At 35.4% G+C, this 70,221-nt stretch overlaps 1 protein-coding gene across 2 annotated transcripts; it reads right to left on the bottom strand.

Moving 5' to 3' along the window:
- Nucleotides 1-19,418: 19,418 nt before the first annotated feature.
- Nucleotides 19,419-65,485, bottom strand: LOC127838372 (mucin-5AC-like). Of its 2 annotated transcripts, XM_052366085.1 has the most exons (6): nt 65,330-65,473; nt 63,012-63,227; nt 61,554-62,045; nt 60,292-60,579; nt 59,454-59,681; nt 56,324-57,274 (listed from the first exon to the last, which is right to left on the bottom strand). In XM_052366085.1, exons 1-6 carry the CDS (start codon nt 65,454-65,456, stop codon nt 57,051-57,053), a joined length of 1,575 nt encoding a protein of 524 aa, XP_052222045.1. In that variant the 5' UTR covers nt 65,457-65,473; the 3' UTR covers nt 56,324-57,050. The 2 variants fall into 2 exon arrangements, with proteins under 2 accessions (XP_052222046.1, XP_052222045.1); XM_052366086.1 differs by lacking the exons at nt 56,324-57,274; nt 59,454-59,681 and adding an exon at nt 19,419-19,963 and having other exon boundaries at nt 65,330-65,485.
- Nucleotides 65,486-70,221: the final 4,736 nt, after the last annotated feature.

Genomic DNA, 70,221 nt, shown 5'->3' with positions numbered 1-70,221 from the left:
CAGAACGGAATCCCTAATTATTCACAAGTTGTGTTATTGTACTTCTATTGATGCCGATCGTGAGAAATTGTGGAAACTTATACTTGAGAGTTGTGGGATTGAAGAATATTAACGTTTCATCCAGATCAGTGCCTTTGAACAATGTGTGAACATATTAAAGATGGGCTCTGAAACATCTCAGAAGCGTTTTTTTGCACCTTGGTATTGCCGTCTCAATTTACAAATTGCTTCATTAATACAGCGATGATGCTGTCAATGATTAGAAATATATCCAGATGTATAATGTTGTTCCTTTTTTAATGTTATCTCTTATGCGTATTTGATTGTCCATAACGTATACGGTGTCTTTATGTACATATAAACGTATATATTCTTTTGCGTGCGTGCGCGCGCGCGTGCGCGCGTGCATGCGTGTGTGTGTGAATTAAAATCATTATCATTGACTTTATTCATGTCATTGACCTAACAATTATATTTATATATACTCTAGTTATGTCCCTTATCTTTGTATATAATATAATGTCTGTATTGAGTTACTTCATTTTGATCTCCTGTATGTGTATATACTCGATTGTATTTAATTGTTTATAACTTGTACTTTCTATTTATCATTCTTATTTCTTTTTTTAATCAATATATACAGTTATAGTTTATTTTAAGCCATAACAACTCATGCGAAAGTGTTAATATTTTCTTCATGTAGCCATATAAGCGCATATATACACAAATAAGACTGTGTGCCTGTCGATCTCAGAGTTCTTATATTGTCGCCTTTTAACAGTAGTTATTCGGAGTTCAATAAAAACTGATTTTTTTATATATCGATGTTTGTACCTTAGCATTAGCGAAGTTCTGAATACGGTCAATTAAACAGGGACAAAGTACATACTTGAATGTAGATTCCATATATGGGTTCCAAAGTGATCGACGGTTATTGCTGCTTAAAAGCATGTGACAAAAGCAGCCAGAGTACTGGACGACGCTCTTGAAAAAACTATGCAATCGCCGTGCAGATTGTTAGGCGAAAATAAATTAAATTGCATAGAAAAAGGCAACTACGTAATGTAAATCTACCGAGCCTGCGTACCAAAACATAGAGACCGTTGCCTCAATAACCACCCATCAATTCCAGTTTATGTGCGGATACGTGGTCTGGTTTGTGTGCGGGTACGTGGTGTGGTTTGTGTGTGGATACGTGTTCTGGTTTGTGTGCGGAGATTTGGTGTGGTTTGTGTGCGGATACGTGGTCTGGTTTGTGTGCGGATACGTGGTCTGGTTTGTGTGCGGATACGTGGTCTGGTTTGTGTACAGATACGTGGTCTGGTTTGTGTGCAGATACGTGGTCTGGTTTGTGTGCGGAAACGTGGTCTGGTTTGTGTGCGGATACGTGGTCTGGTTAGTGTGCAGATACGTGGTCTGGTTTGTGTGCAGAAACGTTTTCTGGCTTGTGTGCAGATACGTCGTCTGGTTTATGTACGGAAACGTGGTGTGGTTTGTATGTGGATACGTGGTCTGGTTTGTGTGCAGATATGTGGTCTGGTTTGTGTGCGGATACGTGGTGAGGTTTGTGTGCGGTTACGTGGTCTGGTTTGTGTGCAGATACGTGGTCTGGTTTGTGTGCAGATACGTGCTGTGATTTGTGTGCGGATACGTGGTGTGGTTTATGTACGGATACGTGGTGTGGTTTTTGTGCAGATACGTGGTCTGGTTTATGTACGGATTCGTGGTGTGATTTGTGGCGGCCTTCAAAATAATGTTAAAGTGTTGAAAATGTGAGAAAAATACATCTTAGATAACTGTAACATATTTTCACACACATGAGATATTTATTATTCTACACAAGGTTGAAAATCGAGAACAGTGTCTCCACTATTATATATTCTTACCTACTGTACAATATTATGCATGGTATTAATTACAAAACGTCTTCTATTTTACAGCATAGAAAACGATCTCTACAACCGAAATTAAACATACAATGAAAAAAAAACTTATGCATGGTTCAAGACTTGAAACTTCTTAAAAATATTAATGTGTGTAATCATATATTGCAAACAAAATATGTTTTAAATAGCTTGACATAAAGCTGTGTTTTTTAGCACATTTCTCTACGAACCGGACAATACAAATAAATCAATATTTTTTCAACAGCTTAAAATAACATAGTACATGTATATTAGCAGAAGATACCAAATGTCATTAAATTTCAATGGAAATGAGTGTGAGATACTAAGACAATGATACAATATGTATTGTCTAACGCAATTTAACAGATTTACGCAGATTAACATTTTTTTACAGTTTTAAAAAAACTTAATAGTTAAGATCTTATTTGAACAAAAGTAATAGAACAAATGTTGTATTGTCAATTAAAAAAATAAAGATGTCAATTTAACCAAATGAATTAAATTATGCTTTCTTAAACGTATTCAAATGAACTCATTAAAAAAGCCCCCGTTATACTCACATGACATGCCGCGATCACACCCCGAAACATACAGATGATTTGCAGCATTACTAGAGAGCTGAAATTCCCGCGGTTAGTTGTGTCACAGTTGATTTGAACCTTTCTTCTAGGAGAGTCCGTATACATTCGATTGGTGTATAGCGGATTTTAGTGAGTAACGGATAGCTAAAACGTTTTTTTGCAAAAAACTTTTATGTTAAGATTTATAGTTTTCTATGAATTGAATACAAAAAGCCTATCACTGTTAAGTCAATTCATGTTTTTGTTGATTTGTGTCAATGTTTACAACTGTTTCTTTTTTCGAAAGCAAAAACAAGGTCACGTTGTGTACGCACCGTTTTTGTGACGACAGAAAAAGTGCAGACGAATGGTTTCTTGAATTTTGCAGATTTTGCAGATTTTGTTTGGTAAACATAATGTTCATTGATGTAATATTTTAGTATTATGTGTCCTTTACAAAAGTAAGAATGCTCAGAAACCAAATTGATGCGTACCATATAAAATAAGCATGAAAGCTGCAACTCGGGATTTAGTGAATAACGGACATGTGGTGACCCATATTCAGGAATGTGGGGATTGACTCAAAATAAACTCAATTGAGGTTGTCCAATACACATGTGGTTAGCGTGTGGCTATGATATTAATAAGTGAAAACATCATTTTTAATGAAAAATAATCTAATTATTACGGAAATCGATTTCTCTGAAAACATATTTTCCCCTATCAAATCTATATATAGATTCAACTCAAAATGACCCGAATATAGGGTGCATCGCTTTGGACAGCCATTACTTCATCAATTGTGAAGCGATTTCCATGAACTTGGTCTTACTAAACGCAGAAATGAATTTTCTTTCTGGAAATATACATATATTGCAATTATTTTTTACAAATGCTGTTTCGAATTTCAAGAAATCACACGATACACATGTAATCCGATAAAGACCTAAGCGATCCGGTAATGGCTGAATCAGTGTACCATGAAATTCACATTGTAAACAAATAATAGTTTTCGGAAATTTAAAACCGCTGGCATGTTTCAATAGGAACGACATGTGTCTATCTAGGTTTAATGGTTTAATTACTGAATGCATGATTTTTACGTTGAAATGAGACTCGAAGTCCTTAGCTATCCGTTATACACCAATCGACTGTATATAGGCGCCTAAGTGCCATGAGGATGACGCGTGCGTGCTTTTCGCGATTTCTGAAAGTAGAGTTGACTAAACAAGCTCGAAATATTTCAAATTGTTGTATAAAATGTTCTATTTCTTTTTGAAAACGAGACGTTTTGACTTTATTTTAAGATGTTATACAGTTTAAGTGCGTTCCGGCATTTAAGTGCGTTTTGGCATAAGCATATGCTTAAAACAGACCATTTGTATGTGCCTAGTTGTGCTGTATGTAATTGTATACGTCGAATGAGTTAAATTTGAGGTTGTTTTTTTCCAGTATTATGTATTTGAAAAAGTGTTGCTTTGTTGTTTGATAGGGGTGTTTATGAGTGTTTATTAAACTATTAACGGTGGGAGCAGTGGTCTAATGTTAGGACGCTGGCTTAGGGATCGAGAGGTCCCGGGTTCGAATCCCGCCCTGACCACTGTAATTTCCTTGAGCAAGAAATTTGTCCCACATCTGCTCCTCTCCACCCAGGTGTATAAATGGGTACCTGTGAGGGAAATAAGCCAATGTGCCGTGGCTGCCTGGTGCGCCATATGTAAACGGACGACTTAGATCCCAGTGATCGGGGGGTTGATTGTGAAGTCGGCTGAATATGTATATAGAAGCAGACTATAAACCGCACCTTTAACCTTTAACCTTTAACGGTGGTTCCCTTTGTTTAATTAATTTAAAGCATATTCATCGGAAATTATTTTAATATTAGGAAATGTATTTTACGAGGTTTTTTATATTGATTAACGATTGAGTAAGACAGTTTGACCGTTTATGTTGTAAAAACGAAATGTATACAATTGTTATTTTTAAATTTACATGTATAGAATCTATCAAAACTGTAATGACTACAAGGATGTCTCTCGGATAGGCTTGTTGATCGACAAACAATCTGCTGTATCAAAGTGTTAACTTGTAATAAGCAATTTACTTTCGTAATCATTGAATATGAACGAGAGGTTTCCGTAAACAGAGCGATTGACTGGTTTTGAGCTTCATGAGTGCACGGCCCATAATCTGTCAGTGATCTAACCAAATAACACCCAAAATGTGCATGCAGTGTTTTAGTTAAACACGTTCAAATGTGATATTATATGATATACTTTCATCTGAAATTTTTTACTAATAAATGGGCAAAATCAAATACTTTTTATTACAATATTTTTTGGCCATTGCACGTGATCATATGTTGTGGAGATCACACTTAGAGTTGAAATTCAATATGTACAATTTAGAGAAAAAAGAAAGTTTAGTTTAGTGTTGAAAATGTTCCCTAAAAAGATCACATTTAGATTTAAAATTGCATATGTTCATTTGTTGAATTCTAGGAAAACTAAGTAGGATAATTTAATCTGGAAATAGATTTATACTACAAAGGGCTAAATCAATATTTTTTTACAAAAAGTATTGACACTTGCACATGAGTTTATGTTATGGCTCAGATGGTAAAATATTAATTTCAGTAGACTAGAAGAGACGTTGATACGTACGTGTTGCATGGAACTATTGTAATTAATATAATTCTAATAAACGGAAGATAAAAAAAGGATATTCTTCAGCGACCATGATAAAAAGCATCCACTTTAAAATGTTATATAACACACTTATATTTCATATAGTTATATATAAAAGAAGTTTTGGACGCAAACATTATTTCTCTTAAAATCTTAGCAGAAAAAGGACCTTAATTGTGCTGAATTACATCTCAGAGTTATATGCCTTCGTAAGTGACCAAACATTATCACCAAAAAGACATGTGCTTAAAGCATTAACTAAATATATGTGGTAGTTTCAATAAAATATGTTCATACGCGCACATGCGAGAGATGAAGATGGCCGCACTTATTTGAGCTCCGTAAATTTTTTAATATTTTTGCGTATTCTAACTGTATTAGTACTAGTTCAAAAATGTGTGTTGATTGTGAAATCTGCTTACGAAGGATATGTATCTATATCGCAAAAAAGTTGGTTTCACGACGAAGTTGTGAATTTCTCGTGCCTCCTTTGTGTCTTCATTGTGTCTGTTTTGTCCTCGTTTGTGACCAATGTTATCACTGGGGGCTGACAAGGTCAAAGCGTAGTCCGTTTCTCTACGACATCGGGTATATGTTTTACTACGAAACATTGTGTCAATCGAAGTACAGATTGGTGGAAAAATTTGGTTTTAAACAGTTAAGATTATGCTTTTCTAATAACAAAACTCTGAATTTAAGCCCAATGACATTTCATTTGTCTGTTACATCAAATAATGTCCCAACATGTATTTGGTTTATGCGGTTAAATATGAAATATACCGCTGACTTATCAAACCGTTGTTTCAATTTAACAAATGCAATAATTTATATGTTATGCTCTCAATGAATGGAGAGAAAATAAAAGTCTACCTATCTATAATTTTATTGCAAATACATACTAAACTAACAGACGTATCAACTGAAAACTTCAAAGATTAGTATATCTCAGTATGGGTAAGTACACACGAAGTATTACTATTGAACCCGTATTCGTATTCCGTAGATAAATTCCCCTTTGCTTTTTGTTATTAAAATTTCGCCCGTAGCATGTCTTGAAAAGTAAAAGAGATATAAGCTTGTGAAGTCATGTGAAGTTCGATCTAAGTAATACTATGAGAAGAATCACATTAACCAGCACTCTTTATCTATCAATTTAGAGTTTGTTCCCTTTTTACTTTTTGTACTAAATAGCTAATAAATTTATATATTGCCAGTCCACTCAATACTAACCTAGGAGTCAAGTGGTAAATAGAATGGGCAATTTGATGTTTATTATAAAATTGAATCATGTACGTTCTTACTATAGCCGTTTTTATTCAGATTAAATAAGGCCATTTATTGCGACAAAGGCCTCCATCCGGTACATAATTTACATTCTAGGTACAACAATGGTCAAGGACATTAGCAGGTATTCTAGTTATTGACCCATACTTCAATGCTTCAGATGGCTTCAATAGTGTAAAGATAAACACTATGGCAAGTTTCATTAGTAATGAATCCTAAATATGGCTTTTAGAACAATACAATGATTTTCCCAAGATCGACTTGGTTTCATTTTCGGACACAAATGACCCGATCGGAAAAAGACCTTGACATTGTCAAGGTCAACATTCCGACCAAATTCAATAAGGATTGAGTCTTCAAAACTTATTGAACAAAAACAAGTTTTGTAAAGATTTAACCTGAAGATCTGGGTTTTGAACACATCTTACCTAGAGTCGAGCCAAGCATTTAAAATTTCACATACTGACTAAAAAACAAAAATAAAAATGTTGCCCCCAGTCAAAGCATGACGCCAGACATGCAGTGATCATAAAAGCTCGCCTTACGCTCTTGGTTCTCATGTAAGCTAAAACAACTATTATTCTTCGAATTGCATAAAACAAATGTGTAATACAAACTGTATGAGTATATGTAATATGCAGAATAATACATAATACATACAATAAGTGACATTTTTCTTCATTTGTACTCTTGGATTGTCGTCGAGTCTTTACCATGTTGAAAGCAATCACAAGATATCTACAGTTGGTCACACCAAACAAACGCTTTTTATCCCATTTCTTTCGTGATGCTGTGATTAGAGTGCAAAACATACATACTTATTTTAAGGTAAGTGCCTTATGGTTACTCTGTCTGTGTGCTTGTATAAACGTGTTTATGATCGTTAAGTATATATTTCCTTCTACATATAAGAACATTAACGGATTACAATATATCTACAAATGAGATTTTTGAGGTGAAAACTAGTCCCTTATTCAATGAGGATATATAACCGTTACATTTTAGAAACCCATGGCTCTTAATTCTATATGAAAACGATTTGAAATAGGTAAAAAGCCATTTTATACAAATATGTTTTGGATAGAGTAGAATTTTACCCGCAATCTAAAATATTGTCATGCCCTAGATTGTTCATGAAAACATGTGTTTATGTACATGTACATAGTTCATTTTTACCGTTTATGTTTTGCATCTAAATGACTATGTCACTGTTATTTAATGCTTTTATTGGATGCTGTGTGGAAGTTAGAGCTGATAACAGCCGATGCCTACCTTTTGCGCTTCTTTATTATTTGTAATATCCTTTTTAAAAGTCTCATTTTATTAGCGTCTGTTAATGTGGCAGCCATTTTTGCATAAACAGGAAGTTGATTTCCTGATGCTGACATAAGTGCACTCTGGGTAGTTTACAGTGACTACAGTATTTTGACAGACTAGTCATACGATATCATTTGTTAAATACTCGTATTCCTTCTTAAAAATTGTTTAAAAAGGTAATAGTTGTATTTATAAATGATTTATTTATTTAATTGATATGTATTTGACTTCTGTTTCATAGTTATATTGTCAGAAATATCGTTTTAATATCAGTGACATTTACCGTGTCAAGAACGCTCAAATTCTATTGTGCACTCTTGCGCGCTTTGCTGCGCGTTGTTTGTGCGATTTTTGTGCACAAATCATATGTGCGCTTTTACGTTATTATTGCACAACATTATGTGTGCGCTTTTGGAGAGTATAAAAGGCACTGAAAATTCTCATTCAAGGACTCTGAACTTTGTTTTCCTATGTGTGAGACCTATTTTATTTTTCTTATATAAGCATTTAAAATACAGTTTTCAATAAGACTTAGCTATTAAAATTAAGACTGAATTTTATAAATACGTAAAAATTGCATTTGTCATTTTTTTAGAACATTATAAAATAGAAAGTGCAAATACTTAACATGACACATGTACGTGTATATTGCTGTATTATAATGTAAATGTCTGAAAATTAATCTGTCTGTTAAGAAATATATATATTGAAAGTTGTTATTTATTTATTCGTTATGAATGAATAAAATTTAGAAAGGTTATAAATCTTGAGTTTGTATATTTTTTTGACAATTTTAAAACAACTGAATAGGCAAAATGTTATTCTTAGTTTACTGTTTATCAGAGTCCATTTTAGTTCCATGTTAAACTTGAACAAAAGCTTCAAGTTTGGAAAAGTTAAAGAAATTGAAGTAAAATCACAGCTACCGCTCGGCTCGTGACATAATTTATGGTGGCAGCGAAGTGGAATCTTTGATTTCTACATAGATTCAGCGATTGAATCCAGTCTTCGAAAGCAAAATGTCAGACTCCGAATCAGAACAAGAGAATGAAGAATTCTTCAGAACAGCAGATAACCAGCATTCTGAAGAACCATATCAAGAAAATAAAACAACACCAACATCATCTAAGTCCAGTACCCCTAGATTAAACAAAAGTGTTTCCAACGTAGAAATGTCAAATGGCAATACAACCGACTGGATGAAAGATGCAGTCACAAATATGGTGTCAATGCAAAATCAGATGTCAAATGCTTTACAGAATGTTACAACGCTTCTAGCAACTTTATGTGATAAAAACAACAAACAAGTACAAATTTCCCCCCAGGAACAGGAAGCAAACAATAACCATTTCCGTAATGACAGAGGTCAGGGTGAACAAATGTGGGACATTGGCTACCAGCATCCAAGGGAGAACAGGTCTTATGACAGGCATACAAGTAGTGTAAACTCTCATAAATGCAGTTCAAGCATGAAAATCCCTTCTTTTACTGGCAAAGATGAGTGGAAAGTATGGATTTACAGGTTTGAAATTATTGCTGAAAGACATCATTGGAATGAAGAAGAAAAACTTGACAATTTATTACCAAACTTGCAAGGCAGTGCTGGTGAATTTGTGTTCACTCAACTGAATCATGAAGTTTTAACCAACTATAGAGAACTTGTTAGTGAAATTAACAACAGATTTAGGGTCATAGAAACTCCAAGAATTTTTGCTGTAAAATTTAGCAAACGAGATCAGAAAGTAGGTGAAACAGCTGAGGAGTATGCTGCAGAACTTAAACGCCTGTATGACAAAGCCCATACACGGAGAGACTACAGAACACGGCAAGAAGATTTAGTGAGAAGATTCCTGGACGGTCTACGAGATGAAGAAGTGCGGTCAGAAATTGAGTTTATTAAGGAACCCGAGGACATTGATGAAGCAGTGTACCATGTTGTCAATTACATACAAACCAGAAATAGGCATCAATTTCACGATGACAGAAAGAGAAAATTTGTGCGTAGAACTTCGGGATCAGAAAATGAAATAGATTATGAAGTGATTGAAACAGATAATGACGACACTAGCCAACATGCCTATAGAGTCCCAAACAAGAGCCAGCAAAAGCATTTTAATTCAGAAAATACCAAAACATGTCACATGAAGACTGATATTTCAGGAGAGGCTGCAAAAAGCAAAGAAACTAATGTATTGCAACAAGTTCTTGAAAAACTAAATCAGTTAACCCAAGCCCAACAACAACAACAAACTACTGAACATGGTTTTAAGCAAAAACCCAAGACAATTAAGTGTTTTTCTTGTAACCAAGAAAATCATTTTGCTAGGGATTGTCCATTGAAAAATGCCAGGTATCAGAATGAGCAAGTTGCACGAAAAGACTTCTATCAAAATCAGCCTTTAAACTTGAAAGGACCAAGCCGATTGGCCGAGGGGAGGTCCTGGCAAGCATAAATGGCCATGATGACTCAGCAAGTGTAGCCGAAGAAATTGTGCGGCGCAAAAGAGCATATACCAGTGGTGTCTATATCAAAGGAAATATTGAAAATGTGCCAGTTATTTTAAAAACTGATACCGGAGCAACAAGAACAATCATTTCAGACAGAGTTTACAATAAATTGGACCCTAAAATTAGACCTCAGCTTAACAAAACACGTCTTAATGCCGAGCTAAGCCTTTATTTGTCAGTCAGCATTCCGCTGAAACATGACTGGCATGTATGTGCCCCGACCCGGGATCGAACCCGAGACCTCTGGATTTCAGCAAGCGCCTTATCCACTGAGCTATGGAGGCACACAGCTTGTTTGACAGGTGCAAGTGGAATTCCTTTAAAACAATGTGGAAAAGCATTTTTTAATATTGAATTAGGACCAGTCTCAATGTACAAAGAATTGATTGTTGCTGAAATTGAGGATGATGTTTTGTTAGGAATAGACATTCTGCAAAATGATGATGGAGGTCCCGCAGATATACTTTTGTCAAAGGGAGTCATAGTTTTGAAAGGCAAAAATATACCATGTATTCAAATTGGAATGAAAAACGATGTTCGAAAAGTAACAGCAGCTGACCATTTTATCATTCCACCTCTCAGCGAAGCGGTCATTGATGTGTTTATTGAGCGTAAAGAATCAGATGATGTGTCTCAAAAAACAGACTTTATTGTAGAACCTACACAACACTTTTGTGAAACATATCCATTGATGATGGCCTCAGTTTTAGTTGATATAAAAAGAAACCCGACAAGCAAAATACGTCTTTTAAATCCATTCCCATATAGTGTGGATATTAATCAAGACTCAGTATTAGGCCAAGCCGAACAAATCGACAGTATAAAAAGTACACTTAAAGGTCAAGAACACACAGCACAAGAGGACAATAATTTCTATGTACGCCAAGTTACTATCAGTAACAAATCAGATCAAATTCTCATTAAGGTAAAAGAAGAGATATCCTTGGAAAATAAAGAAATTCCAGAACACTTAAAAAAATTGTACCAAACGCCTGTTAAAAACTGCAGTGAAGAAGAAAATCAAGTTATAGCAAAGCTGCTAGCTAGGTTTCAAAACAGTTTTTCTAAAAATGACCTTGACATTGGTTTGACAAATGTAATAGAGCCCCATATCAATACAGGTGATACACAAACAGTGAAACAAGCTCAAAGAAAAGTGTCAATGGTTTATGCCGAAGCAGGAAAAAGGGGAATAGAAGAATTACTGGACAAGGGAGTAATAAGAAAGATCAGGACCAGTCCACGAAACCCACAGTGCAACGGTCAAACAGAGCGTTTTAACAAGACCTTGGTGCGTATGATAAAGGCATACCTTTGTGGAGAACAAGACCAATGGGATAAGAATCTAGGATGCCTCGCAGGAGCTTATAGAGCCACACCTAGTGAGTCGACCACTTTGACCCCAAACCTTCTTACCATTGGCAGAGAAGTCCGTTTACCATCAGAGTTGGTAGTCGGTAGCACAACAACATGCGACAACAACACTATTACATTGTATGGAGATTATGTCGACTGGCTGCGGTCAAGATTTCAAAAGGCACATCAGGTAGCAAGGGATCACCTTGGGACTGCTGTCAAGCGCAACAAAGCAATTTATGATGCAAGAGTTTCAATAAACATTTAAAACACTGGTGATGTTGTTTGGTATCTCAATGAAGCAAGAAAGCCTGGAATAGCACCGAAGTTAGAACGAACATACGATGGTCCTTTCCTGGTGAGCAAGAAAATTTCAGAAGTGAATTTCAAGTTACAACTAGACAAGCAAGGAAATGAAAAAATTGTTCATCATAATAAACTCAAGCCATACGAAGGAGATCAAGTGCCAAAATGGATTCTGAAAGAGCAACGGAAGTTAAAATTTTAAACCATGATGTTTCATATTGTGTTTTAATATATTTTGTGTGCAGTTATAAAATTTGTTTTAGTGATGTACATGAGTGTAAACCAAGATTGTATGAACTTCATTGCATTAGATGATGCAGAGAAAAAGATTATAATTATTGTTTATTTATTTGTGTCTTAAAAATGTGTATTTTAAAACTGTAAAAGTATTTGCACCTCAAAAATCACAATGGATACATAGTTATGGAAAAAAATCAGCTCTTGCGATTGTTGTAATAAGTAATGTCAACAAAAGAAAACAGTATTTGTGATGGAATAGTGCTAATGTGATTCTGTTATAGAAGAGATGTATAGTTAACTTGTGGCATGATAAAGTTGTGAAGTTAAAATGTCAGAGAGTTGTTTAAAGTCTTAAGAACGGGTATTCACGGTATTGAATAGGGAAAGATTGACCTTAAGTATGGTCGGGAATGAATCACCATGTGTGATGGGCAATGAGCCGGGAACCGATTGATAAAATGCAATGATTAAGAATGAGAACGGGTTTTGAGTCTGACAAAATAATCGTTATCAAGTTGACAGTGTAACAGAAAGCACAGCAGTGAATTTGAGCGTTGTTGATATTTTGCATTTGAATTTTCGTCAGTGAAATGATTAAGTGTAATTGAGTGTTTAAGCATCAGAATTTGAACGAAATCAATTATTTATTTATTTTTTTTTAATTTTAATTTCGGCGAAAGGAAATATACAATGTTAAAGCATACATAATCCAAAGACATAAGTGGAGAACAGTTATTTGTAAGTGATGTGATGTGACTAAAAATATGTTTCAGAAGAAAAGTAACAACATGCTTGTTATTCATTTTCAGTCAACAAACCAATCATCTTGCCATCATGTCTCAATTCTCATCCAGTAGTCAACGTCGTCGCGCCTATCAGTGCCTGAAATGCTACCATCGGATGGACAAAGTGTACATTGAGGCGAAATACCGCGTGTACAGCCATTTCCTGAAGGAACACATGAGTCTGGATCAAGCTCCATACTACTGTTGTCTGTGCCTCTTCAGATGTTTCAAACGCGAAGAACTGGAAAAGCATGTTCACAGTTTCCGTTGTCATGCACTTGTGCTCCAGGAGAAAAACATCCCTGACAGTCCGGAGTTCCTTGTCAGTAATCAATCTCCATATCTCATTACTGACCGGGATGTTGCTGTCCTTTCTGCTGAAGAAAGCAAACGCCATTGGCTCTCCATCTCCAAGAAGCCTGACATTCTGTCTCAAGCCATACAGTCTGTGCTTCCAGACCTGAGTCCTGTCAGCAACTGGCCACTGTCTCCTTTCCTACAGCAATCTTCTCCAGCACAACCATCCAGACTAACTCCTCTTCAGACATTTCAACCTCAACCTATCACCTATGTCAACCTCTCGGAATGCATAGGCCCCCTGCAACAACTGATCAATGTCATCGGAACATCAACAAACACCCCAACGCTAGCACCAAATCAACTAACCCTGACCAGCCTCCCACCATCTCACACCGCACAAACAGAAGCACCTCAAGCCATAATCGACCAAGAAGATCCTTTGACCACTCTGCCAACCATCGAAGAATGTCGTGCTCTTGCCCCTGAAACAACATCTGACTCCAGCTCTTCATCTGGCTCTTCATCATCTTCATCATCAGTCTCATCCAACTCTTCTGTTAAAAGACACAATGAACTAATGGCTGTGTTGGTAGACATCAATAACAACTTGAAAAATATACACACAGAAATCAACAAGCAGTATCGCTTCAATTGTGACTTAACAAAGAGCATGGCAGACCTCACTGACATCCTGAGGAGTCAAAACCAACCCACACAACCAGCAGCTGAGTGTCCTCCACCCACATATCATCATCCGGATTACAGCCACAGCAACACCCATCACCGTCTTGACCATTCTGCAACTGAAACATCTACCGTCCGATACAACCAGCACCGTGACCGTTCTCCTTTGCGCCCCAGAAATCACGACTCAAGGGACAGACATGACAAGGAAAACCACCGCGACAGAAGATTCGTGCATCGTCGTATGTATTAGTTGTCTGAAACATTGAAACATTGTCATTTCACTTACAATAAACCTTGAATAACATCTTTTAAAGCTTTGCATATTCAGGATTGTATCATTTAGTGCTTTAAATTATCTAGTCATTTTGTTTAGAAGGTTTAATAATTATTTAAGTATAAATGTTTGCAAGTGAATACATGTTGACTAATTAACTTTGGTATTCAAGTTAAAATATGGTATTCAAGATTTTCTTGAGAGTAATTTTTTTTGTTGTATGTAAAAATATTGCTGAACAGTCAGTTAAATTATTTACATTGTGTTTACTTGTACAAATTGGAAGTCTAGTCATCACATTATTTATATTGACTTTCTCTGATCTCAAATAATTTATTATTGTACATAGGATTGAAATTTGTTGTGATTGTTTTTACAGCATTTTGTTGTATGGTAGTTCTTGTGCTTTAAGCAGTGAAACATAACACTGTACAAAGTGTTGTACCTTAAAAAAAATGCTCTAAATCACACTGTACAAAGTGTTTATTTTTTATATATATATCAGTTTTACTGATATTGTAACTGTTAGAGAGTTAACGTACAAATTTTTAATTACTTAATTATTTAAAAGAGGACCTTTAAAATTGAAGGAGGGGTAATGTCATGCCCTAGATTGTTCATGAAAACATGTGTTTATGTACATTTACATAGTTCATTTTTACCGTTTATGTTTTGCATCTAAATGACTATGTCACTGTTATTTAATGCTTTTATTGGATGCTGTGTGGAAGTTAGAGCTGATAACAGCCGATGCCTACCTTTTGCGCTTCTTTATTATTTGTAATATCCTTTTTAAAAGTCTCATTTTATTAGCGTCTGTTAATGTGGCAGCCATTTTTGCATAAACAGGAAGTTGATTTCCTGATGCTGACATAAGTGCACTCTGGGTAGTTTACAGTGACTACAGTATTTTGACAGACTAGTCATACGATATCATTTGTTAAATACTCGTATTCCTTCTTAAAAATTGTTTAAAAAGGTAATAGTTGTCTTTATAAATGATTTATTTATTTAATTGATATGTACTTGACTTCTGTTTCATAGTAATATTGTCAGAAATATCGTTTTAATATCAGTGACATTTACCGTGTCAAGAACGCTCAAATTCTATTGTGCGCTCTTGCGCGCTGTGCTGCGCGTTGTTTGTGCGATTTTTGTGCACAATTCATATGTGCGCTTTTACGTTATTATTGCACAACATTATGTGTGCGCTTTTGGAGAGTATAAAAGGCACTGAAAATTCTCATTCAAGGACTCTGAACTTTGTTTTCCTAGGTGTGAGACCTATTTTATTTTTCTTATATAAGCATTTAAAATACAGTTTTCAATAAGACTTAGCTATTAAAATTAAGACTGAATTTTATAAATACTTAAAAATTGCAATTGTCATTTTTTTAGAACATTATAAAATAGAAAGTGCAAATACTTAACATGACACATGTACGTGTATATTGCTGTATTATAATGTAAATGTCTGAAAATAAATCTGTCTGTTAAGAAATATATATATTGAAAGTTGTTATTTATTTATTCGTTATGAATGAATAAAATTTAGAAAGGTTATAAATCTTTAGTTTGTATATTTTTTGACAATTTTAAAACAACTGAATAGGCAAAATGTTATTCTTAGTTTACTGTTTATCAGAGTCCATTTTAGTTCCATGTTAAACTTGAACAAAAGCTTCAAGTTTGGAAAAGTTAAAGAAATTGAAGTAAAATCACAGCTACCGCTCGGCTCGTGACAATATTCTATATAAATACACATGTTACCTTGGATGAAACAAAAATTTCAAATGATTATGATTGAGACTTAATTTGACATCTAGAAAAGTGAAGTCATTTGCAAGTTTTTTCTGGTTTTCATCAACGGAAGCATCGTCACCCTGTAGTTAGTCAGGTTTCAGACACGGTAGGAAACCGTAGTCCCACTTTCCGTCGTCGCAATAGTTCATCAGGGTACTTCCTTTGGCGCAAGACTGTGTGACATTGACCCCGTCCATCACGAGATCCGGAAGGAACCGGAAGATGCGTAATTGCATCCTTTAGATCCACAAACGCCGGTCGGGCACATTACTCTGTAAGAGGCGATCGTGAAATAAGATATCACTGTTATGAGGAATAAATAGTTTGTAGCATAATCGTCGTTATAAAAAAAACTGAATGACTTAGTTTTTTCTTCTAAATATTTCATATATGACTCTAAGGCACGTCGTAACGAGAAACCTTACTTCGAGATATCTGATTCGTTGTAACGAGATACCTTACTCGTTGTAACTAGATACATGACTCGTTGTAGCGAAATACCTGACTCGTTTTAACGAGATTCCTGACTCGTTCCAATAATATAACCGACTCGCTGAAATGAGGTAACTGATTCTTTGAAACGAGAAACCTGAGTTGTTGTAACGAGATACCTGACTCGTTGTAACGACATACCTGACTCGTTGTAATGAGATACCTGACTCGTTGTAACGAGATACCCAATTCGTTGTAACAAGAAACCTGCTTCGTTGTAACAAGATATATGAATCGTTATAATGAGAAACTGAAATATTGTAATGAGATTTATAACTCGTTGCTATGGGATTCATGACTCGTTGTAACAAGTTATCTGATTCGATGTAACGAGATACATGTCACGTTGTTAAGAGATACTTGACTCGTTGTAACGAAATACCTGATTCATTGTAACGAGTTATTTCAGTCTTTGTAATGAGATACATGACTTGCTATAACGAGATATCTGATCAGTTGTAATAAGATACCTGGCTCGTTGTTGCGAGCTGCTTGACTTGTTTTACGTGTTACATTACTCTTTGTTACATGACTTGCTGTAACGAGACACCTGATCAGTTGTTATAAGATATCTGATTCGTTGTAATAAGATACATCACTCGTTGTAATGAGATACCTGTCTCGTTGTAACGAGATACATGATTCGTTGTAACGAGACACCTGATCAGTTGTAATAAGATATCTGACTCGTTGTAATAGGATGCCTGACTCGTTGTAATGAGATACATGACGTGCTGTAACGAGACACCTGATCAGTTGGAATAAGATACCTGATTCGTTGTAACGAGATACCTTACTTGTTGTAATGAGATACCTGACTCGTTGTAACGAGATACATGATTCGTTATAACGAGGTACCTGACTTGTTGTCATGAGTTACCTGATTCGTAGTTACGAGATACCTGACTCGTTGTAATGAGAGACCTGATTCGTTGTAAAGAGATACCTGACTTGTTGATACTCGTTGTTATGAGATACCTGACGTGTTGTAATAAGGTACCTGATTCGTTGTAACGAGATGCATGATTCGTTGTTTTGTGATACATGACTCGTTGCAACGCGATACCTGACTCGTTGTATCGATTAACCTGACTTGGTGTAATAAAATACCCGACTCGTTGTAACGAGATTCCTGAATCGTAACGAGGTACCTGACTTGTTGTAATCAGATAGCTGACTCGTACTAACGACACAATAAGTCATGGTGACTACGCAATAGGTCATTGAAACGATAGTTCGTACGAGTTAAATACACGTTGTCACAGCATGTTTCAAAGTTCCTGTTACAAAAAAAAGGCTAACAAAACTTCTTTTGATGTAAATCTGAGAGATTTAACTACTTTTCAAAGTGCACGCACATATATTGATGGATTATTTAGTTGCAACACAGTATGAACAGTAAATACTTAATTTAAACACGGTCATGGTATATATATGTTATAAATAGTGTGCAGCTTACTTTAAGTGCTTGATTTACAGCGTACAAAAAAAATGAACGTTAAGTAGAACAGAAAAATAAGATCAACCTTGCAAATATAGCGTATCCCAGAGATACAAGATAATTATTTTTTCATCTTCGTAATCGGGGTTTATAAGAATAAGCGTGAATTGTCGTCCCAGATTAACCTGTGCAGTCCGCAAAGGCTGATCAGGGGCGACCTTTCAGCTTCATTTGTATTTTTCGTTTCGATTGCAAGCATTAAACCCCGTTTTCGCAGAGCGATGTATTCGGAATCTGGATCTCTACTTATCCATCACACTTAAAGACAAGTCTGCATTTGTGTGATTATCACAAATGTAAAAAAGGCACGTTTTTTTTTATCTCGATTGAATGATCACTGAATAGGTGATACATGAAGTGTTTATGTTTTAATGGTGACATCCGTGAAAAAACAACAGTAAAGTGACTCAAGAGTTTCGGCAGTAATTTCACATGTCAAGTGAGTAAATTGAATCCAATTCACATACCGACTAATATTATTAAGATAAACAATATACATATTAACGCTATACTTAAATAGTCCATATATATTTTAATTTGAACAACTGAATTCCGCTTAATTTCTTTGAAAGAAACATAAATTGAATATCAAGTTTCTGTACGTTTAAAACAATCTGCCATATTCCCACTTTCACGCATTTATTACCTTGGAATTCCAGTTTATTTAATGTTTTCCGATGCATTTGACGGAAAAAAATCAGTGATTCAAAATTGGTAGTTCTATGTTTCAAACATTAACCGCAAAAGGGAAAATAAGTGATAATTTTTTTAATGTTCAGCACGGACATCTTTTCGCTGGTTTCCTATTAAAAATGTAAATGAAACAGATTGTCAACCATGCCGGACGCACAATATTGAGTAAGAAGTCATTACTTTATTATTCCCGCGAAATTTTTGCAATGAAGCTCGTGCATTTATTTGTACAAAATGTTTTTTAACATCCTTCAAATCATGTTGAAGTTATAAAGCCGACAAGCCCTATTTTTAAAGTTTCTGCGTTTTACATTTGATCTTATAGTTTGACCTAGATCTTAAATGTATCCCTGTGGTTGTTGCAAATATGGGTGAACATGCACTAGATTAATAGACAACTGAAAGTAAAATTATGTATTTCTACCTTTGACCTACACGTCTGACATTTACCTTGAAGGCAGCAAATAGATCGTGCGGTGTACGTAATGTAAATTTCAATGTAAAGCCGTGTTTTACAGTGGATAAGCCGTATGTTGACAAAAAAGTATTGTATTTTTACCTTTCACCTTAAAGTCCGTTTAAGTTTCGGGGCATAAAGACAGACGTACGGACTGCTAAACCGACGGACTTACTGGACAGGGTATGCTCATGAGATTTTTAAAGGCCAGGCATGACAACAACAATAACAACACACACGCACATTTTTTTAAGAGAAATAAAAACAAAACACAAACAAGATGCACGAGAGTTTCTTATACGTATTTAAATCTGTATAACACATTTAGAGCTTGGAGCCTGCGATGGATTGGAATTAATAGAAAGAACTAGATTAACCAGGGCAGAAACTTTCCGCTTTTATGAAATTCTTGGATTAAAGGAAGTCTCAACTAAACGATTTTTCTATGTAGGTGGGAAGTGTCATCCCTGATAAGCATTTTCGAAGTGCACGGGCTTATCTGGTACGACATTTTACGCACATGCATTAAGCCACGTCTTCCTTGAGCTAGACTCATACCCATTAAATGTGTCACTTACTTTTGCAGATAGGTTCCCTTGGCAACCAGCGGCCCTTGTGACACCATGCCCTTTCAATTCCTAGTAAGGGATAAGCGTCGTCACCGCAATTTATCTTCACCGCCGTACCATGGGGGAGTCCGATGTTAAATTCTCTACCGTCGGGCAGCGGAGATTCGGACTCCGTTTCGGTTGAATATGGACCCGATTGATACAGTGTGAAATTGGCACTCAACTGTGGGCAGCGCACTGTTATTTTGAATAAATACATAATAATAATGTAGTACCTTATAATTACAGATCCTTTAAATAACCGTAGTGTTCGTTGAGAAGACAGCAACGGCAGACGACCATTTATTTTAATATCACGAAAAGACGAGTAACCTCGCGTTGGTTTATGTTTTTGTTCTTACACTAGCTCAAAACTATATGGTCATATTGATAAACACATCTTACATAATAGCGGTAATCTATATTATTTATAGTTATTTATTATCTGCACCGTACATTTAGTGATGCATAATGTATGTATCTGAAACAATAGGATAGTTTCCTTACAATTGTCTCGACATGCACAGATAATATTGTCTTCACCAAATAAAGGCATGATCGCGAAAATACATTAAAGCTCAGATCAAAAGCTGGGATATGACGAATTGTTCTGTATCATATCTGAACCTCACTAACACGATTTTACATATGCACGGACGTCTCGAAGAATTTCAATTACGCCATACGTCATTTTAGTATGTTAATATATTTGATGACTTATACAATATGTGTTGGTCCTTAAACCGGAAAAATCATGCATTGGGTGCTAAAAAACAGCATTTAATTTAAAAATTATATTGTATGTGAAAAAAAGGCTTGTTGTTTGGATATTTTTTAACAATGAGTTCAATATTAAATCGGCCAACTTGCAGTGCATTATTGCTAAAATATGCTTATAATAAATAAATAAATAAAAGCGAAAATATTTGTTATTTCAATTAATTAATTGTTAACAAACTCCATGAATATCGAAATCCGATGAATATATGTATATTTTACTCTAGCTACAAAATACAACACTGTCTCATAATTAAAAGTTCACACCATTGGTTTTTACAGAAAACTTAATTTATATATTGATCTCTTTTATCTAACTCTCTAGTTTGAGTAGTTATTGCTATATTCTCTTTTTTCTCCGACGTCATCGTTGCCTGGTGTGTTGTTGTAATGGTGGGTGTGGTGGTTGTTGTTGTAGGTTTGTTGTTGTTGTAGGTGTAGTGATTGTAATAGGTGTGGTGGCTGTTATAGGTATGTGGTTGTGATAGGTATGGTGGTTGTTATAGGTGTGGTGATTGTGATAGGTTTGGTGGTTGTTATAGGTGTGGTGGTTGTGATAGGTGTGGTGATTTTTATAGGTGTGGTGGTTGTTATAATTGTGGTGGTTGTTATAGGTGTGGTGGCAGTTATAGGTGTAGTTGCTGAAAGTGTGGTTGTTGCTGTTGATGTGGTAATTGTTATGGGTGTTTTGGATGTTGTAGTTGTGGTAGTTGTTGTGGCTGTGGTGGTTGTACCGCAAATGGTGTCGGCTGACGTCCATTCGCCGTGAACGCACGTAACGTGCGACGTCATTCCACGCTTATCGAAGCCTGTGTTACATGTGTAGGCTACAACAGTCCTGTGTGGAAAGGTTATGTAGGGATCGATTCTTTCGGACGCTGTGGCATTCTCAACCCTAGGAGGTGCTCTGCATCGTTTGTATTCTAAAATTGAAACGTGCTCTGTGAAAACGGGTCTTCATGAATATGCGTATAGTGTCGTCGCAGATTAGCCTGTGCAGTCATCACAGACTAATCAGGGACGACAATTACCGCTTAAATGAAGTATTTTATTTACGACAATCATCTTTATTCGAACAGTGTCGCATCTGGTACTTCACTTTACGCACATGCATTAAACCCATTTACATTGCCGCATCTGGTACTTCATTTTACGCACATGCATTAAACCCATTTGCAGTGCCGCATCTGGTACTTCACTTTACGCACATGCATTAAACCCATTAACAGTGCCGCATTTGGTACTTCACTTTACGCACATGCATTCAACCCATTTACAGTGCCGCATCTGGTACTTCACTTTACGCACATGCATTAAACCCATTTACAGTGTCGCATCTGGTACTTCACTTTACGCACATGCATTAAACCCATTTACAGTGTCGAATCTGGTACTTCACTTTACGCACATGCATTAAAACCATTTACAGTGTCGCATCTGGTACTACACTTTACGCACATGCATTCAACCCATTTACAGTGTCGCATCTGGTACTTCACTTTACGCACATGCATAACACCCATTAACAGTGTCGCATCTGGTACTTCACTTAACGCACATGCATTAGACCCAATTACATTGCCGCAGCTGGTACTTCACTTTACGCACATGCATTAAACCAATTTGCAGTGCCGCATCTGGTACTTTACGCACATGCATTAAACCCATTTACAGTGCCGCATCTGGTAATTCACTTAACGCACATGTATTAAACCCATTTACAGTGTCGCATCTGGTTTTTCACTTAACGCACATGCATTAAACCCATTTACAATGTCGCATCTGGTACTTCACTTTACGCACATGCATTAAACACATTTACAGGGCCGCATCTGGTACTTCACTGTACGCACATGCATTAAACCCATTTATAGTGTCGCATCTGGTACTTCACTTAACGCACACGCATTAAACCCATTTACAGTGTCGCATCTGGTACATCACTTTACGCACATGCATTAACCCTTTTACAGTGTCGCCTCTGGTATTTCACTTTACGCACATGCATTATCCTTTAAATACAGTCTACTAACATTAAAACTACAGGAAAGCAGTGTATTGCTTGAATTGTGGATATGCTGTTTGCCATACAACTGGGTAATTGCGTGATCGATTTATACCAGCTAAACAATACAGAGATATTATTGATATACATGCCGAACATAAAGATGATTAAATAATGCTTTGCAAAACGCAGTATTCCAACATATACAAACCTTGACAAACCGGAAGTGCTGGTTCCCAATAGCCGGCTCTGCACAAATGCGTGCTGACTTTATGCACAGCATCCCCTTGACGGTCCTTGTTACATACCACCCGGATCCACTTGCCGTCATGCAGGTTCTCTCCGGCAGTGTACTGGGTCTTTCCGGAAGCAGTTCGCCCGTGATACGGCCGGTAACTCGCACTGCTGAACTGCGAACCCGACGGGATCACACAGGCTGAGGAAACTAGGAAAGAGCATCGCTCTGGGAAAATGGGATTTAATGCATTCATTTTATGCATTAAACCTCCCAACCTTCCCAAGAGTGAGTCTCAATTGTAAAGGCCTATGATGTTTGAGTCAACACATACACATGTATATTTACTTACCGCCTGGTGAAAATTTAGGGCTACAGATATCTTTAAAATACTGTCTAATAACATAAAAACTACAGGAAAGCATTTTATTGAAGGTTTTGTGGATATGCTGTATGCCATGCAACTGGGTTATTGCGATATCCATTTATACCAGCTTAACACAACAGAGATATAATTGATATAACATTCAAACACAAAGATGATTAAATATTGCTTTGCAAAACACATTATTCCAAGATCCCCATACCTGGGCAAACCGGAAGTGGTGGACTCCAATTTCCGGCGCTGCATTCATGATTGCTGACTTTTAAAACATTATTTCCTTCACCGTCCTTGTTACATACCACCCGGATCCACGTGTCGACAACAAGCCGCTCTCCGGCAGTGTACTGGGTCTTTCCGGAATCAGCTCGCCCGTAAAACGGCCGGTACATAGCCTTGCTGAACTGCGAACCGGATGGGATCACACAGTCTGATGAAAAAAAAGAAAGAGCCTCGCTCTGGGAAAATGTTACACTTCACTCGTATCCTCGTACCGACAATAAGCCGCTCTCCGGCGTTGTATTGGGTCTTTCCGGAATCAGTTCGCCTTTACAGTCGGTAACTCGCCCTGCTGAATTGCGAACCCGATGGGATCACATAGTCTTAGGAAAACAATACGTATGAGCCTCGCTCTGAGAAAACGAACGGAATGTATTGCAACTGCATACGGTGTCTTCAAGATTAACATGTGCAGTCCGCACAGGCTTATTAGGAACGACAGTTGTGGCTTAAACTGGACTTTCCCTAACAAAAGATCTCCTTCATACCAAAAATTATCATAAAAGCGGAAAGTGTCGTCCCTCATTAACATGTGCGGACTTCACAAGCTATCCGCGACGACACTTTACGCAATCAATAACACGTATATTATTTTGTCAAGACAAAAATAACACAGTATATCATAAAATACCATATTTGATTATCTACCTATCTCAATATTTAATTTATAATTACGACATCCAAATTTAGAAAAGACAATTTTATGTTGTAATGGTATCTGTTCAGAGGAAAGATAACTTTCTTTATCTAGCATTGTTTTGTAATACATATTATGGTTACAGCCAGATGAATTGTTTTTATTACTTTGCCAGTTTTGAGCGGAACAATTAGTAATGCGTTTGCGAAAGTGTCTTATTGAATTAACAAACATCACTTATTTCGTGACTTATCCATGCATATCTTTAGCCATAACGAAATAACATTGTTTTGACTTGTTATGCGCAATAATTTCTTGCAGAGTCATCAAACGCTTATAACATTATATAAAATTGTTTAGGGAATCTATGATTAGGCATAGCTAGTAATATACGCCTGTATTTTATAAATTTGACAAAGGAGGTAACACATAATGGGGGACGCCCGCATTCACCATGAACAAGATATTTGTAAGTAGGTTTTTAACATACACAATTCGTTTACAAAATGTGTAATGTACAACTTCAAGTGGGTCAATGAATTGGTATCCCCATATTTGTGATCCTTAACATAGAGTCGATTTATCATACAATTGAATAATATAGATAATTATTTAATCGGAAAATACTCGAATGATTGTGTATAATTGTAAATTGCTATAAGTGCTTGTGCACTAAGCTTTTCATATGCAGGGCTGCAAGATCATTCCGGTGTAAACATGAATCCCATCTTTTTATAAATGGAGGTTGTATTTATTCGCGTGCCACGGGAACTCCAATGTTCGTTATGTCGTACAGGCCCACCGTTTCTAAATACAATTGTTTCTGTTTATGGAGATTAATTTTCATTCCAGTTAAGGCACAAAATTCGTCAATAACTTGTTCTGCCGTATCACATAATTATTTTGAGCCTAGATTTACATAACGGTGCTAATTGTATGGACGACCAGTGTAGGTCCATATAAGCATGTGCAGTCTGCACAGGCTAATCAGGGAGGAAACTTTCATCTTGCGGTAATTTTCGTTTAAAGGAAGTCTCTTATTAGCGAAAATGAAGTATATTCGGAGATATTATGTATTGTCCCTACTTTTCAGAGTGAGAACTGCACAGGCTAATCTGGGACGACACTTAACGTACACTCATTTAGCCCGATTTTTCCAGAGCTCATTTATTATTGAAATTTTAACATTGCGCTCAAATCTTCGAAGCTACAGCGATTACTAATTTTCCCCGAATGTTGTTCAAAGATTTGGGGTTTAAATGTCTTACACAGTTGCGCTCTTGTTTTGATAGCGATCGGAACGAATCATTCCAAAGTGATTGTCGTTCAGTAAAGTGATACATGTTCTTTAACATAATTACGTGTTTTATCTTGATGAAGCAGACTCGGATTATGTGTCATCTAGATAAACCTGTTTAAAGGAAGGATCTTCAAAACGAAAATCAAGTTGAGTCGTAAACTGGATTTTCGTTGAAAAGATACTTCTTTCAAACAATAAATTATATGGAAGCGGAAATTGCGGACTGCACAAACTGTTCTGGGATGACACTTTACGGAAAGGCATTGGCCCAGTTTTCTCAGAACGCGACTCATTAAAAGCAGTGAGCGAAACTCTGTCATATTTTATATGGCACTCACGGAAACCAGTTTTATGATAAACATATGTTCAATCCAAAAATGTTACAACTTAGATTCTTTCCTTAACTGAAGTGTGAGAAATACCGTTTTTCGACGAGGATTATGTAACAAAATATTTGTGAAATTTGTTTCAGGAAACAGCCTTCACAATAGTCAGTAGACTTTGCCAACCGGAGTTTAAGTTATCCGCTTAATGTCAACTCGTGCCTCGAAATGGTGAAATCGCAGCGTTATTTATTTCAATTATGTACGGTGGCACTTCATACGTAGTTTGCTTAGCAAAAGAAACAATGCATCAAAGACATTCGACACACATGTTTGTAATAACCGTACTGTCCTACATGACGGTTTGCTCCAAGCCAAAGAATATAAATGTGAAAAAGACACTTGGCTTGACGACATGTTTTAGTTTTGAAATGCGCCCACCAGTACACGTTTCCCTTTAAATATTTACAAAATGTACGGTAACGTGCATTTTTGGTATGTTTTTCTTGGGTCGCTATAAGCAATACAATTATAACTCTTATAACGTAAGCATCTTAAATGATCTTCTGGCGTGTGTTTGGTTCTTACCTGTGTCTTCACATTTAATCCAGGTTGCGTTTGGTGTTCCCGGGCAAACACAATCGCAGTTTTTATCACGAAACCCAGGACATGTTTGGGTGTTGCAATTTTCTTTAAATGAACAAGGTTAAATAGATAGGTTAAACAATGTTCAAATTGTTTTCTTAAATTGTTCATGAAAAGCAAAAAAAAACATTTGCTGAATAGTAATGTAATATAATTTTTTTCTTTTTGCTTACGGACAGACAGTGTTACGGATAAAAAGAGGAAGATATTCACAAACGTTTATAGTTCAAATTATAGATCACTGTGTACACCAAGTTTCATGATAAAATGTTATGTACTTTTTTTTAAGTAACAATTACTTGATCTTTGTAATGGGTCGTGCTTAATCGTTAGACAAACGGACGGATGGACGGATTGAAAGACTGAAAACAATGGCGCAGAGTAAACCTCAAGTCCCCTCCCGTGAATCCGTTACAGACTAATAAAATATTTATTCGTTGTATCCAATCAAAGTTAACATGGTTATACACGTGTGTCTTTCGGCTACAAAATGGCGGCTGTCGGATCAGTGTAATTATAGACTTGATCATCTTAAATAAATTGTAAGCGTCGAATCATAAGTCAAGTGCAGTACTTATTGTTAATTTGTTACATAATATCAAAGGAACAATACGTAAATGTAATAGTCTAGCAGTATAGTTTGAAAATATATAGAGACATGTCATTCATATTTGTTGAACCTAGTATTGTGAACTATTTGTCGTAACTATTCAGAAGGTATATACATATATTAATATATTCAACATTATAAGTAGTAGGGCATATAGCATATATTGATATATGTCCGTGATGCACGTGGAAAGTAAATTGCCATGTGTAAGCTAGGCATCGAAAAATAATCCAATATTTATTTAAATTCTTGTGTGAATAATTCAACCTTGCGCTAATATAAATGATGCACCTCAAAACAGCATTTATTTAGGGTTTTTTAGAAGAACCCTGATTTAGTTTTTTTTAAATGTCTGCTAAAATTGAATCATGGTTTGAGAAGTCAGTTACTACGTGCAGTTACATCTACTTTATAATAATAGGTAACATAAGCTCGATCAAAGTTGTTATCATCTTTTTGTTTATTAATTTGAAAATAATAAAAAATATACAGCGCAGCTCATAGCCATTAAATAATGCCCGAGATGTCATCGCGATCGTCGTGTTAGGCCAACGCGGCCAATAACAATAGCATGGTTATTAAAACAGCATGCGACCGACCATTCTTATACGCGGTGCGTGTCTCTGCAAAACACCACGACGTTGTCTAAATTACAGTACATGAAACCTTCAATTGCATTGTAAAGTACAATATAATGTTCATTAAGCACATTAAAAACGTTAATATTTTTTTTGGTTCCAAACATTAAAATAAAGAGCAAGAACCAGGAAAGATTCGGCACATAATGATACATTATAATATACCTTAAAGACAATAATTTACCTGAGGTACACTTAGCACCTTTGCAGAGATCGGAACAAACTTCTTTGTAGCAAGTGTATGCGGAAAGATGGGGAGGCGGACACACACGTACACAAATCCTAAAAATAAAGATATTAATCAGACCAACCTGCACATTTGTACATGGCGTTGACAATTTGTACATCGTATAAGCTTAAAGTTCGTGCTTCACCAATAACATCACGATACGCAGGACTTATTGGCTCTATTGTTATGTCGTCATCTTTTATTGCAAAGCTCTGGAATAACAATGCATTAACTTAACAAGTTGTTTAAAACAATCTATATACATAAACAATGGCGCTGTTAATCAAAGGCACAACTTATTCATTGATCGTGCAACAGCATTCTTATATATTATGTACAATACAAAAACTGACTCAGCACTTCAAATTTTCTTGGAGAAATTATATAACGATCATTACAAAGAGCATGGAACATATTTACATATATGTACACGTGGGCCATAATGCATGATGCTGTAGAAGTCATATGGCTTGTTGTAATGAAGGTAAGTGCCATTTAGTAGTTTGTTGAAATTATGCCAGTTTTCTTTTCTTATTTTTTCTTTATGAACGTGGACATAGTCATCCCTGTCCGCCCGTGATTGTTCGTGCCAAAGTCCAATAGCGTGACCCAGCTCATGCAAGATGATGGGTATCTTTGAAATGTATAGCATAACTTGATAAGTTTAATATATTGTCAATAATTACTGATGCAAGCGCATCGTGAGCTAATAAAATCATCGTAAATGACTTAACACAATAGTTTGATAAATTATCCACACTGGATGCAGTTGTGAACAAATCAGAGAATCAGAGGATATTTAAAGTACTAATGTAATTTTTCATATAGATTAAAAGAACTTATTAAAATAACATTCAAAATATCAAAACAAACCAGAAAGACCGCGTCGATTAAGCCATGCTCCTTAAGGGAACTGTTCACAGATTGGATTATATTGACAATGTTTCGATATTGTGAAATAAAACAATATATATATATATATATATATATATATATATATATATATATATATATATATATATATATATATATATATATATATAGTTGAAAGACGCTATATCTACATTGAACGCAAATGTTTATCAGTAACTCTGATATCAGAGGGGTAATCACGTGAAAACAAGATGGCGACGTCAATGCCGAGGTAGGTATTTTTCGTCGTTTTGTACCCTGTATTACTTGTATTATTTTTTTATTCCGCTCACTTTCCAGCCTTATTCGGAAGAAAATGACGCTCTATATATCGACTTTACTCGGTGCGAAATGTCTTAGCGGGATGACCTAATAAGGGCTCTACTAAGAAAATGTGTTGGGAGTAAAGTCGAGATATAAAGCGAATTTAAATACGAAATAAACGCTTATCAACTTTTTACTGATATGGCTGGAAAGTGTGCGTCATTGAAAAATTAATCACACGTAATGAAGGGTATAAAACGGCAAAAAATAACGGTATGGACGTCGCCATCTTGACTATCAGAGAAAATTAAAGATAACCAAAAGTTATCCGCTGGATAATAGTTATCCAAATTGATACAATTTGCCGCAGGTGATTATCCTCTGTGGTTATAAACGCTGTTAAATACCGTTACTCAATCCGCTATCACTTCTATTGCGCAAATCCCAACAACAACGCCCTTTACCAGGGTGCAGAATCAACGGGGTTTCCAGGGGTTTACACACGGGCTGGACAGAATGTACTCACACCGTTAAGAACTTAATTTTGCAAATATATCAAGTTATTGAAATACATTTGCAAAAATCTATAGTGCATAAAATACAAGAAAAAAGTTTTTCTTGCAGTTTGTGTCGACATCTTGAGGTATAAGAAAAAAACCGAGAATACGTCTGAAATCGGTGACAAAATTTCACGTTGCGTGACACATAACCGAGTTAAATGAATGCAGTAAAAATGAATCGTTTGAACAAGAAAACATGCTTATTACATACAGTAATTCTGGTGTATTTCACATTGCCACAAGCAGCATAAAAATCTGTCTTTAATGCATTATTAAAAATTCTGGAGAAAACTTGCTTTAAAAAAGTTATTTAAAATAAAGAACCAGTTACAGTCGTGTTTAAATCCATTAAAGTTAAAAGGTTGAACCCCAAAAAGTCACGTGATCCTGCACCTTGTTTACTGCAGCAACACTTTGCGCCTAAACGCGTTACATTACAATAAAACTACTTGTATGCATAAAATCTCCAAAAACACAATATTTGAAGGGAGGGTTTTGGTTGTAATGACACCACATATTATAAATATCAAAGAAACAAAGTAAGGATTGCTGTCAGTTAATAACTGACCGTTTGGTCCATATACAAAAAGACAAATTCAGCCTAAGTAACCTATTTGAAAATACAGGTATGTTTCTTTTTAATTTTCTTCGATTATATTGATATATTGTTATATAGAAATAGTTTCAGTGTATTTGGTCTTTTCTCCGGTACAGTCACACACGATAACTCTGACGCTAAATATGACACAATTAATTGTTAGATAAAAAGTATACACTAAAACGTAGTTCACAAATAAAAACGCCATCAACGTAAATGTGAACACAATAATTGAAAGTAAGTCTTATTAGTATTCCTTTTACATAATTGCAGGTGTTGAATGTTCTTTGGACATAAGAGACTTGAGAAGTCAAGTTGATTTCGAAGGTTCTTTGTAACAACAAGAAATACCAATAAGCAATATATCGGCCATCAAATAATCGTGCTCTTGATGTAATTAATGCACTCTTTTGATACATTTGCAGCCTTAAACACATGTGTTAACATAATCTCACTATTTCGATAGTTGCTTCGCATTTTGTCGTACGAGTCATTACCTGAAAAAAACAGGCATTCAATACCACGAATTATGTAATGCCTAGTAATTTACGTCGCAATGATATTCAAATCATTCAAAAACTTATTTATATAACAGCAAAAATGGTTGATATAGTATGCATTAAAACAGTGTAGGTCGCTAATAAAATATATAAAAAAATTGCTGATTTTTTAAAACACGATGATCAATATAACCCATAAAATATATCTTATTATTCATCCGGAAACGGGGTCAGGACATACTAAGAAATTCACTGCTGTTAGCCCGAAGTGACGATATTATAAATATATTACACCTCAACAAGTAATTACTTCATATATTTGAGATTAAAGTGTTTAGTGCCTGTGATATTTCGATATTCTTTCGCATGTGTGTAACGTAATTCACTGAATTGTAAATAACACATTATGCTATCCTAGGTGGTGTTAAGAGTATATTAAGCTTCGAACGCCGTTATTAATAACTTTTTAAAGAAGCAAGAACTACATGTCCAAACATTAAGGACAATTACGCACACGTTTAAGGAGCAACTATATCAACCTAAACGTAATTCACATTTTTAAATATTAAAGGCTCTATAAAGGTGAAGATCCGTAATTATTTACCGATTTTTAAATATTTTTTTCATATTTTATTTATAAAGGTTATCAAAAAACAATATATACTGCAACACGGTTGACTCGCGGTACTTGAGGAATATTCACTTGCGTCTAGAAACGATCTTCATATATCAGATAAATGATTTGAAGGACAGTCATATTAATATTAACTTTATTGGACATAGGCCTTTTTATTGCGAAAATACTTCAGTATTAACTGCCGTCGAAACAGTATTAACTGTCCGCAATTGCTATTTATGTTTTCTCCCGGTAGATTCGCGGTAAATAGATTAAACAGCATAATTTTAAATTAAACATGAATTATCAAAGCTCTGACAAACCCTTCAAAGTAACAATCAATAAAGTAAATCACAATTTAAATATATGGAATTTAAGGCATCAAATAAAATAAATAGCACAGTTATCTTTAGGCAATGTCGTATTTTTTTCGTTACGACAATTAAGTGAACTATACAAATTCAAATATTGTTAAAGTCTGAGTTTTACGACAGTTAATTACCAAAAATCGATTCCAATCTGTAGGAAAACATGTTTTCTGTCAGATTTGATAAGAAGGTAACGCAGGATTGTTAATAAACAAAATCCAGAGGGCGCTAATGAAATACCGCGACTCAACCAGACCCTCGACTTAACCGGGTTTGAGTATATATATATATGCTATTGGATATTACAGGATATTACAATAAAAAAAAAGCAAAACATAAAAAGTGTCATCCAAGTCAATTGTGTTTACAATCAATCAGTTTATTTACATCGCTGTTTACTCGGAAAAGAGAAAGTGAAAGTGACTCAGGTCACCAGAAATGTAACGATGATTTTTAACGTTTTCCGGTATCACCCACAAAGTAGGTCTCTTCTAAATGGTCAAAACGTTTGTAGTGATCTAATAAGTTACTTTCTGCTGGTTAAAAGTTGTTTAAAATATAATTAAAATAGATTTTTTTTTCGGCTATTTTTAGCATATGTCACCGCTCTGAGGCTACACATCAAGTTAGTTGCAAAAATGTAAACATTTCTTTCAATTATGAAACGGGTTTATCTTCCACAATTCTTGACAACGTTGTACCTAAGCTGTTTTATTAGCAGTTTTTATGCAAGAGTAACTGAAATCCGGTAAAATTCAGACTAGTTGATATGCATAATAAATGGATTTGTCACCTTTATAGAGCCTTTAACATGCATTTCTGTTACAGTGTGTGGTTAAATTTTCGATATAACTATTTGAACAAAAATGTTTAATATATAATGTAATAATTATAATTAGGTATTTAATCGCTTATATCAGTTATATGCACTCATTAACATTTCTATAAATAAACTTTTAATGAAACGACATCGCATACAATTTTGGGACATTGATAATAAACAGTTTTTCGTTTTTAAACATACACAATGTGGAAATATTGGATTGTACAATAAAGCCTATGGCAAGATAAATCTTTTGACATCAAAATAACTACATTTTCTGTTAAAATAAGCTTCATAAATTGAATAGAATATACGCAACACTGTTAGTGACACGCCAATAACATCAACAAAATATACATGTAGAGGTGTTTTCATTATTTTCTTTTAAAAACGTTAATCTCTTGTTGCTATCTTACATGCACGTTCACAACGACAATGTCAGGCATGACATTTATATATTTAAATTATATTTTTAAAATACGAAAACTTCGTCATCGTGTTGCCATATAGTTGTATGTTTTAATAATAGATTGTCCGTAACAGTATGTATTTATTTATTGTGAAAGTTGACACGCAAAGTTTCTATTATTATTATTTATTAAAATAAGCAGTTGAAAATATACCGTCATACATCCTGGTCGCTTAAGATTGACGAACTGCCGCTTTGTTTGTCGTCCTACATAGGAACTGCAACTATTGAAACAAAAAAGAATCGTATAATTAAGCAAAACTTACCTTCGGAAAAGAAAGGCTAAGGTTGATATTGATTTCATCCGATGAACAACTCCAAAAGGGCAAATACAGATTGAAGACGCCGCTCGCAGGCCAGGGCAATTTTTTTTGATAATGTATGATGCAAATTTAAGTAAGGAAGCCGGACAAGAACATCGCGTCACATTTTGGTCGTATGTAAATATCATGTCCCAATTTATCCAAGTTTGTAGCAGTAACTGTTCGCGCTATACATTTAAATAGGTTTTGTCCCACATCCGCGTAATTGTTGAACATGTAGTTGTTTACCTTTAATTTATTTAAGTACTTTTTTGCGTGTTAGCGATCTGGAAAATTATTATACCATTTTCGTCCATGGTGCAGTCGTAAGCCTAAGTTTCTTGGCACCATTTTTCCAACTTTGTTCTTCCACTTTTGTTACTTGAAGTTTTTCAATGTTTGAAGGCATTTTGTGTTTCTCTTGAAGATGTTTGGCCTTTTACTGCTTGTTTACGAACGTAATTCGTTTTGAACGACGCATGCTTAAGCGTCTTCTATATGCTCCCGAGTTTATATTTTGGTTGAAAGATATTGCTTAATTCCATCAATTCATCTTTCCCGTCTTTGCCCTTGACTGGGCAAGCAATCCAGCTCATCTTTGTTAGATTCTTTGTTACTCAAAAAAAGACTGAAAGATTCACCCATTTTTGCTTGTTCCTGTATCGGCTGCTGATCTGTTCAGCTCATAGACTTTGCACGTTTTATAGCCTTCACATAATGTTGTTATTTTACCACTTAGGAGTGCTCTCTAATGAATACGACCTTGACGGAGCGAACGGAATCGTTGCATTTCCCGTCAGCGCGACATTTGAAATTTGTTGGAAATAGCAGACTCCTTTTGAATAAAGTGTGTTTTTGCGCCCTTGCGTTTATTCAAATAATTCTAGAATTTGAACGACGTTTATATAAATACGATACTAGTCTCTTTCATATTTTGATTATTGGGTTTTATATACATAATCCATCTTTATTAAAATTAAGTTTACCTTTTGTAAGATTTCTTACAACCTTAGTTTGTGTCTTAATAAATACAGTGCAAAATGCAATTAGTTAGTATTAATTGCCATTATTAGTGGCATGGTATTAACCAATTAATAGCTTTCTATATAACAATTTAGATTGGTCTTATTGTTACTAACATTGTAGTTCTATGGTATCTACCAATTATATCAATATTGTTCATGGCTATATATCGATATAATACGTATCAACTATAATGCCGTATACATGTATAGTAGAACATCATTTGCGAACGATGTAAACATTGGTCCTAGTGTGTATTTTGTCGAATGGTATGTTTAACATTCTTTGAACATTTAATGATATAAGTAATTTAAAAACAGCTTATGTTAACTATTTAAATCCTGGTCTCTGCAAGATGCGTCCTTAATCTGTGAGGCCCTTATGGGAGTTCATACTTTGGATTAAACAACACATACTCGCGCTAAAGTGGCGATAGTATTTACATATCACGACCTTTTCGGTCAGTAAAAGGCTTTAGATAAGGGGAATGTATCAACTCAGAATGCCGTCTTTTATTAAACAAATGGAGCTTGAAGCCTTTTTAAATCAATATTTCATACTGTGATTGCCGATTGTTTTTAGCGATTCATCGCGTGAATTTAACGCAAGGATGAACATAACAAAATTATTCTAAATAGAATATACTTCAGATTGTTTACGTTAAATAATGATAATTTATCCAAGAACATTTATTGTTTATTTATTGTTATTCATCTGTCAAGATACAAACCTGTCCAACGACGGAATAAAATGAATGAAGTCGTCCTCCAATTCTCTTTGCACGAAGCTTAAACAAGTGAAGCTGCTCCACGTTTGCATTGCCGTCAGTATTTTCGTTCGATCAGTAGATTCTGAAATAAACGTATATGCTAATAAATGTACATAGTTAAATATATATGTTACTAAGGTTAAACTATAAGCAGTATATTGGTTTTCCCAATCATAGAAACGTATGTGTTAGTGCGGCTGCGTTGTAAGTTATGCTGCTATTTGCATGAAATTAGTATATTTAACCACCCCAAACCGAACGTCAGATGTTAGGACATTACTGAAAGCGTCATCTATCACGTAAGGTATTTGTCGAGGCCAACGCTTATCTTCCGTCACTGCATTTCTTTTTCCACGGTAGTTATAATCCTCATAATCGCTTTGTGCAAGACATGATCTGTATTCCTGTTCGGAGGCGTTGTCTTTGCTGAAAAAACACGAGACATATGAGAATTAAATGTCCAAAAGGCTTGATGGTTCTTTCACACCAAACGTTTTAAGCTACAGATAAATCGTGGATATCGTCTTTTCTCTGATTGGTTGAATTTATGGCATCTATAAGCTCCAGCAACTAAAGGGTTCAAGAAAATGGACTTGCTAACATATATAACATAAAAGTAAGTTATGCTAACCTGAATATAAGCTCATACATATCTTTTTCCAAGATCATGTCGTACTGAATCTTTACAAAGGGTCTGCTGCTGTCTTCCACTTTGTGATGGCACCAACCTGCCAAATGACATTGATGTTTGAATAAACCTAACCGAACTGGTTGTAATGAATGAGAAAAATACTTACTCACAGATTATTAAATAAGCTGTTAAAATGTCATGACTTACTTTCTGAATGACGTGCTTTCTTCGAGGACGTTGATGTATATTCTTCTAAAATAAAAATGTGATCAACAACATCTTTATTTATAGAAAGTAAAAATTGGAAGTATTGAGTATAGATACCTACCGCATAAAATAGCCAGTTTGCAAACACGTCTTTCACTTACGAACGATTTTACCACATAGTGTTTGCAAACATTTTTGTTTCTTTTGTTTTATAGTTTGTGTGTTGTTTTTAAGGTTTAGACAAAATTATGTAAAAAAAAGTCTCAATTTCAGCATAAAGTTCTTCTTTCATATTTTACGTAATACATTATATATTATTGAATGTTCTCTTTGAATTAGTATAGTAAGGTATCCGAGAAAGTAGATAAATATTTGTGTTGTAATTAAGGTGGAAAGTTTCTCAATAGGCAGAAAAATGTAAAACATAAGCACATATTGCATCTTGCTTAGAATTGAATTAAACAGGAAACTACCAATGCACAAATAACATTTTACTGCACCTCCGCTAAAACTAAATAAGATGCAAACAAAATATCAACATCAATAATTTCTAGAATAATAAGATATGAGCGGAATACCTTTTATTAAAACTAGAATCCTGAATATTGTGAATTACATGTAAAATAATGATACAGACATTTTTTAATCACGTCGTCATTTTCACTTAATGAAGTTCATTTTATTTGATTTTCTCCTGTTTACACACAGGTTCCCTTTTAAAAGTTTTCACAAAAATACGCTCAGATATAAACTTACCCGTTTACCACGCCATTTGGTTGTCATAGATTAGACTTCCTGCAAATGTAAGAGAATAATCAAGTGTTCACAACAATACTGACCTAATACTTAAAATGCAATACATAATAAATAACCTGCTGTGTATAGATGACAAATACAAAATCCGAAGAAATCACAAATTACTTCGTACATATACACGAATAAAAGTGAATAAACTGCTCGTGAACACTGAATTGCATTTATGATACTTTCCTTCTGCAGACCATAGTGCTTTGGAGGAGCACTTTGATTTTACAGTATCATTACACACTATTTTCCTTTCCGGGTATGATTACTGATTTCAGCCATATCGCTGTTCTGTGTTGCAGGGGTTGACATGCGAAGACACAATAACATGACAGGAAGAAGTGTACACAAGCCAGACGTATAGACCATTTGTATTTGTCGTGTTTGCAGGTCGCCATGTTGAAATCAGAGGCGCCAAGTTTGTACCCACCAGAACGACATTAAGACAAAAACATATCTCGTTCTTTTGCCCGTTTGTAAGCGTGTTTGAGCCTCTGGATTTTCCTTCTGACGTGTTGGCGGGTTTAAATAGCGACAGCGCGACATCACGTGCTCACTCGTCGTTCTGGCGTATTGTGTCGTCGCGCTTCAAGCCCGTCTTGGCAGAAATCAGCCACCATAATAACTTTGTTTAAAGAAGTAATTTTCAAAAAGTGTTTCTCCAATTTGATAAATGTTCAACTTGACAAATGATCGTGAAATTTTATATATATAAGACTTCACATAGCAAAGCACAAGTTTACGACGAACGAAAACTGACGCTCAGGGCATGACAGGCAAAAGGCGACCACAAAGCTCAATAATGATAATGGTGTGATAGGGAGCTCCTCCAAAAGTATTTTTAACTTGTATGCCCGTTTAGTGCAGCTTTTTTTCTCGGAATGTTATTTAAGCAACCTTACACCAAAGTCAGGTATTTATCACGCACATACGTTTTACGGTTTATGTAAACGTTAGTGATAAAAAATACATCTTCTATACAGAGGGGGTAATCAATATGGTGACGTCCATGTCGAGACAGTTATCTTTTCGCCGTTTTATACCCTTTCTTACTTTTGTTTATTTTTTAAATGACGCTCACTTTCCAGTCATATCAGTTAGCATGTGATTAGTGTTTATTTCGTATTAAAATTCGCTTTATATCTCGACTTTACTCCCCGCAAATTTTCTTAGTGGAGCTTAAATTCTGTTTGTTGTAAAATGCGTGTTTTGTAATGGTAACACATGACTTGAAATTGGAAAATATGCCATGGTGATTGAAGCAATGGCCGAATGAACAATTTCTTTACCTAAAAAAGGCTTGAGTGGATAGTTTAGTGGATTTTTACCATTTCGTAATATACACATTAACTTTAATATAAATCTGCGAAAGTAAATTTTCAATATTTCACCTTTTCTATGTTAGTATGGACCTGTACCCTTAAGATTCTGCTTATAAAGTATTGCCAATGTTTCGTATTTGAAAAATGATACAGTTAGTTTGTCTATGCCAAAAACAAGCAATTTAACAAACGGTTATTTCACCTTTTCAATACACTATGAATACTAAATTCCCGCGTTCGTGTCCAGCCTAAAACTTTGTTGTGCAAAGTGGGATTCTGAAATAATTTGATACTCATGACTCGTATCCATTAGACATGTCGCCTCGCGTGCAATAACCCGCATCACGTGCAACAACCATGTTGTTTACCTTAAAGTCAAAGTCACAGTCGAAATTGTAATTTTGTTTACAATCGTTTATGTTTATATAAATAAAACATTGTCGTATATCAATTTCCATGTCGCTAATTAACGGATTGCAAAATAAATTTGCGAAATTGAACATCACATATAAGATCACTGCAATATTATTGTGTATGTGTTAACGCAGTAACAAAACAAATACCTTGTTGTGTTGATTGTCATACACATGTATGTCTCATAACACTGATTTCTGTTTCCAGTGACATATCTTTGGGCATCAGTGTCTTATAAATGCGTTTCTAGATTTAACTCTTTAGGTTGTTTTAAATGGTGACTGTCAGTTTGTAATTTGGCAATTGCCATTTAACTATAATCTGTTTTTAAATAAACATTGAATAAACACATGCATAACTTACTATCAGTTGGCTCTTCACTTCGACTCATTTCGTTTTCTTTTTCCAGCAATCTAAACACGTCATCAATAGCCGCATGTACTTGTTGGAAAGTATGTACCTGTTCAAAAAGCAAGAGCATAGATCAACAACATATTTACTTGTAAATCTCTTTTACTTAAAAGGTTTTCTTTCAAATAGAATGCAAATACACAAGTTTGTTCAATAGTAAATAACAATGTTACTGTCTCGATTTCCTTATAGCAGAAAAAAATCTAAATGTAAAATCAGAAATTGCAAAGCCTGTTTATGTACTTGTATACATACAGTAATCAAAGACTAAATTAAGATGATTGAAATCCTTAATTTCTCGAAGTTCAGACAATCTTTGAAATTTAATGTATACAATGTATTTTCTTTGGACAGAATTAATATGTTTTACGGTATGGCACACACTCTTAAACGCGTTATTATTCGGCTATACGGACTATATATAATGTTGTTGGTCGTGTATTTGGAAAATGAACGATATTTGCTTGTTTTGTTTTGTTTTTACTTTTCTCCAAATGACTGTGGCAAACAGTTATAAGCGCTTTGTTATATTAACCATTTTGATGTACGATTATCAATTAGCGAAACGTTATTTCTTAACGATGCTGAGGTTGTATCTTTTCAGAAATATCTCTGATTTCACATTTCCCAAAGTATGAATCAATCCCTAATCGCAAAATTAACAGTTTAAAAAATATATTACAAGGAAAAAAGCTACCGACCTTTTTGGCTTTCTGTATTTGTATTTTTAATCACTCTCTTCGAAGATTATCTTTGGCACTCTTTCGCGACAACAGGCGAGGAGGTCACTTTACGAAAACACGTTTTTTCAAACAAAATAAGAGCAGTTAGCGGGACTTTAATAATATTATTAAATTCAGACTGTAAATTGCTGAATATTTAAAAGGTGAGATATCGATCAACATGGAGTCTGCGAAGGTTTCCGTTTCTGCGTGTCGTTAAACAGTATTTGACCTGCTATCTTTTGCGCATGCATAATTAGACCATCATGACCATTTGACGGCAATGATTAATTGGCTATTAAACACTCTCAAGTTTACCATGTTCCATTCCGTTATCTTTTAGCATGTGAGCGCATTGTATGTTGCAACGATAAACCTGATAACAAGAAAGAGTTGTATAATTTATACAAGAGGTTTGAGTAATTCGACTATTTTCATTCATAAATGGAAACAGAATGTGAATTTTGTGTTAAATGGACTATTATTGAACGGAGAGTATATAGAAAAAAAACAACAATAAACAATGTTTGTATTATACGTGTCGCGGAAGAGAATGTTTATAAATTATTAAAATAGTCCACTATCTGCTCCGTCTTAATGACGTAGTATTTTTGCTCAGCACAGGTCATTCATGATCGGAGGCTATTAATAGATGCGGGAAAATAAAACTTTTTCTGATAAACAAGTATACTGGGATGCTGCGTTACCTCGTTCATAGTGCATGCTACTTTAGCGGGGTTAAATTTGATATTTGATATTTGATATTGACAACGTTCTTTTGTTCTCAACAAATAGTGGAGATCTTTTATATTCACGGGTGCTAACAACGCAATAGTAGAAGGCCAAGTTTGTTTATATTCACAGTTCTCAATTTATAAAACGTTAAACATGAGTTCACCAATTACTAGAAGTATACTATAGACAACAATAAAAATGCTTTATAATCGCTAAAACCTAATATAAAAACAATTAAATATAACAAGAAATATATTTTATGAGGGTGGTCGGCGTAAATGTTGTTTTTTGAATAAAGTTTTTTTGTTGAAACTTTGAAACTAGATTCTACCATTTTCATGCATAACACAACTTAAACAAAATATTTTATCTGGCGATTTTGAGCTTAAGTTCATCTTTAGCATCTTAAAGTTTAAGCAACTGATCTGTAAAATTAAAAAATAATAATTTCTCCAATTTACAAGAAATCATATTTTCATTGATGCTATGCATGAACTGTATTATTATAAAGTACGAGTCCTACTCGGGGAGCGTTTTATTATCTCCTCTTCAGACACCAAGTACTGGCTCTTTTTAGGAAACGGACTCGACAGTGTGCATATCTGCCGATAATACTCGAAAGAGCGGTTGGCAGTAAATAGTTTTTTTATTTTATTATATTTTATATTATTTAAAAAAAGAATTAAAAAATACTACGTTTGAATGCAACCTAAATACAACGTTGCAGCAACGTTTGGAAAAAAAACGTCGGGAAAACTTTATAATACACCATTGTGACAACCAAACTTCAACGTTTGAATGCAACCTAAATACAACGTTGCAGCAACGTTGGAAATAAACGGCGGGAAATCTTTCATATAGACCATTGGTACAACCAAACTGCAACGTTCGAATGCAACCTAAATACAACGTTGCAGCAACGTTGGAAAAAAACGTCGGGAAAACTTTCATATGCACCATTGAGACAACCAAACTGCAACGTTTGAATGCAACCTAAATACAACGTTGCAGCAACGTTGGATAAAAACGATGGGAAAACATTCATATAGACCATTGGTACAACCAAACTGCAACGTTCGAATGCAACCTAAATAAAACGTTGCAGCAACGTTGGAAAAAAACGACGGGAAAACTTTCATATACACCATTGTGACAACCAAACTGCAACGTTTGATAAAACGTCCGATGTTTTGTATGCAACCTTGTGACAACGTTCGGTAATGGTTGCCGACGTTGCGACCTAAATATTACGTTGCCACAACGTTGCATACAAAATATTACCCGGACGTCCGGGTAATGTTTTGTATGCAACGTTGTGGCAACGTTCGGTAATTGTTGCCGACGTTGCGACCTAAATATTACGTTGCAGCAACGTTCGCACAACGTTCGATGCCCACTGGGTTAGTGTAAGTAGAAACAAATTATACTACGGGAGTGCACATCTTATGTGTCATCACATACCTTACTATGAGTGTATTTCTTCATCATTGAAATATATCGTATGTTCATATTTGATTTACACGCAGTTTTCTTTCGACACATTTAAATCACACTTTCATAGCCACGTCATGCGAAAATAGGACTCGTTTCGACCAGAGTATCTTAAGCTCAACCTGTGAATTTGCACAGTCTGGTCAAAGAAGATGCTGTTCGCTATAAAATTACTCAATTTGTTATTGTCTCATTATGTATCTCCTGACCAGACTGAGAGATGCGCAGGCTGGTTGGGCTCTTTATATGGTGGGCGCATATTGAATAAGACCCATATTCGCCTGACGAGGGTCATTACAAATCTCATTGCGAATTGCAAATGGCGCATTTTCGCACAATGCGTTTCGATACAAAATTGAATTCAAAATAGCAAATTTGTAAAAAAAAGGCAGCCTATCCAGGCGTTCAGGAACGATTTCCAGACGTGCTGACCGAGTACGGCAAACATTTGTGGTTGTATAATTAAACGAGTATCCTCTTATCGTGACACTATACTATTTTGGTAATGTTTGCTTTCTGGTCTTGAAAGCAAAACTGTGCATATCGATAATCAATTATATATTCCCCGGAGGATTAAGTGAACGAGTACTGACCCTGAAATTTTGCGAAATGGATTTTAACGCGTAATTGTAACTGGGCCACAATATGTGTCGTTTGTACATACAGAGAGTAGTCCGGAATTCCTGACACTGAACAGTGCTACATCCTTTACGCTAAGCACAGACACAGTGATGTAGCCAAAGTTTAGAGGTTTTATCTCGAATCAGCCTATGAACTATTCAAAATATTCATGCGTGTCTTCTTGCGTTATGTAAAAGTCATTTAAGGTGAAAAGATGGGTAAAACAGCTACGTAGCGCCGAAAAAGTGCGCATAATATACACATGTTTAGGTCAGAGTTGTTGATACCGTGCAAACTGCTAGGGTAACAAGTAATTCTTTTAAAAAAAGTACGGGTCAACAGCGCTGTCTTTATGATAACCTAATTCATGAGTAAAAAGTCTTGCTCGCCGTTTTTTTTTTCATCAATTATCTTATTGTATATTTCGAATTTGTAAATGGTGTTAAAAATCTAAAGTTTTGTACAGGGAATTTTCATCATACAATTATATTATTTGTAAGTTAGGTATTCGATATTCCAACAGTCTTCTTTTAATATGTTGGTGATTTCAAATTGTCTTTAAATTCAGTCCTCATTAACATTTTCATCATACTTTCTATGCTTTCAGAACGTCAAAAAGGGTCAAGTTGTTGTTATTTTGTCTAAGTTATTTCTGTAAAATAAATAGGATGATAAAAAGTGCACACACAACTCGACCCGTGCGTTGAGACACACTCTTTATAAATTTGAATTGCTTTTGTTCATTTCAAACTTGCGATTAATTTTGAAAAATGAGTTGCGTCTTAAATTATGCAATAGCGAACAACTTCTGTGCCTTAAGCGTTTTGATAAAACACTGTTTGATCTATTGAATTATGTACACGCGTTTTAATTGTTATTATCGTAATGCATTATATATTAATGTCTCCGTTATCCATTAAAAGGAATTATATTCTGTCTTTTTCGCTTACGAATTGATCTGCTTACCTTAATAACAAACATGATGCTATTTTCGTAGTAGATGTATATGATAACCCATTAAATTATATTTTTATACGAATTGGAACTGACTACTTACCACGTTTATGAACAGGGGCCATTTACGTATTTTCCACATTTTAAAACTGTTCGTCAGCTGAACAACAAAAACTTCCCATGCCGTCTGAATTGTAAATGTGTGCCACTGTAATCTGTAAACCTGTTTCCCGTTCATGCTAATTTTCAGCAAGAGATACGCAATCAGTTTGAAGCAACGGTTGTTTGGCATAAACATCCAATAAATCAAGTAAAGATAAGCTTAGACAAAACTGTTCGCAATAATGGATATAAGAGCTGAGTGTATTTAGTGAATTGCCAGAGAAGAAACGTTCGTTTATTTGAAGTTATTCTGATGCGATTGCTTGACATCGGTGAAAGTTTTGTAAGAATACAGTGTGAAAAAGACCTCTGCAAGTTTGCGCATGATGCACTCAATACATACCAGATATGATGCATGTAATAATGCTATTATCATCATCAACTCTTCTGTTTTTTCCTTATCATCCTTCTTGTTTCATACTGCGATATCTTGTACATGTATATCAAAGAGCCTATGGCTTTTAAAGATGGTTTCCTATCACATGTTATTATCTAATATTTATGCGCGTTTTATATTCATAAACACGCCAATAACACAATTAACCGTTCGTCCGATTTATCTAGTGAATGAACGTCTTCGTGTTTAACTTAAGTATGAAAAAAGGCAGCGTTCGTTTGCTGCTATATTTTGAGAAAATAAGCTTTAATATAGGTAGTCGATTTCCCAGTTACAAAACTTCATCTGCAATACGAAAACATTGTACACGAGTGAACATATACATTCATGTTATTTTTTAGAAGACAATTCATATGTCACAGATAATAAACCAAAACAGCATTATAAACATGATTTAAATTTTGGGAGAAAAAACACACAACCGTCACCATTTACAAAACCAACCCTATGTGCATGTGAAAAAAACAACATAACAGACATATAAAAAAGTACACTACTTTCTGGAATATGACTTATGTCTTGCGTAATGTATTTATAATACTTCATAATGCCAGAATGATATTTATATTTGTATTTACTAATACTTTCCGCCTACACCTGATTTCCGCTCAGAAGAGACCTCATTTAAACACAAATTTCCCTGATTAGCCTGGGTAGGCTAAACGTGGACAGCAATTTGTGCACATGCATTGAGATCAGTTTTAATATAACGCGCTGATCTTGATAATATTATCAATATTCTGCAAATATCCACATACACAACAAATTCAATTGTGTATTATACATTAACATATAATTAAATTCACCGCATATAAATTGTTGACGTTGAACTTCAAATACAATTAAATGAAATAACAATGACCCTTTCATAATTTTATTTTACTTCTATCACAAAATACACACTTATGGCATTGTGTATTGTTTTTAACCGTTAAAGGAACAGGACAATAAAACTCGAGCCTATTGTACTGGTTTAAAACAAAGTTGAGACAACCGCTGAACATAAAACTAAAATCGTAAAATCACGGGTTCGATCCCCGGCCCCGCCTCATTAACTCGTGTTGGATAAGTCGTTAAAACCTGTCTATACCATTCATCTCTTTCCTCTGATTTAAGAAGGGCAGTTGTCAGTTACTGGTATAAATATGTGCATTGGTAAAATGAAAAAGTGGGCATTGGTTAACTTATCGACTGCATATGGCTAAAAGTTATGATGAAAAAGGAGGAATATACACTTAAATATACAAACAAATTCTTTGTAACAAGGGAAACAAACATGGACAATTACACATATGAACACGGATGTTTTATCTCACAAGTCTCGGGCGAGTCCTTGTCCTTTTGGAAGAACCACTTGATGGTGGGAGACAGCTGACCGGTCACGTTTCAATACATGACGACACGTGGTGTCCGCTCGCACACCTGCATGTGCAAGTCACGTACTGGATAACCAACAATATTCGGGCGTCTTAACAGGTCGTATAAATATATGACAATGAAATGACTATAATATATGACGTAACCCATTCCATGCATGAAACTTTTGAAAACTTGAAGATCGGTTAACATGCAATCAATAATGTTTTGAGTGAACGTTGTTGAAACTCCTGTTTGGGAAATTAATAACATACAGAGGAATACTATGTGTGCAGAGCGCTCTGGCTGAACATCGTTTTATTTGGTTCTAGACCCATTGTACAAACAGGCGTATCTTGTCAGTCACTTACAGACTATTTGTATTTAATCGCTTATTCATTTGAGCTCTGTTACAATACAGACCGTGATAACAGCAGTTTACTGACACTATATGACAACTCGGGCGGAAATGACGGTGGTTGCATTCACCACGCATGCGTACGAGCCAGCATCATTTCTATGTGCGGGTTTGATCTCCAGGAACCTTGCTACAGAAACAAAAGATGGAATCACCCTGTCAAAATCCTCGCTTCCATTAATAACTAAATTCCCAAGCGTGGAACCTGGCAGTAAAGTGTTTATACATGATTCGTGTATTTTAATATGTTCCAAATAATGATATACATAAAAAATAAATATGTTCCAGAGTCAGAATGAAATTTAAAAACAAACATCAATATGTATTAATAACATCGAACCCGTGATTATATGTATTCAAATAAGTTCACGAAATCATTTAGTTTAAAATATTTAAATGCAGAAACTTTGAATATATTCACTTTATTAACCTGGAGTGCACATGTGTATCTTACTTTAAACATAATTTCAACACGTCGGTTACCAATCACTGGCGTATGGCCGCTGGATGATGAAGCGCTCCCTGTCGACATCGGCCATCTCCATGGTAACGTTGTCATCATCCCACACCAGCAAGGAGTTGTAGAGTCACCTAACCTGAATCACTCGCATAGTGAAATCGTCAGTGTGCTGTCATTACCATGGGTTTCAAAACTAGACTCTCTAAATAAGGAGATACTTAGTACACACTCGTATAAAATCGAAGATAAGGAGGCATCAATTAATAAATTCTCTAAATAAAGTGATGCTTATGAATAGATAAAGAGTTTCCATCTCGTATTTAAGGAGGTATTATTTCGAAAATTAAGAAGTATCAATTCGTAAATATGGAGTTACAATTTAATAGATACGGAGGTTCCAACTCGAAAATAAGGAGATACGAATTCCTAAATGAGGAGTTACATATACGTTATTAAGGGGAATCCATTCGTAAATAGTGAGGTACGAAATAGTAAATAAAGAGGTAAGTGAGAACCATTGGTTTCAAATTTCGACACTCTTAATAATATGATACTTATGAAAAGATAATGAGTTTCACATTCGTTTGTTAGAAGCTATCAATTCGTAAATAAAGAGTATCAATTCGTAAATAAAGGGTACCAATTCATTGATACGGAGGTTTCAACTCGAAAACAAGTAGATACGAATTTCTAAATGAAGAGTTACAAATTCGTTAATAAGGATGTATCCATTCGTAAATTAGAAGGTATAAATTCGTCAATATGAAGGTATCAATTCGTATATCAGGAGGCAGCAATCCTTCAATACCGATAAGGAGGTTGAAACTCGTAAATAAGGAAGAACCAGTTTATAAATAAGGAGTTACAAGTTCGTAATGAAGGAGGTACTCATTTCTAAATAAGGAGACACTTATTCCAAAATTACGAGGTGCCTAGTTCTAAATAACGAGGTACCAATTTTTAAAAAAGAAGGTACCAACTCTTATATTACGAGATAAATTCGATTTCTGTGATATGGAGGCACTTACTAAATAAGCTGGTAACAATTCCTCAATAAGGAGGTACCAAGCCCAACGTACGAGACATTTAATTCATCATATCAGATGCTTGCTTATTTTCTATATAAACACTTATATACTTGTGTCGTTACGTGTCGACGTTACAATAGTCCCGTTTATGTTTTCGCGCTAAAATATACGTCGTAAAATCATATGAGGTCATATGTGACGCCATTAAGAATAAACCGGAAATCATTATGTTGAGGATTCTTCTGACTGTAAACTACGCTAAATAACATATTGAAGCTACGAAGTTAATCGAGAATAACGAACTTATATATTGCTTTGTTTATCCAATAGTGCTGTTATTATATTTAATAATACTGCTGCAAAATGAATGTGCTTAAGTGACGGTAAAATGAAGAAGAAGACAATTCTTAGATACGTCTGCTGTGTGTATCTAGAGGACGATGACGAGGTTTATGACGTCTACGTACATCCGGTGTCCCGTTTCAAACGCGCTAACTATGAAACGCACAGTGACAACATCGATCTGCATTGTCGTTTAGAATGCGAAATTCCCGGAAGCTGTCCCAACGAGTTTCCGATGTCCGTCAATTGCCGCAATGTGACGAGTGCTTTTCCAAATTATAAACATCAACCAGCAACGTCCACACCACACTCGACAGACTTCCTGGATCTGATGAAGTGCGGCTGCAGAAAAACGCCACTTCCGGTGCAAAATCCAGTATGTCCATATGTTTAATCGTCTCTGTATGCCGATATTGATTAAATCTAGTATTGACTTAACTGGAGCGTCCGACTGGAATTGTACAATCTGTTTTAAAAACTGCTGTTAAACCTTTAAAAAACGCAATTACACATAATCGACCGTTTTTGGTCGGTGCACAGTATAAAGAAATTACAAACACGTGATATAACGATAAATGAAAGTTGTTTCACTACGATCTGTTCATATTTATACAGTGATAAATATACAATTTAAAAACGCGTATCTCGTAAAAGTACAGTAAATTAAGTTTCAAAATCACCCCAGGAAACCCGATACCTTGCGGGTCGTGTAATACCATAGAGGACAGTGCAGTGCATTTTGGCATGAACTTACATAGGGTAAGTAAATTGGAAAAAATAATTTCTTCAAAGTCCAATTTGAAACAACTGTGTATAATATTGATAACAAAGGTATTGGCCTACATGTTGAAAAAATCCTGACAAATATTCTTTAAAAAAATGAGCGAAATGGGGATCCCTGAAGTAGAAGATCGGGCAAAACGGGCCATGTTCAGGCATTTAGCGGAGCAAAACTGCTTTAATTTGCAAGCCACTACAACAATTACAATAACACAGTTGTTTCAAATCGGACTTTGAAAAAATTATTTTTTCCAATTTACTTACCCTATGTAAGTTCATGACAAAATGAAAAGCACTGTCCCTTATGGTATTACATGACTCGCAAGGTATCGGGTTTCCTGGGGTTAAAATGATAAACCATGAAGATGGCCCTTTTCGTACCGTAACATTCTCGCCTGCTGTTGGCGGAAGTATATACGGGTGTCGGAGGGTTTCTGCTTCCGGTAGGATTATTGAGTCTTCCACAGCCTCGAGCGCTGTTAGTTAAATACCAGACAGTAAATATGGTCTTACAGTTTTATCAGTTCCCAGTGCTCTGATGGGAAATACGAAAGTTTTTCACTCCTAATATCTCGATCGTTGTGATATCAGCTTATTATACTAATTCTTCTAATATTATTCGGTCAACATCAGATATTGAAATTGATATAGATCTATTATGTCATTGACAAATTCCGTTCTTCGGGTATTGGAATTTGTGTCATGTCACTCAAAAAGGTGTTATCCGCATTTATACACTTATATCGCATTATTAATGTTTTGTGATTTTATCTGATATAATGAAGATTAATAAAAAGGAATTCTATGCACATTGCTGCACAATTTGTGTATTGCTTGTGTTCGTTTGTCTCAAACAAATGCTCGGAATGAATTATCTTATTTATAACAAAGTCATTACACATGTTTTTATATAAACATTAAGATTGAGCAAAATGATATAAAACATTACCATTAATTCATGAGTGACATACCCGGTAGTAGACATAGTCATGACTTACCCCCAATTGTTATGTTTTTCTTGCCTTTGTTTTTTATATAGGATCTAAAATAAGAAGATGAATGTCTCAGCAATTTGGAAACTGTGTTAATTAAGCATTTTGAGTGAAGTCGTTCTTCTAAAACTGGGAATTATGCATGTGCTCAAATTGTCATCTCAGATCAAAGACAGAGCTTTCTGCTTTTATTGTATTTTCTGTTTTAAGGAAGTCTCACTTTTACGAAAATCCAGTTTATGCGGAGAGTATTATTCCAGATTAGCATGTGCGGACTGCAGAGGTTAATCTGTGACGACACTTTACACATATGCATTAAGTCCAACTTTCCCGGAACGAGGCTAAGTTTATTTCTGGAGCGGGAGAAATCGCAGGGAACGATGTTTTTTTTCTTCACCACGTTTCTATTTAACACTGTCATAATTGCATCGAAGGTAAAAAAGTATTCAGGACACTTACCTTATACAGCATATATGAAGAATATCACGATTAAATTTATTTCGGTCAATGCATTTATCAATTAACATCTAGTTAATTAATTTATCAACGAAACACGTCAAATGGATGAGTTTCCAGAAAACCAAATGCTTTGTAGTATTTAGAAGAAAACTGTTGGTATTTGCATCGGGAATATTTGTCCTTAGCGATGTATTTCCAATAATGCCATTTCATTGTTGTTATTTTATTACGCCCCTCCTACCTTTTCAATAAGACGGCATATTGCTATTGCGCTGTTCGTCTGTAAGGCTGTGCAAAATGTCCTTTCTCAGCAACAGCAATACTATATATTGATGGCTTTTAAACTAACTTTAGGCAAATGTCAACAATTATGAGACGACGTGCAGCATGAAATGACCGTCTCTCTTCCACAAAAGTCAAGATCACACTCAGGGGTCAAAGGTTAAACAACTTGAAAATTCTTTTCTCAGTCATACCTTTGCCCTCTTTTTTTTAATTGAATCCGTCAAATGACGTCGAGTCAACACTTGTGTGCTTAACTCAAAGGTCATACTTTGAGTTCAAAGGTCCATTCGGTCATATACAGTTTTCCGGACTGTAAATTTATCGTTCATAATGCTATTTTAAAATAACTTACCAGTAATGACCACCGTTGCGAGACTTCAAGGTCAAGGCCAAACATAGATATAAAAGTTCACTTTGTTCATACAACTGCTTGTAGCTTTATCATTCATAATGCAATATAAAATATATTTTATTAGAAATGACGACTTTAGGAGACTGGGTGGCGCGTGGGTCATTCATCGCATTACTTGAAAATTCAATGGCACATCTAGAGGTTAAAGTGAGCTTTGACAATGAACCGTTTGTATGTTACATTATCGAATGTTTGAGACAAAAGTGAAATTTGTTGGCTCATATGTTTTGTTTACTGGGGTATTTAGTATAGACAACGCTAAATAATTGGGCTTAGAAACAACTTGTGTTTAATATTAATAGGAAAACATGGTTTTGCTTCTATATGAATAGTTTGAAAGAAATACAGAAAATACGATAATTATAAAATGTGTCTTTATTGTAGTACAAACTGATTACATGTGATTACATACATAACTATTCTTTACATAGAGAACATTTCAATTGAATAAAACGTTTTGGGATTTGCCCAGCGAAGTTTAAACTCATTGTTTAATATGCTATGTTTGTTATTAATAAATCAGAATTTCTTGTAAAGCCAATTATTACTTTGAGGAATTTTTAAGATACTGACATTATGCTATGTCTGTAAATATTTCTATTTTGAGTTTTGATTCGAAAGTGTGCATATGTTATTCACCAGAACAACGTTCTGCCTTCGGCATTTAACCGACACACACATCATTGAATAAATAACGAGTCAACATTAAAAAAAGCTTTAATTGTTATTAGATTGACAAGTGTTTACTAACTAGAAATCCAGTTGCATTTAATATTTAAGAAAACACTTGTGTAATTAGCATGAACACGCCAGGCATCTTTCACACTGGAGAATCAGTTTAAAAGTAAACAATCATCCTTATCATAATAATCCTCATCCTAATCCTAATCCTCCTCCTCATCCTCCTCCTCCTCCTTCTCCTCCTCCTCCTCCTCCTCCTCCTCCTCCTCCTCCCTCCTCCTCCTCCTCCTCCTCATCATCATCATCATCATCATCATCATCAGCAGCAGCAGCAGCATCATCATCATCATGATCATCATCATCATCATTATCATTATCATCATCATCATCATTCAACATTCATCATTCATCATCATCATTCATTCTCATTATGTTTCATTCTTCGTCATTCTTTATCATCTTCTTTTTTTCTTACTGCAATATCTTGAACATAATATCTTGAATATATATATATATAGTGTCGTATAAAAATTCATTCCTATAAAATTGTATTTTAAGATATATATATATGGGCGCTATATAAACCATGCACTCAATTAAACATACCATCAATGCGCAAATAACAGAGCATGAAATACCGTTCGTCCGAATAATGTTTGAAAACAGCTTCTTTAAGTTGTACTTGAGTATGAATAGATAGTGTTTTCTTTGCTGTTTTATTTTGAGAAATACGCTTTTACATCGTCAGTCGATTTCCCCAGGTACGAAACATCATCCCCAATACTGAAACGCGTGACTTTATGGTTGTACAAGAAGGTTAGGGGCCGTAGCAAACTGTTTGTTACAACTTACATGGATGAAAAGAAAACATATATGAGCAAAATTAAATATAAAGACTATTATTGTTTCACAGATAATGACCAAAATGCAATACAACACGGATGAATATATTGAAGAAAAAACACACACTCGCCATCTCTTTCAGAACAATCATGTATTGTGTGCATATTCACAACATGTGACGTAGTTATCTAACATACCGATCAAATACGTACACTACTTTCTGGAATATGACTTGCATAACGTATTGTAAATTGTGTAATGCTTCACTATGTCAAAATGATTTACGTATATTTGCATTGACTTACAACACCGCCATTTTCTATAGGGACTGATAACCAAAATCATAATTCTTCTGAATGAAAATTAGTATCAAGACATGTGTTATTGTTAATGAAAGCCTCGCTCTGTGAAAACTGGGCTAAATGTTTATACACAAAGTGTCATCCCAGATTAGCCTTTGCAGTATGCATATTCTAATCAGGGACGACACTTTCGACGTGCTCTGGATATTCGTTCAGAAGAGACCTCCTTTAAACGAACAATTCAATAAAAGCGGAAAGTATCGTCCCTGATCTGGGCCGACACTGTACACACATGCATTAAGTTCAGTGTTCATAGAACGCGGCTAACTTGATAATATTATGAATAATCTGCATACGAGTCCATTGTATACTTTACATTTAGATGTAGTTATATGCACAGCTAACAATTCTTTGGAGTTGAACTTCAAATCAATTAAAGGAAATAAAAATAATCCATTTCTAATTTTATTAGAATTCTATCACAAAATACGCATTTATAGTAATATGAAACTATTTCCGTTTTCCAAGTGTCTCCGAAACAGCACAATAAAGCGCAACGCTAACTGTAATGGTTCAAAACAAAGTTGAGACAATCGCAATTACTAAGGTGATGGTCCGTGTATATACCGTCTTTTCCGTTTTCGTTTAGCATTCGACATAACACAACGAAACATAAAAAAATAACGCATATTAGTTCAATTTCCGATTTTCTAATAACCGAAACAAAAACAAAGTACGAAAAAAAAAATTAACTTCTTTATATCGTTTTTCGTTGTACTAATTATAAAACAAAATACGAAATGTATTTCCCTTTTCAAATTTCGTTTCAATCTTCATAATTATAACGAAAATCAATGATTAAAACCTGGTCCCGTTTATCGTTCTTGGTTGGATATTACGGTTTACAAAAAAGAAAAACGAGTGGCGCTGTTCAAAGATCTATATTTTTTATTTATAGATCTTTGCACTGTGCTGCGTTCTTTGGGAGGTAACTCATTCGTGACGTTTGCGCGTATTATTTGCATTATTATTTATTATTATACGCCGTAATTGAAATGATCATAATCTTGAAATCTAAATGTTTCCCAACGTACCAGTATTTCATGTCGATCCAACCGAAATGATAAGGCTACAATAAGTCTCCTATGACACTACTTGTTCTTTGCCACTATACTATGTAAATTAAGTACTAATTGTACACAACAAATCGTGATAATCCTATAATCAGATGTAGGTCCTTACATTTTAAGAGCTGTAATATCCCTTCCCCTGAGTCCCGTATTCCAATTATTATAATTTATTACCCCTTTGACTCGCGTCATTATTAAGAAGCACAATAATCGGCGGTCTGCTAAAATGTTCCCTGTGTTTTACTTTTTACATCACCTTACATAATAGAATGTTAAAGTTGTATTAGTACTGCCAATATTGAAAGAAAGCACTGGACAAAAGGAGAATTAAAAAAAATATGTTATAGTCTAATGGAATGGTAAAGTGCAATCAAACACCTTATAAGAAACCGCTATGAACTTTAAATAATTTAATATGAAATAATAAATATTATTACTAAATGTGCCTATTTAATAATTAATTAAACAGCATATTTAATGTTCCGGAAAGAGCGCTCAAGATTAAGTTAATGCTAACAAAATATTAACCTTCCAAAGATATTATAACGCCGCAAAAAGTGACTTTAAACGTTACGTTTCATAAAGAAGGCGAATAGCATGCGTCACGCATATACAAACTACTTGCACGTGTTGAAACGTCTCGTTTTAGACTCTGGTTGTTTCTTAAAATGAAACTCGAATACCATTACAGAAAAGCTTTTATACCTGTTACTATACGTGCATGATTTACATGAGTCAAGGATATATATGAGTTTCAGACATATTTTGTTAATAAGTTCTTCAAGGTGGTGATGCAGGGAAGAGGAACGCGCCTTTAAGTAAGCGTTGGCTTGCGTGATCTGTTAAAGTACATCAATAGTCGAAACATGTATTATTTGATTCCTTTTATACACATCCAGTTCATTTTGAAAGTCATTCTAAAAGTGGAAAAAAACGTAAAAATAACGTTATTCATAAAATTAATTAAACATATGTAACAATGTCATAGTTGTAACCTTTATGGTTTTTTAAATAATGGACTTAAATTAACGTAGATTTTTCAATTACTATAATGTAACTGTCTCGTAAAGAGTTTCAAATAATTGTATAATTGTTATAAGCAAATTTTCTTTATCCTATAAAAGAAGCAACAAAGATAATCATTCCGAAACACTTTAAAAGAACACAGTTCGTGAACGTTAAGGCATTAAACCTATGCTCTGAACTTTATAACACTATTTAGAGTGAAATTCAGGACCAATGGCGTTCCCTATATTTGCAACTTGTTGCAAATCACTGGTTGGATGCAAGACTTGCGTGGTGCGAGAATCCACCAGCTTGGCACACGACGTTCCGTGACAGGGCTTCATTCGGCAATCCATGCTCTCAGGGGAATTGTTCACTATACTTATTGAATCTATTTGATTTGTTAAACAGATATTAATACAATATAATAAATAATTCAATTGTTTTAATTACTTTAAAAGAAAAGCGACGCTTAAAAAAGATATTTTATTGTCCCATGATTATCGAAATGCATGTTATACGTGTACTCAAATCCAATGATTTTAAACAAAAGCAGACATGTACATTTGTATCATAATTTAATGTTACTTTATCTATTCTTTTTCCCATTAGAGGAGCCAACAATAGATATTTTAAGACTCGACTATATTTCTGCTATAATCCATTGTCTATATTTATGTATTAAAAAATAATAAGATCTAAGGGAGAAAACTGCGCAAAAAGATCAATCACGACTTATCACCCCAAAACAGCCGAGCGCCCCTCGTTTTCCGTATACCGTTTTGTCAATTCAAGAACGGTAAATGGAAACCACAAAACAAATATACATACATTCGAAATTTAAAATATTTTATGGGAAGCAAGTCTGTGTTTTTCTGCTAGGTTGGCAAGTTAATGTGCAATTAACAAGAACCATAACTCATTCACCCTCTTTGTATAGTTATTTCCATTTGTTGATTTGTTTTGCTTTACATTTTGTCCGGAACATACAACAACTAAGAGGCATCAACTGGAAACTTTAAAGATTAGTATGTCTCTTAATGGGAAAGTCAACAAGAAGTAACACTATTAAATCTGCATTCGTATTCCGTAGATAAACACATCTTTGGTATTTATTATTTTAATTTTGCCCGTAGCGTGTCTTAAAAAGTAACAGAGGTAGCAGCTTGAAAAGGCGTGTGAAGGTCGATCTTAGTAAACATAATAAAAGAATCATATTAACCATCGCTCTGTATCTATCTTTTTAGAGTTTGTGCATTGTATTAAATACTGTACTATTTAGCTAATTAATTCATATATTGACAGTCCACTCAATTCTAATCTATGAGTCCAGTGGTAATGAGCACGGGGAATTTCGTGTTTATTATAAATATGAGTCCTGTCCGTTGTTACTATAACCATTTTAGTTTCAGATTAGATAAGGCCATTTATTATGACAAAGGCCTCCATCCGGTTTAATTATATAAAACAAGAGGGCAACCATTTCCCTGAAGTGCTCATCTAAATTCTAGGTACAATGGTCGAGGACTTTACATTGCGATCTAATGTTAAGTAATCGTAAATGTGGCTTCTGGAACAATACCATGTTTTTCTAAGACTGCACTTGGTGGCATTTTTTGGACACAAATGACCCGATTGGAAAATGACCTTGACATTGTCAATGTTAACATTCCGACCAAGTTCAATTAAGATTGAGCCATGAATATATCTTCCAAAATTAAAAAAAAAAACTTGTTTGTTAAGATTTTACCTGAAGATCTGGATTTTGAACACGCCTAACTTAGATTTGAACTAAACATTGAAAATTGCACATACTGACTTTGAAATATTAAAGAAAAATGTGGCCACCAGTCAACGCATGACGCCGGACATGCAGTGATAATAAAAGCTCGATTTACGCTCTTGGTGCTCAGGTAAGCTAAAATAACTATAATTCTCCGTATTGTATAATATAAAAGTGTAATACAAACTGTGTGAGTATATGTAGTATTCAGAATGATACAAAATATATACAATAATACAATAATATACATTTTTCTTCAATTGAACTCTTCGTTTGTCGTCGAGTCTTTATCATAATGAAAACAATCACCATGTCACAAGATATCTACAGTTTGTCACACCAAACAAACGCATGGTTATCCCATTTCGTTCATGTTGCTGTGATTAGATTGTAAACCATACATAATTATTTTTAGGTGAGTGCATTACGGTTACTCTGTGTGTGTGCTTATATACAGTCATACTTTTCAAAATAGTATATTTTTTGTTTTCAACATCGCGTTTTGGTTTTATTGGCATCACAGTTTATTTTTCAACTTTGAATAAATATATGTGCTTTTACATATAAGAACATTAACATGTCAAAACTTTCTCTGCAAATAAGATTTATGAGGTGGAAACTAGTCTCTGATTCCATGAGGATATATTATCACCTTTTACATTTTAGAAACAATTGGGTCAACATTGTATACGCAAATGAGATTACTTAGGTGAAAAAAGCCAGGTTAAACAAATATTTACAGGATTGAGAATACTTTGAGTCGCAATCTAAATTATTCACTATCAATACACATGTAACCTTCGGTAAATCAAACATTTCAAATGAGTAGGATTTAGACTTATTTGACATCTAGAAAAGTGTAGACGTTTGCAAGCTATTTCCGGTTTTTATCAACGAAACTATCGTCACACTGTAGTTTGTCACTTTTCAGACACGATAGGGTACCAAAGCTCCAACTTCCGTCGATGCAATAGTTCATCAGTTTACTTCCATCCGCGCAAGTCCATGTGACATTGACCCCGTCCATCACGAGATCCGGAACCGGAAGATGCGTAATTGCATCAATTAGATCCACACACGCCGGTCGGGCGCAGTACTCTGTAACAGGCGATCATGAACTAAGATATCATTGTTATGAGGAATAAATAGTTTGTAACATAATCGTCGAAGTTATAACCAAAAACAAATGAATGAGTTTTTTCTTATATATATTTCATAATATGACTCTAAGGAACGTTGTAACGAGATACCTTACTTCGAGATATCTGATTCGTTGTTACGAGATACCTTACTCGTTGTAACTAGATACATGACTCGTTGTAACGAAATACCTGACTTGTTTTAACGAGATTTCTGACTGGTTGCAATAATATAACCGACTCGCTGAAATGAGGTTACTGATTCTTTGCAACGAGAAACCTGATTTTTTGTAACGAGATACCTGACTCGTTGTAACGACATACCTTACTCGTTGTAATGAGATACCTGACTCGTTGTAACGAGATACCCAATTCGTTGTAACAAGATATATGAATCGTTATAATGAGATAACTGACACGTTGTTATGAGATTAATGACTCGTTGCTATGGGAGTCATGACTCGTTGTAACAAGTTATCTGATTCGATGTAACGAGATACATGGCACGTTGATAAGAGATAGTGACTCGTTGCAACAAAATACCTGATTCAGTTACCTCAGTCGTTGTAATGAGATACATGGCTTGCTGTAACGAGATACCTGACTCGTTGTAATAAGATACCTGACTCGTTGTTACGAGCTGCCTAACTTGTTTTACGTGTTACATTACTCTTTGTAATGACATACATGACTTCTGTAACGGGACACCTGATCAGTTGTAATAAGATACCTGATTCGTTGTAATAAGATAACTAACTCGTTGTAATAAGATACCCGACTCGTTGTTACGAGATGCTTGACTTGTTTTACGTGTTACATTACTCGTTGTAATGAGATACATGACTTGCTGTAACGAGACACCTGATCAGTTGTAATAAGATACCTGATTCGTTGTAACAAGATACCTTACTTGTTGTAATGAGATACCTGACTCGTTGTAACGAGAAACATGACTCGTTGTAACGAGGTACCTGACTTGTTGTCAAGAGTTACATGGTGAAACGATAGTTCGTACGAGTAAAATACACGTTGTCACAGCATGTTTCAAAGTTCCTGATACAAAAGAGGCTTACAAAACTTCTTTTTTAACGGAAAAAATCAGTGATTCAAAATTGGTAGTTCTATGTTTCAAACATTAACCGCAACAGGGAAAATTAGTGGTTATTTTATTAATGTTCAACACGGACACCTTTTCGCTGGTTTCCTATTAAAAAATGTAAATGAAACAGATTGTCAACCATGCCGGACGCACAATATTTAGTTTGAAGTCATTACTTTATTAATCCCGCGAAATTTTTGCAATATTGCTCCTGCATTTATTTGTGCCAAGTTTTTTTTTACATCCTTCAAATCATGTTAAAGTTATAAAGCCGTCAAGCCCTGTTTTTAAAGTCTCTGCGTTTTACATTTGATCTCATAGTTTGACCTAGATCTTAAATGTATCCCTGTGGTTGTTGCAAATATAGGTGAACATGCACAAGATTAACGGACAACTGAAAGTAAAATGATGTATTTCGACCTTTGACCTACACGTCTGACATTTACCTTGAAGGCAGCAAATAGATCGTGCGGTGTACGTAACGTATCTTTCAATGTAAAGCCGTGTTTTACAGTGGATAAGCCGTATTATGACAAAAAAGTATTGCATTTTTACCTTTCACCTTTAAGTCCGTTAAGTTTCGGGGCATAAAGACAGACGTGCGGACTGCTAAACCGACGGACTTACTGGACAGGGTATGCTCATGAGATTTTAAAAGGCCAGGCATGACAACAACAACAACAACAACACACAAGCACATTTTTTTAAGAGAAATAAAAACAAAACACAAACAAGATGCACGAGAGTTTCTTATACGCATTTAAATCTGTATAACACATTAAGAGCTTGGAGCCTGCGGTGGATTGGAATTACATGTAATAGAAAGAACTAGATTAACCAGGGCAGAAACTTTCCGCTTTTATGAAATTCTTGGATAAAAGGAAGTCTCTACTAAACGATAATTCTATGTAGGTGGGAAGTGTCATCCCTGATAAGCATTTTCGAAGTGCACGGGCTTATCTGGTACGACATTTTACGCACATGCATTATCCCACGTCTTCCTTGAGCTAGGCTCATACCCATTTAATGTGTTACTTACTTTTGCAGATAGGTTCCCTTGGCAACCAGCGGCCCTTGTGACACCATGCCCTTTCAATTCCTAGTGTGGGATAAGCGTCGTCACCGCAATTTATCTTCACCGCCGCACCATGGGGGAGTTCACTGTTAAATTCCCGACCGTCGGCCAGCGGATATTCGGACCCCGTTTCGGTTGAATATGGACCCGATTGATACAGTGTGAAATTGGCACTCAACTGTGGGCAGCGCACTGTTATTTTAAATAAATACATAATAATAATGTAGTACCTTATAATTACAGATCCTTTAAATAAACGTAGTGTTCATTGAAAAGGCAGCAACGGCAGACGACCATTATTTTAATATCACGAAAAGACGAGTAACCTCGCGTTGGTTTATGTTTTTGATCTTGAACTAGCTCAAAACTATATGGTCTTATGGTTAAACACATCTTACATAATAGCGGTAATATTTATTATTTATAGTTATTTATTATCTGCACCGTTCATTTAGTGATGCATAATGTATGTATCTGAAACAATAGGATAGTTTCCTTACAATTGTCTCGACATGCACAGATAATATTGTCTTCACCAAATAAAGGTATGATCGGGAAAATATAGTATCATAAATACAATCGTACATTATAGAATTGGATATGACGAAATGTTGCATCATGAGTACTATTGCTTTTATTGAATTCATGCAAATTATCATGGGTACTTAATTCATTATTTACAAACTCGAATCAATCCGATTATTTACATTTCATTGTTATTCTAGGTACAAAAAACCTGTGCAACACTTTCTAAAAATTACAGGTTCACAATATCTGAGCTGACATCAAACTTTAATTATACCTTGATCACGTTGATCTACCCTGTTTTCAACAAACTTTCTAGTTTGAGTAATTATTTCTATATTCTCTTTTTCTCCGATGTCATCGTTTTTTCTATCAACGCAAATGTCGTCGGTTGACGTCCATTTGCCGTCCACGCACTTGACGAACGACGTGGTTCTACGCTCAACGAAGCCTGCGTTACATTTGTAATGGACAACAGTCTGGTGGGGGAAAGTTTTATGGGGCGTAATTCTTTCGGAAAGTGCGGCATTCTCAACCCTAGGGGGCGCTCCGCAGTGTTTAGAGTCTAAAATTATAGATATACACGTATATAAAATGTTCTATATACATGTATACTGTGAAATTGGCACTCAACTATGGGCATCACACTGGAGTATTAAAGGCAATAACAATAAATAATGTTATATGCAACGATAGGATATTTTCCTTACAGTTGACTCAACATGTACAGATAATATTGTGTTCACCTAATAAACGCAATGTGGCGAAAATATATTAAAATCTCAGATCAAAAGAAAGGGAAATGACGAATGGTTATGTCTTTATTATGTTTGCTTTTATTGCAAAAATGTAAATGATCATGGGTACGTTTGAAACTTAGTTGCAACGCAAACTGCATTAACTTGTGAGAATGAACACTGTAAGTTGTACTGTATCATATCTGAACCTCAGTAACACGAGTTCACATATGCACGGACGTCTCGAAGAATTTCACTTACGCCATACGTCATTCTTAGTATGTTAATATATTTGATGATTTATACAATATGTTTTGGTCCTAAAACCGGAAAAATCATGCATTTTATGCCAAACAAAAAATGCATTTAATTTTTAAACTATATTGTATGTGAAAAAAATGCTGTTTGGATATTTTTTTAATAAGGAAGTCAAGAGTAAAACGGCCAACTTGCAGTGCATTATAACTATAAAATGCTTTTAAAACATTCAATGGGTTTTAATATATAAACAAAATAAAAGCAAATATGTTCGCTGTTTCAATTAATTAATTGTTTATAAACTCTACTAAATTCGATTAATAGATATACTTTTTACTCAAGCTACACAATTGAACACTGTCTCAAAATGAAAAGTTCACACCATTGGTTTTTACAGCAAACTTTATTTATATATTGATTTCTTTGATCTATATTATGATATATATATATATATATATATATATATATATATATATATATATATATATATATATATATATATATATATATATATATATATATATATATATATATATAAACTCACTAGTTTGAGTAGTTATTTCAGTATTCTCTTTTTTCTCCGACGTCATCGTTGCCTTGTGTGTGGTTGTGATGGTGGATGTGGTGGTTGTTGTAGATGTAGTGGTTGTGATAGGTGTGGTGGTTGTTAAAGGTTTTGTGGTTGTTGACGGTGTGGTGGTTGTTGTAGATGTAGTGGTCGTTTTCGGTGAATTGGTTGTTATAGGTGAAGTTGCTGAAAGTGTGGTGGTTGCTGTTGACGTGGTGGTTGTTATAGGTGTGGTCGTTGTTGTGTATGTGGTTGTTGTTGGGGCTGTGGTGGATGTATCGCAAATGATGTCGTGTGACGTCCATTCGCCGTCAACGCACGTAACATTCGACGTCATTCCACGCTTATCGAAGCCTGCGTTACATTTGTAGGTTACAACAGTCTGGTGGGGAAAGGTTATGTAGGGATTGATTCTTTCGGACGCTGTGGCATTCTCAACCCTAGGGGGCGCTATGCATCGTTTATATTCTAAAATTGAAACATGCTCTTTGAAAACGAGTCTTCATGAATGTGCGTACAGTGTGGTCGCAGCCTGTGCAGTCATCACGGGCCAATTAGGGACGACTCTTTCCGCTTAAAGGAAGTATTTTATTTACAAAAATCGTCTTTACGCGGACATTGTCGCATCTGGTACTTCACTTAACGTACATGCATTAAAGCCCCATTACTACTCAAAATCAACAAACATTTCGTACAATATTTTGTAAAATAAAGTTAAACAATTAAAAATCAGTGTTCCTTATGGCAATTGCCGAAATTTCAACGCCAGACGTGGTCTGGTAAAATTGATGTTTGTAGATACAAAATGCTCGTTTTTATTATTGTTTTGCATATTTAATTCCATTTCAATTTCCCGCAACGATATCTTTTCATACGACACATGATCACCAACATGGTACCATTTTAGTGTTCATGTGTTGTATGAATAGATATATTCGCGGGAAATTAAAATGGAATTGTGTCACAAATATATATAAAAAAGAGCATTTTGTATCAACAAAAATCTATTTAATCATATCACATCTAGCGTTGAAATTGTGGCTATTGCTATAAGGAACACTGATTGTTTAGGCGTTAACTTTATTTAACGAAATACTTTCGTTGATTTTGAGCGTTATAGATGCATTAAACCCATTTTCCCAAGAGTGAGGCTCAATTGTAAAGGTCTATGATGTTTGAATCAACTCATATATTTACTAACCGTTTGGTGAAAACTTAGTGCTACAGACATCCTTAAAATACTGTCTAATACCATTAAAACTTCAGGAAAGCATTTTATTGTAGGTTTTGTGGATATGCTGTATGCCATGCAACTGGGTTATTAAGATCCATTTATACCAGCTTAACAAAACAGAGATATAATTGATATAACATTCAAACACAAAGATGATTTAATAATGCTTTGCAAAACACATTATTCCAAGGTCCCCATACCTTGGCAAACCGGAAGTGGTTGATTCCAATTTCCGGCGCTGCATACATGATTGCTGACCTTTAAAACAGCATCTCCTTGACGGTCCTTGTTACATACCACCCTGATCTTCGTGCCGACAATAAGCCGCTCTCCGGCGTTGTAGAAGGTCTTTCGCCCGACGTGATACGGACGGTAAGTAGCCCTGCTGAACTGCGAACCGGATGGGATCACACAGTCTGATGAAAAAAAAGGAAAGAGCCTTGCTCTGGAGAAATGGGATATAATGCTAGTGCGTAAAGTGTCGTCTCTTAGTAGCCTGTTCAGTCTTTACAGACTTATTCAGGACGACAGTTTCGGCCCAAACTGGAGATTCGCTGGGAAAAGACTACCTTTAAACGAGCGTTACCGTAAAGCGAAAAGTGTCGTCCCTCATAAACCTGTGGTAAGATCAGTATGAAACGGGCTCTGGGAAATCAGTGTTCAATGCATGTGTGCAGAGTGACCTCCCAGATTAGCCGGTGCAGTCCGCAACGAAAACGAAAACTACCGTAATAGCGGAAAGTATCGTCCCTGATTAGACTGTGCGGACTGAAAAAGGTAATCCAGTACGACACACCACACATGCATTTAACCCCGTTTTCCCAGAGCGAAGCTCGAATATAAGCAAAAATAACAGTACGGTATGATGGTTACGTGTAATGAAGATGATAAATTGATTTTCCTTACGAATGAAACCCGCAAACGAAAAGCAGCAAACATGACACATAGTAAGACGTCGACGTCCACTTGTGACATTAATAATTGCTTTGAATGTTTTTTACATTTTTAGAAGCTTCCATGTATGCCGAACACGGAAAATTGAGATGTTTGCAATATTTTTAAATTCAATCAGAAAATGGTCTGATTTAGAAATGCCTTTTAAAACACACACAAAATCTTCATTTAATTTCATGTCAATACATTAAGTGTATACATTTATTATAAATCTAAAACTGCAGGAATAAATCAATAAAACATGGCTTTATAATACGGTATAGTGAATACTACTCAAGAATAATAAAACATTATAAAAGTTCTATTGGTTACCAAGGAAACACCATAAATAATCAAATTATTGAAATTCGGTGTATGCAATGACATTTGTAAAAGTTCTTTTAATAACTGAAAATAATGCATTCAATCCAAATGCAGATACACAGTCAAGGTGTTTATTCTCAACAGATATGGACCCTTGTGTTAATTTGCACTCCATTAGTTTGATATTCATTTGGATTCTGATAGCTAACAATTACTTTATTTTAGCAAATGTAATGACACGGCAAAATGTGTCTTAAAAACTGTACCATTATATGGCCAAGTTTGCATGTACTTTTTTCCAAATTAAATGATTGATTGTTGACAAGGTATATCAAGGTTTTAGTTGTCATGTTACCATGGACACCAATGTCCATACAAAAAATATAATTTATTAAAAAGAGGTGAAGTTAAAAAATATGTATATATTAAGAATTTATCATTACGTCATAAGAACAGGTGTTGACATTTAACGATACAAATGGTTTACAATTAACACGTAAAAAAAAACGTACATAAGTAAAGTTCCTGCCTTTTCATGTAGTTAAAATACGCAATCATTTTTGCAATTCCGTTATGAAACCATCAGAAAGAAGCAGCCACTGCAAGAAATATGTTAGCATTGGTGACCTAGACTAGTTAGTGTGCCCATTTCACATGCTTCTACAAATTTTCCTTCTATTGACATATTTACTTATGGCGGAGTAAGCAAAAACAACAACATATTTTTCCGTACCGTGTTTCCAGATTAATTATTATTTAGTTCTATGAAACAAGGTTAAAAAGGTTGGTGATACATCGTAAAGCGTTTGCAGTTTGTGTTAACATTCGTTAAACGTTGAAAACATATAAACATATGCCCTTCGTAGAGTATGTTCGTTCAAGCAGGGTTGGGTTAAAACAGCACGAGCGAAATGATAACAAAAGATGTAGATTGGTACTAACCTTCGCATGTACTGCTCTAACACCGCTCTCTCTGGGAAACCCGGGACTAACGCATGGGCATACGGTGTCGTCCCAGATTAGCCGTTGAAGTACGCACAGGATAATCAGAAACGACAACTTCCGCTTGTATGGTATTTTTCGTTGAAAGCAAGTCTGCTATTAGTAAAAATCTAATCTAGGCGGAGAGTATCATCCCTGATTAGCCTGTGCGGATTGCGGAGGTTAATCTGAACGACTATTTACGTACAAGCATTAAATAAGACAAGTTTACCAAGAGCACGGTTCATTTATTTTTCAGTTAAATACAAAACGTTCTCACCTTGCGCTAAAACCTTCGACGCACAGGCTAAAGCGATGATCAATTGTCCCCACATGTTGTTCGAAAGTTTGAGGTTTAATGACTGACACAGTTGCGCTCTGGTGTTTACATCGACCGAATGAATCATTCCAAAGTGATTTCCGTTCAGTGAAGTATTACGTGCTCTTAAACATAAGTATGCGTTTAATCTTGATGAAGCAGACTCGGAGTAAATATGAGCCTATTTCAAGGAATTGTGGGGTTAATGTGTGTGCGTTAAATGTCATCGAAAAATAAGAGAAGTTTTCGTTGAATCAAAGTGCCTTCTCAAAGAAACTCCCATTTAGGCGGAAAGTGTTGTCCCAATTATCCTGTGCGGATAGACTAATTTGGAACGACACTTATGTACATGCCGTAAGCCCAGTTTTACCAGAACGAGGATCATTTGTGATCAACACTTAACATAACATTCTCTTTTTAACCTACTTAAGCTTAGGGTCTAGAAAAAAGGCCTTGGCAAACAGCGTAGACCCAGATGAGACGCCGCATGATGCGGCGTCTCATCAGGGTCTGCGCTGTTTGCTTAAAGGGAATATACAATACATTCCTAATTTTGGAAATAAATTGATCCAATTTAGAAGGATGGGAGAGTCCACTAGGCATAAATGGGTTAAGTGTTAAAGCGTCTTGCTTATCAAGATTGCACTGAAAATCCGTGATTTAACGTGTTTTCGGAGAATGCTGTACATTAAAACGTTTTTTCATGGCTACCAAGAATCATCGCTTTCCCTGAATTTTTTGAGACGCCACTTCCTAAGTTTGATCAATAAGCTTTTCATCCATACATTGTGTTCGGGATATCATTAAGTGTATTCACGTGTATTAATTATAACGGGAGTATGCGATTGTTTCGTAGAAATGTTATACTTACTCTTCAATCTTCCTAAAAAAAGGACTTTAGAAACGTTCCTAGAATCTTATTATAATCGAGAATACAGTCGAGATATACAATTACATTTTGTTTGTAAAAAATTGTGATCCGTTGTATTGTTTGCCCGTCCGATGTTTTATTTAGACGGACTCAATGACCTTGACAATAGGAAGGATCCGAAGGGTTAAGAACCATACTTTTTGCAAATAATAAGGGCCGTGCTCTGTGAAAATGGGGTTTAATGCAAGTGCGTAAAGTGTCATCCCAGATAAGCTTGTGCACAGGCTAATTTGGGACGACACTTTACGCCCATGCATTAAACCCCCTTTTCATAGAGCACGGCTCATATGTGTTTACATCTGTAAAAATATGTTGTCATTGTCACACGTATACACAAAACAAAGATATTAAATACATTTGTATTACAATCTGTTAAATCATTAGCATAACTATATTTTGTTGCGCAATGAAAACAGTATGGTTCTCATGCAAATGCAGTTTAATGTCAAACACAAAGAGAGCTAGACTCTTCTATTCACTGGAGTGTGAGAAATAGTATAAGTATAATAATTGTTAAACAAAAATAAGTAAAACAAGTACTTGTTGAATGGGTGTGAAGAAAATTGTTAAATGTGTCAGTAAAAATTGCTAAATAAAGTTTGTAAGATCAACTTAATGTCAACTTCATAGTAATATCCGCTTTTTATTTGTAATAGTCTTTCTAAAGTCACGCGCGTTGAAGTAGTTGAATTGTTGCGTTCTCGAGTACAAGTATGTACAGTGGTACTTCATATGTAGTGTGGTAAGCAAGCGAAACCATGCATCAATGACATTCGACGCAAATATTGGTGAGTAACAATTATGCTGTATGTTGTACTAAATTACGGGCTGCCTGTCCGAAATGATGATGCTGCATGTTGTAAGTGCCCAAATATAAAACACGACAAGTCTACATCATCTAAAGAACCAAATTTTTCTTTGACGTCAAGTCCTATTTTTGACACGATATATGACCATATGATATAAAACCAAACAACAATCACTTTATGCAAGATACTAAGGCGTGTTTCTTTCCATATAAACGGAAAGTTTTATGTATACATGTACACAAAAGTGTTATCGGATGTGAAAAAAACATCGCTACGATCCCACAGCGGCCAACCGCAATCCCATAGTGGCCCATCGAAGTCCTATGGCAGCCAACGCAATCCAATAGTGGCCCACCGCAATCCCATAGTCTTCCACCGCAATCCCATAGTAGTCCACCGCAATCCCATAATGGTCCTCCGCTATTCCATAGTGGTCCACCGCAATTCCATAATGGCCCACCGCAATCCTATAGTAGCCCACCGCAATCCTATAGTTGTCCACCGCAATCCTATAGTAGCCCACCAAAATCCTATAGTAGCCCACCACAATCCTATAGTTGCCCTACGCAATCCTATAGTGGCCCACCGCAATTCCATGGAAGCCCACCGCTATCCCATAGCAGCCCACCGCAATCCCATAGCAGTCCATCGCAATCCCATAGTGGCCCAACGCAATCCCATAGTGGCTCACTGCAATCTCATAGTAGCCCACCGCAATCCCATAGTAGCCCACCGCAATCCCACAGTGACCCACCGCAATCCCATAGTAGCCCACCGCAATCCCATAGTGGTACACCGCAATCCCATAGTGGCCCACCGCAATACCATAGCAGTCCACCGCAATCCCATAATGGTCAACCGCAATCCCATAGTAGCCCACCGCAATCCCATAGTAGCCCACCGCAATCCCATAGTGGTCCACCGCAATCCCATAGTGGCCCACCGCAATCCCATAGTGGCCGACCACAATCCTATAATGGTTCACCGCAATCCTATAGTGGTCCACCGCAATCCCATAGTGGCTCACCGCAATCCCATAGTGACCCACCGCAATCCCATAGTGGTCCACCGCAATACATAGTAGTCAACCACAATCCCATATTGGCCCACCGCAATCCCATAGTGGCCCACCGCAATCCCATATTGGCCCACCGCAATACCATAGTCGCCCACCGCAATCCCATATTGGTCAACCGCAATCCAACTGCGGCCCAGCGCCATCCCACAGCGGCCTACCGATATCTCACAGCGACCCGTCGAATTTTCACAGCGGCCCACCGCAATCTCACAGCAACCCACTGCATTCAGACAGAGGCCCGCCGAAATCCAACAGCAGCACACTTCTATCCCACAGCGACTCGCCAGAATTCCACAGCGGCTCGCCATGATTCCACAGCGGCTCGCCAGGATTTCACAGCGGCTTGCCAGGATTCCACAGCGGCTCGCCAGGATTCCACAGCGGCTCACCGTAATCCTATAGCTGCTCGAAGCTACCCCACACGGTCAGCCGAAATGCCACAGCGGCCCGCGGTGGTTTCATACAGCAACTTATTTTAAGCATCATCAAAATCAAAGCGATAAAACCGCGCACTTGAGGCTCACCACCGCGATACTTCCTGTTTACTACGAGCTTTAAATTACTGTACGTGATATTGTGCATACACACTTCACACATTTCAGAAGACTCTTCAGTCATATTTTAATGCAAATTGGACTTTAAAAAAAACGCACACACAAAAAAAATGTGTGCTTCCTTAGGTTAACTCTTGTAGTTTGCATACCACAATGCTATACATGTAATAAGTCATGTGCACGGTAATAAATACTGTGGACTTGTATTAATTTGTATATTTTATTTTAGTTTTGCATTTGTCAGACATTACAGTGCGTTTTTGTTGAAATACAAACAAGCGCTAAATACATGCAAGGACTTTCTACCTTTATCTCCTTGTGATAGAACACACAACTATTTCGATGAAAAAACAGTGTTTTATGTATGAAAAGCCAGTGTTTTTATGCATGACAAGTCCGTGTTGTAATGTCTGACAAGTCAGTGGGGTTATGTATGACATGTCAGAGTGGTTGTGTATGATAAGTCAGTGTGGTTATGTATGACAAGAAGGTGTTGTTATTTATGACAACTTAGTGTTGTTTTGTATGTCAAGTCAGTGTTGTTATATTTGACAAGTCAGTATTGTAATGTATGATAATTAAGTGTTATTATGTATGACAGGTCAGTGTTGTTATGTATTATATTTCGGTGTTGTTATGTATGACAAGTAAGTGTTGTTTTATGGGGAAATAAAGTGTTGTTATGTATGACAAATCAATGTTGTTATGTATGACAAGTCAGTGTTGTTATGTTTGAAAAGCCTATGCTGTCATGTATGACAACTCAGTGTTGTCATGTATGACAAGTCAGTGCTGTTATGTATGACTTGTCAGTATTGTTCTGTGTGACAAGTCAGTGTTGTTATGTATGTCAAGTCAATAATGTTATGTACGACAAGTTAATTTTGTTATGTATGTAAAGTCAGTTTGTGTATGTTTTTGAGTCATGGCGACTGATGGTTTGTTTATACATAAGCCCATACGATACTTGTTTACTCCAATGTGCTATCATATTTTGTAACATGATTTGAACATATTGTTTTGCAAGGAACGCGTGCAGATCTATTAGTTTCCTTTAAAACCGATGTAAGTAATTTTTATCGTCCACAGTTAATTAAATATAATTATGATATTTATATTATTTCAAAACTCATTGTTCACACTAATAAGTTCTTTGAGATTTACAAGTATGTGTACTTTCAACAATTACACATAACTTCCAAATATCCCAGCGTGAAATAATCAAAGGTTATATTTTAAATCTACCCAGAGAGGGCAAACCCTTCACCGAGAATCTCGACTTTCACAGGAAATCATGTGAAAATAAACAAAACGAACCTGAACGCATTTTCGTCTGTGTTTATTTGGAAAGCCACCTGCCAATAAATAAATCTTGAATTTGATTGCGTTATCTCTAGCCAACGAGAGCTTTTACTTCTTGAGAAAACTATTTAATTTCTAGGAAAAACTTGAGTAAACAATTTCCGTTTTGATAAGAAATG

Source organism: Dreissena polymorpha, chromosome 7 (assembly GCF_020536995.1).
Source record: "Dreissena polymorpha isolate Duluth1 chromosome 7, UMN_Dpol_1.0, whole genome shotgun sequence".
Lineage (NCBI taxonomy): Eukaryota > Metazoa > Mollusca > Bivalvia > Myida > Dreissenidae > Dreissena > Dreissena polymorpha.
This window is presented reverse-complemented; position numbering and strand designations above follow the sequence as displayed.

Coding starts and splice junctions, on each gene's coding strand:
- LOC127838372 (XM_052366085.1), bottom strand. CDS start 65,456: ATGATTCATTCGGTCGATGTAAACACCAGAGCGCAACTGTGTCAGTCA. Junction 60,580..61,553: donor TGAAATAACTACTCAAACTA/GTGAGTTTATAT, acceptor CTATAATTTTAG/ACTCTAAACACTGCGGAGCG. Junction 57,275..59,453: donor AAGGGAACCTATCTGCAAAA/GTAAGTAACACA, acceptor CGCCTGTTACAG/AGTACTGCGCCCGACCGGCG.